General features: G+C 37.6%; 1 protein-coding gene across 3 annotated transcripts; it reads left to right on the top strand.

The window, feature by feature from the left end:
- Positions 1-1,674: 1,674 nt before the first annotated feature.
- On the top strand, positions 1,675-41,150 carry ano5a (anoctamin 5a). Of its 3 annotated transcripts, XM_072913948.1 has the most exons (21): positions 1,675-2,092; positions 4,771-4,835; positions 10,754-10,882; positions 13,238-13,342; positions 22,807-22,875; positions 22,976-23,257; positions 26,227-26,343; positions 26,489-26,604; positions 26,733-26,867; positions 26,955-27,060; positions 27,187-27,247; positions 31,010-31,161; positions 32,478-32,552; positions 32,818-33,031; positions 33,119-33,297; positions 33,365-33,462; positions 33,559-33,689; positions 35,346-35,551; positions 35,694-35,893; positions 35,998-36,103; positions 39,990-41,150. In XM_072913948.1, exons 1-21 carry the CDS (start codon positions 2,023-2,025, stop codon positions 40,182-40,184), a joined length of 2,811 nt encoding a protein of 936 aa, XP_072770049.1. In that variant the 5' UTR covers positions 1,675-2,022; the 3' UTR covers positions 40,185-41,150. The 3 variants fall into 3 exon arrangements, with proteins under 3 accessions (XP_072770049.1, XP_061825659.1, XP_061825660.1); XM_061969675.2 differs by lacking the exon at positions 10,754-10,882; XM_061969676.2 differs by lacking the exons at positions 10,754-10,882; positions 13,238-13,342.
- The last annotated feature ends 10,257 nt before the right edge of the window (positions 41,151-51,407 follow it).

The raw sequence follows: 51,407 nt of genomic DNA, 5'->3' as shown, positions 1-51,407 counted from the left end.
TGCATTGATGTGTTAGTAATTGCTATGAAATGGAAAAGGGGCATGATTTAATAAGCTTTGCTTCTTCCCACTCCTATTCAGACATCTTGTAAAGAAAAATTAAAAATATGTAAAATATGGTATATCATGTTGTAACTCGGGCAGCACGGTGACACAGGGGTTAGTGCGTGTGCCTCACAATAAGAAGTTTCTGGGTTAAATCCCGGGCTCGGGGTCTTTCTGTGTGGAGTTTGCATGTTCTCCCCGTGACTGCGTGGGTTCTCTTCGGGAACTCTGGCTTCCTCCCATCTCCAAAGACATGCACCTGGGGATAGGCTGATTGGCAACACTAAATTGGCCCTAGTGTGTGATTGTGAGTGTGAATGTTGTCTATCTGTGTTGGCCCTGTGATGAGCTGGTGACTTGTCCAGGGTGTACCCCGCCTTCCGCCCGAATGCAGTTGAGATAGGCTCCAGCGACCACGAGAGGGACAAGCGGTAGAAAATGGATGGATGGATGGATGTTGTAACTGCATACATGTTTGAAAAAAACTTCAACCAACCAAGAGTTGTTTATCCCTTTCCGTATTGGGTAATTTGCTTCTATAGCCTGTCACTACTGGATCAACCGCCGGTAACACTACTAATGTGTTGCCAGAGACGTTTCAGGCATTTTTAGTCATTCTGCACTGCAGATTGGTTAACATTTGAATCAGATTAATAATGATGTTTAATTCATTTGCATTAATTTTGACAGCCCTAATATTCATACATTGGCATACACACTGTGACTATGTCGTTAGTCACAAAACTGGCTTTGAGGGCAAGAAGCCAAATAATCTAAATGAGAACTGTGAGAATGAGATATTTTTAAGAGTTCTTTCTTTATCAATAGTCATGTTTGAATCAGATAATACTTTCCCATGTGTACACTTTGTGCTTGTATCTTATGTCCGCTAGTAAACTCTATGTTTTACCTTGAAGGCGCTGGAATGTGTATTGGGAGTATAATGTACTCCCCTTTTACCTTATTAGTTTAGAACAATAAGGCTGTATTTCTTTCTGGGCGGGAGGGGGCTGTTTTCCTACTAAATAAGCTGACTCTTTCCGTTTGATTTTCAGACCGCTTCTTGATGCTGCTATTAACGCATTGTAAGGCTGGTCTCCTAAAGCTTTAGTACAACTTGGTAATATTGCTATTCTGTCTTGATGGTCCTTCTTTCTCAACATATATGTCATCCGAAAAAACTTGGGATTGACCAATGACTTCTATTCCCTGAGAGGAAGAACCAATAGCTGTTTAGGCTTTTATTGAATTTGTTTGCACTAATGACATTATTTTGTTTAAACAATTGTATGTAATGAAAGGGAATAACAGCATAATTGTATTTTTCATAATATTGTTAGACTGTATTGTTGCATTAAACATTGTTAAAATGTTTACAAATAAGTGAATTGATACAATTGTAATTACAGACGACTACTGGCCCAGTTTGTGAAGTGTTCTGAGTCAGTAATGACATGTTTTTTGTAATCAGGGCTCCAAATTACCGATTGGCTGACAACTATGACGTAACAACTTTATTTCAAACTCCACCCCCAAAAACGAGGTGACGGAGCTTTGTAGGACGTCATAAAGAAACTATTTACTAAACAAATCCGAAAAATTGTGTAACTAATCCAAATAAAATGTTAGGTTACGGATGTCAACTGAACTAGTTGAATAGAGCGTAACGTAGACAGCTTTAGCTAACATTCGACCAACAAGCTTTGAGTACCTCTCTGCCATACCAAAATTACAAGGTTCTCATCCGGGTCCTTTTATCGGGTTGTGTCTGGGCGCCACTCCCTCCGAGAACCTCCCTCTGCACTGTGGGGGCACTTACAGGAGCAGGCGGCGGTCACTGGGTGAGTGGGACCCTGCTAGGAAGGAAGCTGAGTCACCCAAGAAACGGCACACACGTAGGGAGAAGAGGCCGTTGGGTTTGGAACAGCCAGGTTTGGATTTACGGGAGTATTTTTTTTCACCGTCAAGCGACGCAAAATGCACCGACCAAAGAGCGGCAATGGCGGGGTCAGCCTGATTGAGATGAGTCCATCAGACTCCTCTAATGGTACGTTTATAAAAAAAATCATCACCTCCCTTTTTAGCAATGTTCATGATACTATTGAAATTGCTGATATTTGCAGTCTTTCAGTGACAAACTTTTTAAACACATTGCAATGTTTGTGGGGAAAGTATAGCAAGTCGAAACCATCCTGAAAACAGCTTTCTGACAGGCTGACACTTAAATCCACCGGTATTTGAATACATTTAAATATCTAACTACTTGGTTCTTTTTTCATTTGAGCCCCAATAGGATTTTATGGCCATCAAAAGAAGTGTTAAATCTAAATATGTTGAATGAATGAAAATGAATAACAAACAATTATTAATGCATCATGTTTATAGTGTTATGCCTGCATTCTTTATGTGTGTTTCTGCATGTCGAAGAGCAGGTGTAACATCAACTGTCCACATCCTTCCTGTTGTGCTTCTTTCATAGAAATACATGCATGCACAGACCTCGAATTTCAACTTTTTAAGGTCAAGGCAAGTGTTGCCTTAAAGGAGGGCTCATATTTTAGGGCACCAAGGCAAGTTAGAAGGGCACCAGAAAAACAATATTGTCTTTTGAGGCAGGAGATGTATTGTTATCAATATTGAAATCATGATTACTGATTGTTAAGTACAGCAGTATTGGGGTGTGAACGTAATACCATCATGTAATTTGGGATGTCTAATAAAAAGACTATAGATAAACATTATCCATAAATTTATAGACAAATATTGCTTATTTTATTCTTTAATAATATCAACTTGTCATCTTTTTGTCATTCCATGATGCCTTCATCTATATTGTTACATTTTGATGTATATATATATATATATATATATATATATATTTATTTTTATTTTTTATTTTTTATTTTTTCAAGTTATGTACATTTATATGTACATGTAGATGCTGTATCGGGACAGATCCATTAAGAGTTTGAGTAGAAATATGTTGTATAGGAATTAACTATACACCATAAAACATTAACAAAATGATGTGTCAAATAGTTTTTAAAGTAATACCTTTGTGACATGAAAAAACACAATTAATGGAAAAAAACAACTGGTGTTTACTTTTTGATATCAAAATAAAACACAGAGCAGTTTGGCTAATGAAGGTGAAGTCTAATAAACAAGCAAGCTTCGTTCTTCTCCAACGCCTCCTAGTGGTTCAGTACAACAGTTTGGCCAACAACAACAAAAAACGGGAGTGACACCGCTCACATTAAATAATCTTCACAGCCTGCGTTCAATTCAATGAGATGACAAAAAAGAGCAGGTGTAACATCAACTGCCCTTTTTCTTCCTGTTGTTATGCTTTTTTCATAGAAATACATGCATGCATTTAGGGCTAGGTGATATGGCTGAAAATATTGGTCGATATCCATGATTATTCATATTTTTTATAACCTATGGAAAATATGAACCAGGAGAAAAATATATTAAATTCTAACATTTTTATTTTTAATGTAACCTTCCTCTGATTATAACCCCCTCAGCGATCAAGGCAGAACAAAAAGGAAATGTCAACACAATCATGGAAAACACTAAAAAATCTTTTTAAATTAAGGTAAACAAATAAGGACTATGTCAGTAACAAAATAGTAGTCTGTGTAACATTTAATTGGGTCTGTTATATATAAGTATGTAAATGAATTTATGAAGTAACTATTATTTAAAAATTATTGGACCAAAATATTATTTTAAAGTAGCACATTTGTTATATTTTGATATTTATTAAATTCATACAGTCCTGCAATTTAGTTCCTACCTTTTGTTTCTGTACATCCGAATAGGGAACGCAGGAGGGTTGAAAAGAAAAGATGAGTGTGGCAAAAGACTATTTAAAAAAAAAAATCCCAAAAACTGTCATAATGTCGAGGTGATTTTTCCTGTTTTATCAACAATTTCTTTGCTCTCTGCAGCACTCATTTTTAGTTTCTCTTCTCACTCCATGCAGAGAATCCAGAGCAAGATGGCGAAATAAAACTTGATAGTTGATATTGTTATGTGATTGTTTAGCGTGTGCCTCCCATTGCTGCTCTCTGAAAAACAAAAATACAATATACTTATTGAAAGTAGATGCTTGCATGCTTTTTGTTTCAGGCTGTGTTCCAAATGTACAGAAATAGGCTAAATTGTTTGAGACACTCTCTCACATGACAGCAACCAACATCAACACAAGTGTAAACACTAAAAGAACCAAGAAAATGTATATTAATGACACAAAGTCTATTTTTGGTGTTGAAGTGACCAGGCCGTATTCTCAAATTCCACTTTATTGTAAGAGTCCAGATTGAATGTAATCTCCTACAGTATATGCAGCCTAAATGCTAATTTAGACTAATTTGTCAGCAGCGAAAGGCTAGTCATAAAAATGTCTGTCAATCTGTTAAATCTCACAGGCAGCTTTGACCGCCTGTCCTTTTCACTCACTTGCTCCTGAGTCACGACATGACACTCAACTGCGAACAAGCCCTGCCCCAACTGTAGAACAAATATAGACCACAACATTGCCGGCTTTATTACGTTTTGCAGCTGTTATTATTGCTTTCAACTCAACTCCTAGTTATTATGCTCTTGTTTTATTTAATTTTTCACTCTTCAGTCTTTACACACTTCTTTACAATTGTGTCACTTTAACACATGGCTGACATTTGTATTTTGTGTGTGTCTCGTTTTACTTTCTTGCAGATGACATACATGACTACCCTCAAGGTGACTTATACAACACAGAACCCTTCCAACACAATCATGGGGTAAAGACTTCATTATACTTTATATTAAAATGAGATGTATTGAGACAGATCCTTTACTCAACCAGTTAGGAATTAGCGTTGCTTTATACAGTTTAATGCATTTTGGACATTCGTATGGTTGTTTGGGGAACAGAGATTGTGAGTCTTGGACTTCACAAATATTCACTTGGATTAATGGACAAAAATCCCACAGAGAATCTAGGGCTGATTCCATTTTACTTCCATTTTTACTTTCAGAATGTGTTTTAATACCTTTCTATTGCGCAACTTCTTTCCCGATGGCTTTCCTTTTATCTCGGCAGTTTTTATACTATTTGTAGGTTGTTTGCACACAGTTTCAAGTGAAAATTGACAATACTTGTCATTTTGCTGGTTGAGCCTGAAAACGTGTAGAGTGTGTAAAGAGTGTAATGGTACGTCACAATCACTGTTCGGTAGGTGCTTCAGTTTTAGTTTGGTGAATGTGAGGTATAAAGCGAGGAAACAAAATTGCGTCATCATACAAATTATACCTATAAAGACAAATATTTGTGTTTTAATTCAGTGTCATTTCATTACTTAATGTCTTTTTCTCTCTAAATATGATGACAGTCGCCAAGATGCAAACACTGATCCCTCCTGCTACATCTTCTTATTCTCTGGTAGGCCAGGGGACTTATGTAATAAAAGTTGCTTTGATTTTCTACTAAAAATAAACATACGTTTACATCCAGAAAACAACGTACGCAACTAAAAATTAAAATGTATAAAAGTGTGTGCACGTACAAATCCAAGCACATTTATTTTTTTATATCGTTATCAACTTGGAATTGATCCCATATGTCTGCTTGGCAAGTCCAGATCAGACCCAGGCCACAGCCCCTTATAAATAAGCAAATTATATTGAAAATAGCCATGTGCTTGAGCTCAAGCTATGCCCAATCACAAGTCAGTAGGAGATGCTTTTTTCTAGACAAAGCAATTCTCAGCCTGTCATGTGTCTTCGAGAACTGAACACAGGCTGAAAAAAAAAAAATGGTCGGGCCAGGAAGGTGGTGAAGCAGAAGATAGATGTGCGTGGCCAAAACGGACTCGAGGAAATTAGTGCTACAACCCGTTTGAAAAGACAGTCGCTGCAATATGATACGTAAAACTTTAGCAGAGGTGGGTGACTGTGAATACCCCCAATATAAATATATTTTGTGTAACTTACAACCAGAGGTGGGTAGAGTAGCCAGAAATTGTACTCAAGTCAGAGTACTGTTACTTTAGAGATTTATTACTCAAGTAAAAGTAAGGAGTAGTCACCCAAATATTTACTTTAGTAAAAGTAAAAAGTATGTTGTGAAAAAACTACTCAAGTACTGAGTAACTGATGAGTAACCTGTTCGTTTAATGATGTTGATTTGATTTGATGACGGCAACAAATAATGCACAAAAACATAAAAATAGCAATGAGCAAATTCAGAGCCAGGAATATCTCTTAAGCAACTAAAACAATAATATATATTAAATAATAATACATTAAAATAATAAAAATTAAGGCAAATTGAGCCACAATAACTTAACAGCACCATAGGCTCAGTAGGGATTGATTGATTGATTGGTTGGGACTTTTATTAGTACCGTATTTTCCGCACTATAAGCCGCCCCGGGTTATTAGCCGCACCTTCAATGAATGGCATATTTCAAAACTTTGTTCACCTATAAGCCGCCCCGGGTTATAAGCCGCGCCTACGCTGCGCTAAAGGGAATGTCAAAAAAACAGTCAGATAGGTCAGTCAAACTTTAATAATATATTACAAACCAGCGTTCTAACAAGTCTGTTCACCCCCAAAATGTAGTGTGCAATCACAAAAATAGTAACACTCAAATTACTGCAGAGCAATAGCAACATCAATAACTCAACGTTGCTCGAACATTAATGTCACACAACACACAAAATAAAAATTTAAAGCCCACTTTCTGAAATTATTCCTCATCCATAAATCCCTCGAATTCTTCTTCAGTGTCTGAATTAAAAAGTTGGGCGAATACGGCATCCAAAATGGCCGGCTCCGTCTCGTCGAAGTCATTAGAGTCAATGTTGCTGTTGTTTTTCCAGCAGTTCCATGAATCCTGCCTTCCGGAAAGCTCGGACCACAGTTGAGACCGATATATCCGCCCAGGCATTTACAATCCACTGGAAGATGTTGGCGTATGTCGTCCGGCGCTGTCTCCCTGTCTTAGTGGCGCAGGTCATCTTGTTGCTTCCTCTACCTTGCTGCTCTATTTCCGTGTTCTACTGCGTGACTTATTGCCTTGAGTTTGAATTATGCGTTGTACGCGTGTCTCTTAATAGGAGCCATTTTGTGGTCTTTACAGATGTAAACACACAAATGAAATGAAACGTAATATCCGCGCTTCTTCTTCTATGGGGGCGGGTGGTTGCTTACAGTAGAAGAAGAAGCGCTTCCTCTTCTATGGGGGCGGGTGCTTACCTTGGCGGTTGCTTACCGTAGAAGAAGAAGCGCTTCCTCTTCTACGTGGAAAAAAGATGGCGGCTGTTTACCGTAGTTGCGAGACCTAAACTTTATGAAAATGAATCTTAATATTAATCCATATATAAAGCGCACCGGGTTATAAGCCGCACTGTCAGCTTTTGAGAAAATTTGTGGTTTTTAGGTGCGGCTAATAGTGCGGAAAATACGGTAGATTGCACAGTACAGTACATATTCCGTACAATTGACCACTAAATGGTAACACCCCAATAAGTTTTTCAACGTTAATCAATTCATGGTAAACACACTGTGCACTTCTGATTGGTGTTTCTATGCATTTGTGTGTGTGTGTGTGTGTGTGTGTGTGTGTGTGTGTGTGTGTGTGTCTGTGTGTCTGTGTGTCTGTGAGTCTGGAGTGCGTTAATAAATGTCCCCACACGATGTACATTTGACAGTGATTCATAGCAGGGAAGCTAACATCAGCCTACGGTGACAGCCAAAATATCTACTAACGTTACTTACCACAATGTGCTTCCTCAAATTCGACGTTGAGTTCATGTAAGCCAGGGGTGCCCACACTTTTTCAGCAGGCGAGCTATTTTTTAAATGACCAAGTCGAGGTGATCTACCTCATATATACATATACATACACACACATATCATATATATATATTTATATATATGTATATATATATATATATATATATATATATATATATATATATATATATATATATATACATATATATATATATATATATATATATAGAGATATATATATCTATATCCATCCATCCATCCATTTTCTACCGCTTATTCCCTTTGGGATCGCGGGCGGCGCTGGAGCCTATCTCAGCTACATATATATACTGTATATGTATGTATATATATATGTATGTATATATATATGTATGTATATATATATATATATATATATATATATATATACATTTATATATACAGTATATAATTTATATTTATTTTGCCGTTTTTGTTCGCATGTTAAAGGTGTTTTAATGAATATACATGCATGTTTAACATATAGATTCCTTTCTTTCATGAAGACAAGAATATAAGTTGGTGTATTACCTGATTCTGATGACTTGCATTGATTGGAATCAGACAGTAGTGCTGATAACGTCCACATTTTCAAATGGAGGAGAAAAAAAGTTCCTCCTTTCTGTCTAATACCACATGAAAGTGGTTGGTTTTTGGCATCTTATTTGTCCAGCTTCCATATTCGTTTTTATACACTTTACAAGAAATACATTGGCGGCAAACTCCGTAGCTTGCTAGCTTGTTTGCGCTGGCTTTCGGAGACTCTTATTTTGTTATCGCAGGCGCGATGGAGCGGCACTTTTATTGTGCGGTCAGTCTTTAGGCTTTTGATGGGAAGTACGGTTGAAATAAAAAAAGTGTCTTTTTTCCTTCACACTTTTGATTGATTGATTGAAACTTTTATTAGTAGATTGCACAGTACAGTACATATTCTGTACAATTGACCACTAAATGGTAACACCCGAATACGTTTTTCAACTTGTTTAAGTCGGGGTCCACGTGTGACGGTCATGTGACTGCCTGGCTCTGTTTGATTGGTGAAACGGAGTCCAACGTTACCAGTGACTGCATCTGATTGGTGAAACGGAGTCCAACGTCACCAGTGACTGCATCTGATTGGTGAAACGGAGTCAAACGTCACCAGTGACTGCATCTGATTGGTGAAACGCAGGCATGCCATAGATCCTACTTTGAAGGTCTGTCTGACAAACCAAAACAAACAAAGCGTGCATTAACAGATCGATACAAATCAGTAGCGAGTAGCAAGCTGAATGTAGATAAATGGAGCGGAGTAAAAGTAGCGTTTCTTTACTATAAATATACTCAAGTAAAAGTAAGTTGCATTAAAACTACTCTTCGAAGTACAATTTATCCCAAAAGTTACTCAAGTAGATGTAACGGAGTAAATGTTGCGCGTTACTACCCACCTCTGCTTACAACACAATGTGTTCATATTGCCCACAGCCAGTTTAGAGTTTCATGTGAAAATGATGTACTATGGATCGGCTCCGCGATCCCGAAAGGGACACTTGCAGTAGTTGAATGGATGGATGGATTTGTTTAATATCTTTTGAATTTAAACATGCCAGCATATCACAAAGGATACAAAAGTATATAACTATTGTTTGATTTCTCAATTTATTATTAGAACACAGGAGAGCTTCTTGCGGTAGCAGCCTTAGTAGTGACAGAAAGGCGGGTCATTCCTTCCTGGTCTTCGGTGCCATTAAGCCGCAACCACCAGTGGCTGCTGTCCACCCAACTTGCTAGACTGGTCCTGGAGTCGCAGAAAGACATTGTGACAGAAATAAATGGCAAAATGATCGTCTATATATGTTAATAGCCATCATCACAAATATGAATGTAAATATGACTAAGAAATGCATCAGCAAAAAAGTGAATTGTTTCCTTGCCTTGATCGTTTTTACATTGTTGAATTCAAATGTTGGCAAAGCCCTAACAACCACCTCTGTGTGTTGCCAATTTATCCACAGCCAGTAGAAATGTACGTGCGTCACCCATTAATTTGGCGTGAGACATATTACGTTTCCACGTCAACGGCAGTCTTGATGCAGCTTATCTTTGCCGTGAAACAGGACGTACGTCAGATTGTTCTATTATTTACATTTTTGCAGTTTTTTTTTGTTACTTTATTTAATGTTCCACGGGCCCATGAAAAAAACAAGCCCTGGTCCGCAAATGTACCCAGAGGTTATTGACACAATAAACACTTCCTGTCTTTTCACTTTAATTGCGTACCGCGTTAGAATTAGTACGGTTCTGTAGTCTGTACCGAACTGAAAACCTATAGAAAAATTTACCGTTACACCCGCAGTGTCTGGAGGTCTGAACATTCATGAGCTACTTCCAAGAATACCTTCATTAAGGCACGATCTCTACAGGCAACATTATTTTAATTATTAATCATTTATGGTTTCAAACAAATTAATGTAATCTAGTGCACCACTTTCATGGTGCATTACCTATAAAGTCTTCCCTCATTACAAGAGTATTAAAGACACAATTTTGTCTACTATCAGTGTTTTCAGTTGTTTTTGGAGGCCTATGTGAACATGGAATTATTATTTGGCTTGTAAAATGTCACTTAATATTCAAGTATTTTACAAATCAAACCACTTGGTAGCTGGTGCGAAAGAAGATCACACCGACCAGATGGAAAAGCATCACTCACTGGCTAACCCACCTTATGGGAAAACCCGAAAGAAAAAAAGACCAGATGCCCATATGTAAATCTTCTGAGTCTTAGATGCCAGTTTGGTGTGCGAAAACACATACAGTTTCGGCAACATGCCAACTTTGATTTTTTTTTTTTTGTAGTCTTCATCTTGATTTGGGTTTGAGATGACCAACGCTATTGTGTCCTCTTCCTCCTTTTTAAAGTGTCATGACGTACGTGTGGAGACCTGTGAGTCTCTCAACACAAGCCTGGCCACCCTGGCCTCATCTGACTGTAGCGACGGTTCTCAGATGGATGATCACTCTTTTGAACAGATCAGTTCCTTGACTGGGGTAAGAAACCAGTCTAGTACACAGGTGTATGCTCCTGTGTCCCTGACACGTATTGCATCCATGCTCATATTTTGAACCGAGCCACATACTGACACGCCCTAATCTAAATAGTACACTTGTTAAAGTGACTTGATTTGAAGTGCTTTTTTGACTTTCAGCGTGTTTTATTGCATGTTGGGCATGGCACTGGTCTCAAGTGGTTTTATGTACAAAGTGAAAATTATAAGACTCCACTGTAAGTTTCATTCTCACTGTCTACTCCACAGTTCTCAAGAAAGCGGGCCCTGTTCCTAAAGTTACGTTCAAGGGTATGGCATGGTAAAAAGCAGGCTTGTGATGTGGTGTGTGCTGATCATAATACCGTAGTAGATTGCCCATTAATAGGGATTCACAGTTAATAATTTTGATCAGAAATGTGCATAACTGCTTGTAAAGAGCTGAGTGAGCATGTTTATTAAAACTCTGCAGTGTCATGGAAATATGCTGTGATGCATTGTGAGACTTCATTAAAACTGTTTTGTTCTCACTTCTAATTATGATATGCTTCATTGAAGTGTTGCAGCGTAACAAGTGTTTTTTATTCACCTGTGTCTGTGTGTGTGCTTTTATATTCTGGTAAACATATTGTTTTTTACTACGCCCTACTATGTCTATACTTGCTTTTATCACATACCATGTGGTATTATTTTTTAGCATATTGAGTGTGGAAAAAATAATTGCTTCCACAAAGCATGCTGCGAAGAAACTTGTTTTGGTACAAATTTTAAAAGCATATTGTTTTTGGAACAAAACTTGGCATCATTAACAAAATTAGTTTTATCTGTTAAATTTCTAATTGAATTTAAAACTGTTGCAGTTTTGTCTTAAGTGTTTTCTATTCCCTTTAAAACCAGTAGTTTTTTGTGTAACAGCATGTTTTACATGTATCCTAACATAAACTGCACCAGAAAGGAAACAAGACATCACCCAGTAGTTTGGGGTTAGTGGTGCATGGACAGAGCCCAAGCATCCCCGCTCAGCATAGGCAAGTCCAAAGACATACACTGACTTCTTTTGGCTAAACTGTAATTACAGAAAATTTGGAGTTTCAGGCCCAATATAGGTAGGCCGCCGCCCTCGCATGGCCACCATGATTTAGTCTGATTTAGTCCAGAAGCTATAATGCGGGAATTTAGGCATTAAATATAACTGTAAAAGAATATGCATATTGTAATTACAAACTGTTTCCAGTCATTTAAGTGCTTTTAGATTGACTACCCAGACTGAAGAGCTTCACTTATCAGCCTTTAAACTAAATTGTTCCTTATGTCTTTTCAGCTGAGCTTTAACTGCTTGTTAGCGGGAACAGCTTAATGCTGTCGGCGACAGCCTGTCGCTTTACCTTGCTAGCAGCTACTGATTCCTCATCAGTCTGATGACGTCATCTTTTTTAAGGCACTCCGATCTATCTCCCCTCCACCTCTTTAGGTATCGCGAGTCCTCTGGACATGTAAGGCTTGTCTCAGAAAATGCAAAGACTGCATGGATCTCCTTGAGTACACAGAGTTGAAGGCAGCGATGCTTTCAGAATTCCCTAGAGAAAAGCAGGGATGCTCGATCAGATTTGCTGATTCATCATACGGTAGTCGACTCTAAAGGGAGGGGGCCATGGAGGTAAAGTGCTTTTACTGAGGGGAAACATTTGTTTGTTTTAGATGTGGTGTGGTGGATGTTGTTGTCGTTGCACTAAAATTATATAGCTGCTGTGGTAATATATAGTACTGCCAGTTGTGCATGGTTATGTCTAGCTGCCTGATCAGCTGCTAGCAGACATGCTGTCCTGTCATCCCTTGAAGCATTCCTGTGCAGTTTGTTCCCTTGCATATTGAGTCATATTCCTCTCTGCATTACTCTGCTAAGCATCTGGACATGCTTTCCATAGCAGTTTAAACAAATAAACAGGACACATATTTAACAGCAAAAGTAGTAAGAACAATTTCCACAAAACTTCGTAGAGCATAGATTTAGGCTTAACTCATTACATTGCCATAGTATTAATGGAACTGTCCACTGTCCAGAATCCTGATGAAACAGCTTGTCAGTTTATGAACCTTTATAAACTTGCATATCAACACTGTTGGAGGCCTACACTCTGCTAAAATACATTTCTTTATTTAGACATGAAAGCATTGCTTAAGCAACATATACAGTACATGTATAACGGTGCTTAATATGTTTGTTTAGTAGCCACCTAAGTACACTGACTTGCTACTGACACAGCGCAATGTGTATGATTGTGAATGGTGTTGATTGAGTCCAATGACTTGCTCTCCATGTATGCGTTGTGCGTGTTGTGATCTTGTGCTCCTGGTTTAGATTGACAGACAGCAGCAGAGCAAAGACTCTGTGTTCTTCCGCGATGGAGTACGTAGGATTGATTTCGTCTTGTCCTACACTCATGAAGAAGATTATAAGAAAATGGTAAGAAAGCACACAACACACCTGTAATTTGTTTACTACCCATCCTATATTATTGTACTTCCTACATATTGGATATATATTGGTTGGTCTGCTACCATATGTTTTGATCTTGAAAATTCAATGTTATTACTTCCGCCTGTAGTTTATGTAAGGTTATGTATTTTACAAAACAACTAAAAAATGTTATGGCCAGATTTTTATGAAACTTAGGAAATGAGACAAAGAACAACTGAGCAGATTTTGGGCCTGACCCGAATAATTTCCACTAAATTACCTTAAGTTTAGGCTTCTGTGCATGTGTACAGTCGTAATCAAACGTTTACATACACTTGTAAAGAACATAATGTCATGGCTGTCTTGAGTTTCCAATAATTTCTACAACTCTTATTTTTTGTGATAGAGTGATTGGAGCACATACTTGTTGGTCACAAAAAACATTCATGAAGTTTGGTTCTTTTATGAATTTATTATGGGTCTACTGAAAATGTGACCAAATCTGCTGGGTCAAAAGTATACATACAGCAATGTTAATATTTGGTTACATGTCCCTTGGCAAGTTTCACTGCAATAAGGCGCTTTTGGTAGTCATCCACAAGCTTCTGGCAAGCTTCTGGTTGAATTTGTGACCACTGCTCTTCACAAAATTGGTGCAGTTCAGCTAAATGTGTTGGTGTTCTGACATGGACTTGTTTCTTCAGCAAAGTCAGGACTTTGGGAAGGCCATTCTAAAACTTAATTCTAGCCATTCCTTTACCACTTTTGACATGTGTTTGGGGTTATTGTCCTGTTGGAACACCCAACTGCACCCAAGACCCAACCTCCGGGCTGATGATTTTAGGTTGTCCTGAAGAATTTGGAGGTAATCCTCCTTTTTCATTGTCCCATTTACTCTCTGTAAAGCACCAGTTTCATTGGCAGCAAAACAGGCCCAGAGCATATTACTACCACCACCATGCTTGACGGTAGGGGTGGTGTTCCTGGGATTAAAGGCCTCACCTTTTCTCCTCCAAACATATTGCTGGGTATTGTGGCCAAACAGCTCAATTTGTGTTTCATCTGACATCACATGGCCAAAGATAAGACCTTCTGGAAGAAAGTTCTGTGGTCAGATGAAAGAAAAATGTAGCTGTTTGGCCACAATACTCAGCAATATGTTTGGAGGAGAAAAGGTGAGGCCTTTAATCCTAGGAACACAATTCCTACTGTCAAGCATGGTGGTGGTAGTAATATGCTCTGGGCCTATTTTGCTGGCAATGGAACTGGTGCTTTACAGATAGTAAATGGGACAATGAAAAAGAAGGATTACCTCCAAATTCTTCAGGACAGCCTAAAATCATCAGCCCGGAGGTTAGGTCTTGGACGCAGTTGGGTGTTCCAACAGGACAATGACCCCAAACACACGTCAAAAGTGGTAAATCCATCCATCCATTTTCTACCGCTTATTCCCTTCGGGGTCGCGGGGGGTGCTGGAGCCTATCTCAGCTACAATCGGGCGGAAGGCGGGGTACACCCTGGACAAGTCGCCACCTCATCGCAGGGCCAACACAGATAGACAGACAACATTCACACTCATATTCACACACAAGGGCCAATTTAGTGTTGCCAATCAACCTATCCTCAGTGGTAAAGGACTGGCTAAATTAGGCTAGAATTAAGGTTTTAGAATGGCCTTCCCAAAGTCCTGACTTAAATGTGTGGACAATGCTGAAGAAACAAGTCCATGTCAGAAAACCAACAAATTTAGCTGAACTGCATCAATTTTGTCAAGAGGAGTGGTCAAAAATTCAACCAGAAGCTTGTGGATGGCTACCAAAAGTGCCTTATTGCAGTGAAACTTAACTTGACAAGGGACATGTAACTAGATATTAACATTGCTGTATGTATACTTTTGACCCAGCAGATTTGGTCACATTTTCAGTAGACCCATAATAAATTCATAAAAGAACCAAACTTCATGAATGTTTTTTGTGACCAACAAGTATGTGCTCCAATCACTCTATCACAAAATAATAAGAGCTGTAGAAATTATTGGAAAATCAAGACAGCCATGACATTATGTTCTTTACAAGTGTATGTCAACTTTTGACCACGACTGTATGTGTATGATACTAACCCCGCAGAGACAGAAATAATGGAGACAAACAAGAGTGTTCACTCCGTTTCTCTCACTACGCTATGAATATCTCAAAAGGTTATGACGGATTATTTTCATATACCTTTCAGGAAATCCCAAAATGGGATAATTATTCAAGTTCAAGTGATAACATTTTGAGGCTGATCTGGAACACTGTCTAGCTTCAGGACTGTTCTATTATCATATTGGGACATCTGGCCCGGCGGAGGTCTGCGTTCTCTGAGTGCTTTTCTAGTTGTCAATTGTTGTTGTGTAGCAAACACACACATTATAAAATCAACATTTCTCTCTCAAATGACCTACAGTGTAATCTATGAAAATATAAATGATAAAACCAACCAAACAATGCAAATAAAACCCAATAATGTGACGTCTTGAATGATATGCACACATTGGCTAGCTCTTGGTGGATGACATAGACCAGGACAACATGTTGGTTATTTGTTAGTTTGTTAGTGAATAGCATTAGATTAAATTTGGAAGTTTTGTCCAGAAAATAGATTATCTTTGTCAATGATGGTGTATAATTTGATTCTGATGCAAATGCGTGGCATCAAGAATGAGGGCAGTCCATTTTTTTAACAGAGTTTTGCAAAAAAGGCACAAAAAGTCAAATAAGATGTAAAACATACACCAGGAGGTAATTGTTTAGGACTAACTAAAAGGGGCTGTTTGCAACCTTTTACACTGCTGCCTCGAAGGTGTAACTTTGTTAAGTATTGTAAGTAGAGGTGGGGGAAATAATCGATTTTTAGATGCTTTGCAATTCGGACATGGACTATTATATAATTAATTAGTAAACTTAATCATCGATAATCGATTTATTAATTGTGAATGAAGTAATAAGGCAGACAGTTCTAAAATTTGGCTGACCCCAGCTAGCCACTTCACAGAGAGATCCGACCAGCCCTTTTATTTTAGGGCATTTATGTTAAAGTTGTGCACACATTTCTATGAATTTAATAAATGTAATCTGAATTAATTTAACGATTTCTTATCACAAATGCACTGTTTTTAAAATTTGCAAGTGATAAACGCTTATTTAATGAAACAAAAAGCAATGCAAAACTGCATCAAAACACATTAATTAAAGCTGCGCCAATAATCTATTTTTAATCGAATCGTAGCTCTTGAATCGCAATCGAATCTTGAAGTGCCCAAGGATTCCCACCTGTAATTGTAAGAATTATATCCCGCTCTTTTCAGGCTTTTAGTACACCATACGTAAAACATACACTAGGGATGTAACGGTAAACAGTATAATGATAAACCGCGGTAAAATTCCAGACGTTTACATTTTTAATTACCGAAAAAACGTAATTTATCAATGCATTTTAGGCAACACTGCTTACTTCCTGAAAACTGAAGCGCCGTTGCGCATGCGCACTACAGCCGTTCGGCTCCACAAAACATGGCGACGCCTACTCGGACTTTGCTTTGAAAATGTTCCCTCCAGGTAAACGGAGCCGATCGCTTCGTTTCACGTCATTTCAATCGCTTCTACTTCCGCGGAGACTCGGTGCTGTTGGAGGAGAAAAATATTTGATGTTGCGGTTTCATTTTGAACGTGCAACTAGCGCCCTTCCATTAGCTGCTAGGACTGAGAGTTCCCGCGCAGCATGCGATGTGTAGGGAACGTTGCCACAACTTGTTTATAAAGTCTTTAGTTTGTTTACTGGAATGCTCACTCGTCCTTTAATTTAACTGCTAACTTTTTTAGTGTTCAAATAGCATCAATACTAGCTAAAATGTTTTGTCATTTCATTGAATTGAACGCAGGCTGAGTTGTCGGTGGGGCACAAAGATTGTCTATTAGATGTGAGAGGTATCACTCCTGTTTATTTTTGTTAGCCAAACTTGTACTGAAGTACATGGCTGTTGAAGAAGAACAAAGCTTGTTTATTTGACTTAAGCTCCATTAGCCAAACTGCTTTGTGTGTTATATTGATATCAAAAAGTAAACACCATGTTTTTTATATCACTTGTGTTTTTTTCATTCCACAAAGTAATTACTTTAATAACCATTCATGTGCCATAGCATTTTGTTAATGTTTTTTTTGGTGTATAATTAATACCTATATGACAGATTTCTGCTCAAACTCTCAATGGATCTGTCCCGATACAGCATGTACATGTACACACATTAGTACATGTAAATGTGTGTACATAACTTAAAAAATGCCTCTCTCTTTGAAAATGTAAAAATAGAGGTAAATGCATTATATAATAAAAAAGCTCACACACTGATACTATTAATGAACAAAAACACAAATATTTGTCTTTAAATATATAGTTAACGTTTATCTAGAGCATTTTTATTAGATATTACACACTCCAACATTGTTTTACCAAACATTTACACAATTAATTATTCTGATTAATTATCGTGATTTCAATATTAATAAAAATAATCTTAATTATTATTTTTCCCATAATCGTGCAGTCCTATGTGTAAGATTAGACCTCATATATGAACACAATTTTTTTATTAATGGACAAAAAGTGCAGTTATGTCTTATGTCCATAGGGTGCCATCTTGCGAAATTTTCCCATTTATTTTTATCAAAGACATGCACCTGGGGATAGGTTGATTTGCAACACTAAATTGGCCCTAGTGTGTGAATGTGAGTGTGAATGTTGTCTTGTCTATCTGGGTTGGCCCTGTGATGAGGTGGCGACTTGTCCAGGGTGTACCCTGCCTTCCGCCCGATCGTAGCTGAGATAGGCTCCAGCACCCCCCGCGACCCCAAAAGGGACAAGAGGTAGAAAATGGATGGATGGATGAATAGTATTATTTTGTTTCTGCCATATTACTTTGTTTATAATGCTTGTGTTGCTTTCAAATGTACATTCAACTTTCTACTTGAGGTACATATTTACATTTTGAATGTGTTTGTGTTTAGAATTTCAGTATGTCGTTTTTTTGAAAATTTTGAGCACATTTAAAATGACCGCGATAATAATGATAACCGTGATAACGTTGGTCAAAATAAACGTGATAACAAATGTTCATACCTCCACATCCGTATCACACGCACACACACTAGCTTTGTTTGTTGCCAGCTAGTGATAGTGATTTAGCAAAGCTTAGCTACTAGGTAGCTATCATTGAATGTGTAGTCTATTGTAACAACAACATGACTACACATTTTTAGTTGCTTCTTTTGGACTCCTTTGCTCAATCATGCGTGTAAGGGTGGACGATACAGCAGTGAATAACGGTCAAACGCCAAACTAATTTGTCATACCACCGGGCAATTATTTTTTCCAATATAATTGTGAAAAATATACACATTTTTAAAATGTATGTTGTGTTAAAATCCGTAATTGTATTGTTGATAATAGAGGTAATCATTGTTATTATTCATTGTCAATAGTACTATTTCTATTGGTATTTGTATTGCTTCATTTGTAGTGTAATAATGTTCATTGTCATTTCTGTATTATTATTTATTTCACAAACTGCTTTTTTCCTATCACTTTTACCATCATATTTGTACATATCCTATTTGCTGATGTTGTTCTATTGTTGTTGTTATTGTTATTGTTGTGTTTGCTGTTGTTGTTGTCTCTCTGTCTTATCCCCCTCTTATCCCCACAATTTCCCTCTCTGTCTTTCTTTTTTCCTCTTTCTATCCCCTCCTGCTCCGGACCAGCTGCACCAAATAATAATATAAATCCATTTAATAAAGTCAAATACAAATAAGGCAACAAGAGAAGTATCCCACACTTCTCTTTTGTAAGGTACATTTGTTTATATATAGATATGGGCATCTACATCAACAATATGATTTGCCTGAGTAGCTGGACAGGACAAACAAAAAAAACAAAAAAACGTAATGATGTTTGTGATAAATTTTTTTGTTTGAAAAGTGCAACTTTTAGCAAGTTGCAAACAGCCCCTTTAACTGATGTTATGCTCAATTTGAGCGACTTTAGAATTCCAAATTCACTAAAATAACATTCACACTGCAGTCCTTGAATGCATTGAAGATTCTAGTGTATTTTTGTTTAAACTGCTGCAATGAAACTAAACATTATTGTGTTTGCAAATAACTACAAAATATCAAATGATAATCATCCTTTTTTCCACTTATCGGAAGCTTTTTTTAAATTTTGTTAATGGTGAGAACTGGCTCTTACAGGATGTCACTAGAGCTGAATGGGAGTCAGCAGCAACATACTCTAGATAACAGGACACTGATAAAAAAAGACACAACTGAAGGTCTGTTTTCACTTTTCCATTGGTAGCCACTTGGAGGGCCCATTTTGAAATTAACTTTGAAAGGGTTCCACTCACACAGTATAATTTGTGGCAAATGTTAGGCAGCTGAGAGATTTCTGAAGGTTGATAGTAGGTTATCAGACTTCCCAAATGCATGTTATTTCTACTTGATTGTGGTTTGATAAAGTAAATTAGGACCTAGTTCTTCAATCTAGAGTCAAAGGTAAGATCACGTGTCTGCTGGGACTAGTAGAATTGTTTCCACTGAAGAGCAAACTTGAGGCCAATTCATGTGTATTAGCTAAGGATGGTCCGATTTGATATCAGAAAAAAAAAACCACCTTCTCCCATCCGAACCACCCAAAAGACACAACTATCACATAAATGCTCAATTTAACATTGCGCAACATGCTGGTGTAAACAGACGCAGTGGCTGCAACGCAAAATACACACTTGTTTAAAATTTTCTAAACAAGAGTGGATTAATCCATCTTTTGTAAAACAATATATTTTTTTAAAGACAGGTGTTTAAGTGTGATGGTGCCAGAAGTCGTCAGGGGAGGCGCAGCATCTTTAGAATATTATTTTCAAACCTGTTAAGCTAATTTCAGTTATGTTTTAAAGCAGGGGTGTCAAACTCAAATACAGAGTGGGCCAAAATTTAAAACTGAACAAAGCCGCGGGCCAAGGTTGAACAAATTAACCTTTTAATAGGGACCCAAACAAGTTTTGCATTGAATATTGAACAAGCAAGGCTTATATAACTTTATAGTGACATGCAAAATCGAGTCTCAAATAATAATAATAACAATTAAAAAATATCAATGGCATATCAAATACAATTTAAATAAAAATGTAATGCCTCTTTTCTATTTGCAGCCTTCTGAGGTAAATATCAACATTAACTTTTTCCACAGGCTTATAAATTTGAAAATAAAATAACAATGAATAAACCAACCATTCAGGACTTTAAACTGCTCAGTTTGCAACACACTGATCTAATCTGACGTGCCCAAGCCGGATACCTGGCATCTTTTCTTGGATGTTAGTTCATTAATGTCGGGGCTCAGGCTTTGAGCTGAGGCAACTTTCATTATCGAACGAAAGTGTTCATCAGTCATTATATCTCGTAGTCCACCCGGACCACAGTCTTGGGGGCGTGCCTTAAAGGCACTGCCTTTAACGTCCTCTACAAGCTCACGTCACGTCCGCTTTTCATCCATTCTAACAACGTGCCGGCCCAGCCACAAGATGTGTACGCACACACACGTGAATGCAAGGCATACTTGATCAACAGCGATACAGGTTACACTGAGGGTGGCCGTATAAACAACTTTAACACTGTTAGAAATATACGCCAGACTGGGAATCCACACCAAACAAGAATGACAAACACATTTCGGGAGAACATCCGCACCTAGCACAACATAAACACAACAGAACAAATACCCAGAACCCTTTGCAGTACTAACTCTCCCGGGACGCTACAAAATACCCCCCATCCCCCCCACCCCTCACACACACACACCTTGTAGCGTCCCGGAAGAGTTAGTGCTGCAAAGGATTCTGGGTATTTGTTCTGTTGTGTTTATGTTGTGTTACGGTGCGGATGTTCTCCCGAAATGTGTTTGTCATTCTTGTTTGGTGTGGGTTCACAGTGTGGCGTATATTTCCCAACACTCTTAGGAAAACATTTTTGTGTGCAGACAAATAGATTTTAGATGTGGTGGGGAAGCACCTACCGCTCTGAGAGAGCCGATACTTTCTCCTTCTCTCCAAAAACTATTTGTCTGCACACAATAATCTTTTTCTAATATTTAAAGAAGACATGATCAATTTATCCTCTCAACCAGTGGCGGGCCGTGCGTTTCCCACCTAGGCCTTCAGTGATGTGCGATTTCAATGATTACCTCTCAAAATACCATCATTTATGTCCCCACATGACCATTGCTGGAGAAATACTATACAGGAACACATTTAAGCACTACTGGGCATTGTACAAAACAGGTTATTTTCTGGCACATTTAAAAATCAATAAACCCGCATCAACCATTAAAACATATCTTATGTGGTACTGTCAAAATTAAAATTGCAAAAAACATTTTAAACGTGAAAAAATAAAGAAATAAAATATCTGAACTCACATTTCATCGACAGCTGAGCTAGCTTCCGGGGTTGGCTGACATCGTCTTCCAAGATGTAGTTTCTCTTTAAATATCCTTCTTGAAAATGGCCTTGCAAATATATGTGTTGTCTTGTCTAATCATAAAAGATGCAGATGAGGCGTGTTGGCTGAGTTCTTAAAGTTTACTCCACAGCGTGCTCGTCAATAACATCCAGCTGCCCGGCAACAACCTAAACGGGGCTACTGCGCATGATCTACACTACTGTGGCATGCTGGGTAATGGAGTTATTATGTTACCTGGATCATAACATCACTATATATCTGCCTTAGGCCATCTAGAAGGCCTTACTGACAACAACTTGTGATCTGATTGGCTATCGCAACTGTCTATCACCTGTATGTGCCCGTTCACCTACTGTGCACAGACGCCCGCATTGCTGAATCTGAAGGCTCAGGCAGATTTGGTACAGCATGGCAACATTAGCTAGCTGAATTCTGATTGGATAAAAACTCTATAAACGCAAAACAACAGCGCTGGAAGGAATATAATATGACATGAAGAGAATATGAATACTTTTAGATATTTAGGGAAATTAAATCAAAAATTGCTTTTATCTTTAATTATGATCATGATTTCTGGTCATGTTAGGCCAGCAAAAAGGCTTTGCTGGGCGTGACGGCACACCACTGCTCTCAACGCACTTGTATGCGCGGGGCCCCAGCATGTACGACTCTCCACAGAAGGAAGTGGAGTTTAATACCAGATGATTCCATCGGGAGGTTGATAGTCAAATCAAACTCCTCCGAATGGAATCTTTGACTATAAGACTGAACAGATATTAAACACTGAACAGATTTTTATTTCCTATGATGGGAGATTAAACAGTGTGTCACATTTCAACACCCCTGCTCTGAAGAGCTGTGGTACATAACATGTACTTGTATGCACTGTAAACTATATTTCATTTTTTCTACTTTAGGAAAAGAGGGCTGTGTACGAAGCCAACCTCATGAAAGTTGGTTTGGAGCTGGAGAGGGAAGATAAATCTGTAAGAGCTTGTGGTCATTGATGTAATCATGTGTCTCACAATGGAAGCCGCCAACTTAAAGGTGTATGTGTGTATCATATTTCATTGCTCATATCACTAGGAATCAGAGGATGGAAATACCTACTTTGTGAAGATCCACGCCCCGTGGGAAGCGTTGACCACCTACGCAGATGTGCTAAAGATCAAGGTCCCCTTTAAAGCCAATGACATCCAGAGCAAAGAAAAGAGGATAAACTGTTGGGCCAACCCTTTCCAACTTCCGGAGCACATCATTCATCCTGACCAAGACTACTTCACCGCTCCCTTTGACAAGACCAAGTCTGACTTCTTCCTCATTGATGATACAGACACATTCTTTTCCGATGCCGTGCGCAACAGAATAGTAAGGATGATTTTTGTTTTCATTTTTTTAAATAATTATCTTACCCTTCAAGTTGAAGCACACATTTCTATATTTAAAGCTTCATATTAAAAATGTTTGTTGGGCCATGATCACCGAGGTAACTAGTTATGCAGCTATACCATACTGAGCTGATGAGCTGCTGCATCGCCTCAGAGCTGGTAAAAGTTAATTCTAGATTATAAATCATGCCTCTCACTTGTGTAGTAGAAGTTTGTGGCCATAAACTGAAACATTGGTCAACTTTGACATCCTACTTATACCCGGAGATCGCGAGAAAGACATTAAAAGACGCCTCTTTTTCAGCCATCTTTTTTTTTTTTTTAACCTGCATGATAATTATGATGTTGGCCCTGTGATGAGGTGGCGACTTGTCCAGGGTGTACCCCGCCTTCCGCCCGAATGCAGCTGAGATAGGCTCCAGCACCCCCCGCGACCCCAAAAGGGACAAGTGGTAGAAAATGGATGGATGGATGGATAATTATGATCTAAACTGGAAGATATAAACACCCCATCAGTTGGCATCCCACTGAGAGCAGACATTGTACAGTAAGTTATTGTTTGTAGTATTATTGTTATTATTGTTTGTATTTCTTAGTTAGCACTTAGCAAAGGTGTTACTTGCTGGGTCTGCTTATCACTTCTAAATTGCCTATCTCTTCTAAAACTTGTAGCTCATCCTCTGTATATTCAGGCTAAAATATAAGGTTCTGATCATCATTTGACACAAAGTCGTCGTTGGCTCACATGAAGTCTGCTATGATGAGTGGCAGTAGTTGTTGTTGTTGAAGGGAATAGCGAACACAAAAAAATATTACATGTTAGTATTAATGTGCCTAGTAACTACATTACAAACATACTTACAGGCTCAGCATGTATATAAAACGTTGATGGAGGTTTTCGGATGTTTCTTAGAGTGCTTTATAGGTTTTTAGTTGGCTTTTGCTAGCGTTTATTTACAAGTTAGAATGCATAAAGAAAGAAAAATGTTTGCTTGTCTCACATAAGGATTGCGAAAGATAGACACAATTCCAAAAAAAAGTGCAGTTCCTCTTTAACAATCCTTTCCAAAGGTTCAGATGAAAATTGAATTTGACAAAAATCTAAACATTTTTCCTACAGGTAACAATTTAAATCCAATTAATTTGTTTCACACATTCAAAAATGTTAACACAAAACGCTTTCTGTGGAGAATATTATTGTTTTACACCCAGAAAAACATTGCAAGTTCATTGTAAGTTCTACAGACTTACAACATTTTACAGACTAACAAAATAACCAATGCCCTGTGTCAATTATGACAATGTCAGAGAGACATGAATTTAACAATATGTATTGTACATTGCATTGGTATAAAACGATACTGCTTCATACAATAATGTTTTATTTAGAACATTTACAACAATATAAGACAGGGGCACAACTGAGTGTTATGTCACATGTTTTTAATATACGGTAATTTAAATCCCATTAATTTGTGGCAGGTGTACCTAAAGGATGTAATTTTCATTTGAATGCATCATCAGGTAACCTGACTCTCGACAGATCCTTGTAGTGTGGAGCTCAGCGAACTACAAGGATCTGGGGCTATCATCAGGGGCCATAGCTCAGATGGTAGAGCGGCCGTCCAGCAATTTAGTGGGTTCCTGGTATGAATCCAGCTTCCACTATCCTAGTCACGGCCGTTGTGTCCTGGGCAAGACCCTTGTGAAGTGAAGTGAATTATATTTATATAGCGCTTTTCTCTAGTGACTCAAAGCGCTTTTACATAGTGAAACCCAATATCTAAGTTACATTTAAACCAGTGTGGGTGGCACTGGGAGCAGGTGGGTAAAGTGTCTTGCCCAAGGACACAACGGCAGTGACTAGGATGGCGGAAGCGGGGATCGAACCTGGAACCCTCAAGTTGCTGGCACAGCCACTCTACCAATCAAGTTATACCGCCCACTTCACCCACCTTGCCTCCAGTGCGCTTCCACTGGTGTATGAATGTGAATAAATGTTTGATCGTGGTCAGAGAAGCCGTAGACGTAAATTGGCAGCCACGTTTCCGTCAGTCTACCCCAGGGCAGCTGTGGCTACTAGAGATGTTCGTTAATATCGGCCTGCCGATATTATCGGCCGATAAATGCGTCAAAATGTAATATCAGAAATTATCGGTATCGTTTTTTTTATTATCGGTATCGTTTTTATTTATTTATTTATTTTTTATTTTTTATTTTTTATTTTATTAAATCAACATAAAAAACACAATATACACTTACAATTAGTGCACCAACCCAAACAACCTCCCTCCCCCATTTACACTCATTCACACTCATTCACACACAAAAGGTTGTTTCTTTCTGTTATTAATATTCTGGTTCCTACATTATACATCAATATATATCAATACAGTCTGCAAGGGATACAGTCCGTAAGCACACATGATTGTGCGTGCTGCTGGTCCACTAATAGTACTAACCTTTAACAGTTAATTTTACTAATTTCCATTACTAGTTTCTATGTAACTGTTTTTATATTGTTTTACTTTCTTTTTTATTCAAGAAAATGTTTTTAATTTATTTATCTTATTTTATTAATTAAAAAAAAAAAGTACCTTATCTTCACCATACCTGGTTGTCCAAATTAGGCATAATAATGTGTTAATTCCACGACTGCATATATCGGTTGATATTGGTATCGGTTGATATCGGTATCGGTAATTAAAGAGTTGGACAATATCGGAATATCGGATATCGGCAAAAAGCCATTCTCGGACATCCCTAGTGGCTACCAATGTAGCTTGCCGCCACCACAATGTGAATGTGGCGTAAATTAATAATGGGCTCTCAATTCTCAACGGTGAATTCTCAATTCTCACTGTAAAGCACTTTGAGTGTCTGGAAAAACGCTCTATAAATCTAATTAATTATTAGTATTGCTTTGAGTAAATCTGTTTCTCTGCCAAGGTGTACTACATCCTCTCCCGATGTTCGTATGTGAATGACGAATGTGAGAAAGACAAGAAAGGGATCAAGCGGCTGCTGAACAACGGCACATACAATGGTGCCTTCCCGTTGCACGATGTAAGACCCTTTTAGTTAACTTTTCACAAGTTTTGTTAGAACATAAGTGGAATATGCATGTACTACATTCTTACAGAAAGTCAAATCACAATATTGTTAAAAGTTAAAAACCAGGATGAATCTGAGGTATTATTTTTGTGTTCAGTGTAGGTATTGGACAAGATCAAAGGATCCTAATTGCCAAAGCGAAAGATTCACTCTCTACAAACACTGGGCCACATTCTCATGTTTCTTCAAAGAGCAGCCCCTCGACCTCATAAGGTGATACTACATCAATATTTGCTACATGTATATTCTTGCTTAATGGCTCACAGCACAAAACGTCACTAGAAAAAAGCACTATATAAATTTAATCCATTATTATTATTATTATTATTTTATTTGTACAGGGATTACTATGGGGAGAAGATTGGCATTTATTTTGCCTGGCTGGGCTTCTACACTGAGATGTTGTTCTTTGCTGCAATTGTCGGAACGCTTTGTTTCTTATATGGATTTGCCACATTTGAGGACAACGAGTGGAGGTGCGTTTTTCAAAGGAATTCCTTAAACCAACAGCACGTTATTCTGTGACACATCACTCATTGAATTGTTTATCAAATGTTTCTTAGTAAGGAAATCTGTAGTGAACAAATCGGAGGCAAATTTGTGATGTGTCCGCTGTGTGACAAGAAATGTAACTACTGGAAACTCAACATGATATGCAACTCTACATGGGTAAGGCATTATTATTCAAATATCATTCATGATCAAATTGGCAATATATTTCATTGTGCTCAACCTGCATGTCAACAAGAAGTTGGCATATTATATTAATAATAATTCTAATGTATTTTCTTTCAGCAATCTCACCTGTTTGACAATAACGCAACTGTGTTTTTTGCCATATTCATGGGGATTTGGGGTGAGTTAACCTAAAAATACCAGTTGGCTCTGTGGTGCACTTTCAGACCTGAGGCTCCACCTAGTGGTACCTTTCACAGAGATACATTATTGTACAGCTGTGGTTCTCAAACTGTTTTCACTAAGTGCCACCGCAGAAAAAACTTGGCTCTCCAAGTACCACCATAAAGACCCACATTAAATTACAATAACGTAGTAGGCCTAAGTATTCATTAAAAACAATGCAGAGGTTTTATTTAACAAGTATATTCAATATTTTGGCCACTATAACTTTACACAGTTTGAACATAGGAAAATAAAACACTGTACTTTCATCAAGTGATTCTTTGACATACCACTAGATGGAGTCCGAGTATTACTTGTGGTACACATACGACAGTTTGAGAATCACTGTTGTACATTATTGTACACAATAAAGTATGATGCAAGCCTCCACCGAGAGGCTAAAGAACTTAAGAAAAATAAAAGAAAAGCATCTTTTTTTAAACCTGCTAAGGTAACTTCAGTTATGTCAAAAGCAAAATAGATCATTTTATAGTTCGTAAGTGAGAAAGTCTTGGGTAAGCAGAAAAATCCCAAATTTTTGGAGGGGGGTGTATGAGATACCTAGACTGTTGTATATCATTGTGAGAGACAAGAAGACAAACGTTTTTTGTTTTTTTTTCGCTTTCTAATATAAAAATGGGAGCAATCTATTCTGCCTCTAAATCACTTTAAAAATGCATTCAAAAACCATCAACAATACTTCATTTACGTTCCGTAACCTGTATAATAACCAAGCTGTAGCGACATTGTTATTGTAAAAGAGAACACTGAGAAACTCTTTCTCTAGCGTACTAACACATCTGTGTACTACGGTATTAGCTGTACAAGCTAACTATGGCAAGAGATAAGCGAGCTTCTACGTCAGCACGAAACGCGCTTGAGTTTGTAAGCACAACACAATGCGACAAGACACCAATTTGTACTGATTAAAAAACATGAACAATCATATTACAGCATCTGTAAAGTATTATTTCATGTTTTGTTTGTACACAGCTAGCCAGACAGCATGAAGTGCTGTGTGTATCATGATCAATATAAAGTGTGACTTACTCGATGGACAGTTGACTGTATGGTCCAGCTGGCCGGGGACTTTTTTCTCGGTTAATTATGGGTAAGCACTCCATTTCTGTCGAAATAGTATGGCTTAAAGTTCCACATTTTGCAGTTTCGATTCACTTTCACCTCATTCTCTATCGCAGACCTGGGCATTCTGCGGCCCGCGGGCCACATCCGGCCCTTTGGGCGTCCCTGTCCGGCCCGCGTGAGGCCAATCATAAATTACAAAATGAATTTTAAAAAGTGTCTATGTCGAGTGTGCAATACAACGATGCTGCTTTTGTTTTGAAAAGCGTTATTTGTATTACTTCCGTGTGGACGTATGCGCGTGTGTGATTGTGAGTGAATGTGAACAGCGGCAATCACAAATGACAAAATAAAGTTTAAAAAACATCTATGTCGTTCGTGCAATATAACTGTGCTGCTTTTATTTTGAAAAGTGTTATTTATGGGCGTAACCTGTAAGTGAAGGTGCACAGCGACAAGTGATGCACAGTTTACACCCGAGACGCTAAAAAGAGAAAAGTTGATGACAAATGCCGTGTTTTCAACAAGACATGGACTGCCAAGTTTTCATTACAGAAATTAAAGGTAAAGCCGTGTGCTTAATTTGTGGTACACAGGTTGCTGTGTTTAAAGAATATAATTTGAATCGCCACTACACGACGAAGCACGAGGAAAAATACCGTAATCTGTCTGATGAAGCGCGCCCAAGGGATGCTGATGTGTTGATGGTAAAACTGCAAACCCAACAAGGACTTTTTGCCAAATTTCACACCCCCAGAGATGCAGCTGTCAGGACAAGTTTCGTCATTTCTCACAAAATCGCCAGAAAAAGTAAGGCGTTTTCTGACGCGGAGTTTATTAAGGAGTGCTTATTGGACTCTGTTGCGCTGATATGCCGGAGACTTTGACTGTTTTTTGCTGGCTTTGGATGAGAGCTGTGATGTATGTGACACCGCCCAGCTGCTCATCTTCTTACGTGGGATAACTGCAGACTTTCAAATTACGAAGGAGCTGGCAGCCATGCAGTCAATTAAAGAGACAACCACAGGTAAGGACTTGTTCACATATGTAAATGCGTGTTTGGACATGTTAGGACTGAAATGGGACAAGCTGGCAGGTGTGACAATCCAATCCAATCCACTTTATTTATATAGCACATTTAAACAACAAAATGTTTCCAAAGTGCTGCACAACAATATTAAAAACAATATTCAAATATTATCCTTAGCTCCATCAATTACTGAATAAAAACAAAAAATAATTACATATAAAACCAATATAAAAAAACAATATAAAATAAATATGATTAAAAACGATTTTTAACAACAGATGGTTGTCCAAATCTGACAGGGAAAATGTTGGATAATGCAGGATAAAGTGACAGAAATTAACCCTGTGCAGAAATGGACATTTTTGCATTGTATTATACATCAGAAAGTGTTGTGTAAGACAGTGTTAAAAATAAAACCATCAAAAGCAATCTGCTTTTGTATTATGTTAAGTTAGGTTAAATTCAATGATTATTATTATTTATTATTATTATTATTATTATTATTTATTATTATTATTATTTTTATTATTATTATTTATCTTACAGTATATCAAAAATAATATTGAGCAAAATTTAATTGAAATATTGTCGGTGTGGCCCTCCAGCAGTGCTCGGGTTGCTTATGCGGCCCCCGGTAAAAATTAATTGCCCACCCCTGCATTAAACACATCTTCCAAGCATTTTTCATCATCTTTAAAAGTCGTCCCCCAACCCCCCAAAAAAGACGTGTGTTTTTGTCTCTCATAATGATTGTGAACAACAGGCAAAATTCCCCAAAAAACTGGCGTTCCCATTTAACAATCTCTAAGCGATCCATAAGGTTCATGCACTTTGGTGATAGCTTGCACATACTTTTGGATGCTTTTGTTCGTGGGTTTTTAAATTCTGGCTATGTTGTGACTTCACTGTGATGTGGATGTACCTAAAGGTAGCTTTGGACGTTTGGAAGAGAATGATGACACTTGTTAAAAGTCGCATCAAACTATGTACACTTTTCGACATTAGGTCAAGCTCTCAGGCATCAGGCTGTGAGGAAACAAAAAAAGGCAGAATAAAGTATTATTTTTATCTTAACGTAGAATGTGCATAATAACACCGACAGAAATTTGCAGTGACATAAATGCTGATTAAAGCAGCATTTTCTATGCAGAGATTTGAATTGATGGGTGAGTGTGCAGGTATTCCTAATGCTGTGATGGGTTGAATCCATATGTTATAGCGGTAACGACTTCAAAAGATACAGTATATTTAAACAATGTACATTTTCAAAAGATGCGTTATGATACATTTGGAGAACGTGGGGCATAGTGTCATTTGTAATCTGGAAACGCCTCAAACATCTTGCACAGACTAAAAAAGTGAGTTATGAACTATGGAGATGAGTTTGGATATGCGGAGACGCATATCCAATACATATTATCTGGACCACAAATACATTTTTAAAATGTAGATTAAAATCATCTTAGGTTCCCTTCAATAAATTAGTGTTTTCTTCCTGGTTATTTTTTCTTCAGTCTTTTGAATCTTTTGGATTAGGATAACAAATGCAACATTCTCAACTGTAAAACAGATTAATTTGCACTGATTCATTGTTTTCTAATGCAGTGACATTGTTCTTGGAGTTGTGGAAGAGGCGTCAGTCCCGTCTAGAGTACGAGTGGGATCTGGTGGACTTTGAGGAGGAGCAACAGGGATTGCAGCTCCGTCCGGAGTTTGAGAACAAGTGCACCTCACGCAAGATGAATCACATCACTCAGGTGTTAATGTGCACATGGAATATCGTTGTGATATTTATATATATTTTTATATATGTATGTATTTATATATATTGTGTATATTGATGTATATATATATATATATATATATATATCGGTATATATATACTGTGTATATATATATATATATATATATTAGGGCTGCAACAACTAATCGATTAAATTGATTAAAATCGATTATAAAAATAGTTGGCGATTAATTTAGTCATCTATGCTATGCGCAGAAACAATTTTTTAAATTTTTTAAATTTAAATTTTTTTATTTTAAATTAGGTTTTTTAATAAACGTTTATTTATAAACTGCAACATGTACAAACAGCTGAGAAACAATAATCAAAAATAAGTATAGTGCCAATATGCTGTTTTTTTCCCAATAAAATACTGGAAAGGATAGAAATGTAGTTTGTCTCTTTTATCCGATTATTAATCGAAGTAATAATCGACAGATTAATCGATTATCAAATTAATCGTTAGTTGCAGCCCTAATACATATATATATATGTATATATATATATATATAGATATATATAGATATGTGTATATCTATGTATATATATATATATGTATGTATATATATATATATATATATATACATACATATCTATGTATATATATATATATGTATATATATATATATATATATACATACATATCTATGTATATAAATATGTATATATATATATATAATGTATATATGTATATCTATGTATGTATATGTATATATATGTATGTATTTAAATGTGTGTGTATATATATATATATATATACTGTATGTATATAATGTATGTATATATGTATAATGTATGTATGTGTACATACACAGCACATTCTAGTAGTGCAATTAAGTATTAGTAAAAGTTACTGATGAGACACAGTGCTTAAATTTCCTTTCCTACCCACCTATAGGAGACAGAGTGGGTTCTTGACAGGACTACTACTGATGTAATGGGGAAATTAATTCTGTGCTGGGTCACTGTGTTATTCTGGGTAAAGGTAGTACTGAGTTTAATGTGGAAGAGGTGTTCTTGTGGTGCAGTGTGTAAGTATAGTGGATATTTTTGGAAAGAATCACAAGTTCCCTTTGCCCCATTACGTATGTTTTGACAATTGGGAACAGATCAAAACACCCAACAACAGGTCCTAATTGGTCCACATCCTCTAAGCCTGCCGTACTGCAGGTCTGCCTCCAATTTAAAGTGAATGGTAATTAAAGGAAACTTGTTAAGATGTTTCTTTTCAGGCTATAACAATAGATTACTGACTTTTTTTGTACACGCTTCTGCTTGCTTGTGCTATAGGAAATGGAGCCTTACTTACCAGTAACAAGCAAGTTTGCACGCGCAATTTTGTCTGGAGCCACTGTCCTGTTTTGGGTGAGCATTGTGTCATTGGTTAATACATTTTTTCATATCTTCTGTTCATTTTGTTTTTTCTTTCGTGCTGATGATCATCATCAACAGCAATCATGCGACCTGCTGTAATATTGGCTCTGCTATTTCCATGCTTCAGTCCACTTACCCTGCTTTGTCTTGTCTGTTGAGTGGTGCATTCACAATAAAACTCTGTGGTTTCTGGTGCTGTTATCTTGCAATCGCAATCAGTTGTCTTTCCATGTTGTCTCTTGTCTCTGTCCCAAAGCTGGGTCTAATCATTTCCTGCATCATTGGAGTGGTGGCGTACCGTCTGGCAGTATACACCACCTTTGCCAGCATCATAAAAGAAAACCAGGTGGACAGTGCCTTCATCACCCCGCAGTTGGCTACGTCTGTCACTGCCTCCTGCATCAACTTCATATTAATCATGATCCTCAACTTGATGTATGATAAAGTAGCTGTTTGGCTGACTGACCTTGGTAAGGGCCACAGCGAGATAGTGTTTCAGTCTTTTGGTGTTAGCTCATTTGGATAATGTCTGTTTTTTCACCTTTTTATTGTGACAGAAATCCCAAAGACACATGTGGAGTATGAGAACAAGCTGACATTCAAGATGTTCCTCTTCCAGTTTGTCAACTACTACTCCTCCTGCTTCTACGTGGCGTTCTTTAAGGGCAAATTTGTAGGCTACCCTGGAGGTTACATTTACATGTTTGGTGAAAGCAGCAAACTCAGGAATGAAGAGGTACCACATAAAACAGCACAATGAGGAGGTTCTTATTTCTGTCATTTATTTACTTTGTTTGGATCAGTGTGATGCTGGAGGCTGTTTGATTGAGTTGACCACCCAGCTGGTTATAGTAATGACTGGTAAACAAGTGTGGGGCAACATCCAGGAAACTCTGGTCCCGTAAGTACCGGTACTGTCAGCCACATAACGTGTGTTCAAAGGTTTAAACATGTGCTGCATACCACGTCTACTCTGTCTCCTCACTGTGTATATCAGGTGGTTAAAGAATTGGTGGACCAGTAGAGGAGCAAAAAGGCACCCGGAAAGTGTGTACACTCGCTGGGAGCAGGACTATGACCTGCAGATCTTTGGATCACTGGGACTCTTCGACGAATACCTGGAAATGGGTAAAATTATTTTTCGCAGCCAGTTTGGTACAGACACTAGAGTATAGTTCTTAGCAGTTGTGTAATGTTCCCCACCACAAACTTTGCTATGCTTTTGCAAAATAATAATTTGACATGTTGATTGACATTGTCAAAGAGTGTTTATTATTGTGGTTGTAGTATTTAGTGGCATAGAACTGCACCATTATAAACCATTACAATTTCTAATCAGATTAATTAAAGGGTTGCTGTGGAATAATTTTGATTAATCACAATTAAATATATATATTTTTTATTTTTATTTAGAATCATGTTTTTCTCAAGAAGGAAATATATATGCAGTTTAGGGCTGCAACTAACGATTCATTTGATAATCGATTAATCTGTCGATTATTACTTCGATTAATCGATTAATAATCGGATACTACATTTCTATGCTTTCCAGTATTTTATTGGGGGGAAAAACAGCATACTGGCACCATACTTATTTTGATTATTGTTTCTCAGCTGTTTGTAAATGTTGCAGTTTATAAATAAAGGTTTATTTAAAAAAAAAAAAAAAAGCCTCTGCGCATGCGCATAGCATAGATCCGACGAATCGATGACTAAATTAATCGGCTTTTATTTTTATAATCGATTTTAATCGATTTAATCAATTAGTTGTTGCAGTCCTCATGCAGTTAAAGAAAAAGTAAATTTTTTTCCCCAGACACGGTCGAAAATATGTAGTAGACAGCAAATTCCTTCAAACTGAGGCATCCACAACTACATGCATGGTTTAACACAATTACCCAAAATTGTAACAACATGTATTAATCAGAAAATACTAAATACATCAAAGATCCCCCTTAATATAATAATAATAATAATAATAATAATGGATTAGATTTTATATTGCGCTTTTCTATTATTAGATACTCAAAGCGCTCACAGAGAAATGGGAACCCACCATTCATTCACTCCTAATATGGTTTTTAAACACCTTTAACATTCTGTTCATGTCCACAAAAACCTGTTTTCATTCCAAACAAACATGTATCCACATTAATGTGGATCTATTAACTCCTCCATCTATTAACTCATTCATCCATCTTCTTCCGCTTCGGAAGAAGATGGATGGATGGATGGATAGATTAACTCCTTGTTGTTACTTTGCTATTCTAAAATGGAAAAAAGAGAACTCCTTCCTGCAGAGTGAATAATACTTCTGTTCCGTCATGTTTTTTAAAACGTGCTGTTTAGTGTCTTCCATACTGATTTGTTTGGTTCCGCAGCATGTCCATACCAGATCATCTTCCCATTTTGCATGTGCGAGGGTAACACTACTTGGACAGACTTCCTGGAATGTGTTGCTAGAGACATTTCAGAGATTTTGAGTCATTTTGCATTGCAAATGTTATAATGCATTACATTTTTAAATCAGATTAATAATGATGGAATAATCCACACTAACCTGTTCATTAATTAATGCATGATATTGTGGTTGCCATGTTAGTAGCTACATGATGATATGAGAAATAACACACTATGACACTACAACTACAATAGTAAAAATATATATATTGGGAAGAAAGGCTGCATTGTCTGTTCCTTGTCAGTGCAATTAAAGTCCGACAAAGAGCAATGTATCCTGTAGATGGTGCTGTTTCTTTCCTAATGACCCTTTATCCTCTCCAGTGGTCCAGTTTGGTTTTATCACACTGTTTGTGGCCTCCTTTCCTTTGGCACCCCTGCTGGCACTTATGAACAACATCATTGAGATTAGAGTGGATGCCTGGAAGCTCACCACTCAGTTCAGACGCCCTGTGGCATCCAAGGTTCACAGTATCGGAGCATGGGAGGAAATTCTCAATGGGATCGCCATCCTTTCTGTTGTAACCAATGTAAGCGGTAGACTCGATGTTTTTTTTGCTGTGCATCTCCTGAGTTTGACACGAGTAGCATACAACAAACGAGCTGTCACACTTAAGAAGTATTCTTGTCAAAAGAGCTGTCTCTTATGTAGCTTGCTGTCCTGTTTTTCAGGCATTCATTGTGGCCTTCACCTCTGATATGATGAACCGACTGGTGTACATGTATAGTTACCAACCTGATGGTCTAATGAGTATGAAAGGCTACGTCGCCCACAGCTTGTCTAGCTTCAAGATCTCAGAGATTCCACTGGCCCACAGCCCCGACGATGGGGATAATCCCAGCTGGTTCAACGAAAACATCACAAACTGCTGGTATGTGGACTTAATATTAAATTAAGCCATTGTTTATATTCTTAATATCCATTTTTGGTCGGATTTCAGAGTTGACTAAATTCTAATGCTAATCAATTTTGCAGGTACCATGACTACCGCTACCCACCAGGCCATGAGAATCAGTATACTCACACAATACTATTCTGGCATGTTTTGGCTGCCAAACTGGCTTTCATTATCATCATGGAGGTAACCTCTTTTTACACACATACACTATACATACACGGAAACAGAAAAGGCATTTGAATACATTTTCTATGAGTCAAAGGGGAACTGCACCTTTTTTGGAATTTTGTCTATCGTTCACAATCATAATGAGAGACATGACGATGGATGTTTTTTAATGCATTCTAAATAGTAAATAAATGTGATCAAAAGTCCGCTTACAATGGAGCCTATGGGAGCCGCTCAATTCTGCCTATAAAGCCCTTAAAACATCTAAACACCTCCATTAGAGTTTTATATACATGATGTAAGTATATATGTAATTTAGTAATGGCCACATTTATAATACATTTTAATATTTACAAATGTTGATAATTTTAAGCATACGAGGACATTAATCTAAAAAACACATCACGTTTCCTTTTTTTTTCTTCATCACTGATTAGTACTCACTGCAATCTTTATGAGAACCAACAATCATAAAAACATCACTTACTGTGCAATGTCTGCTGTCATTAGGATGCCGATTGCTAGGATATTCATTTATTCCCATTTAGATGAAGAATGTTTCATAATCCTTGCGAAGAAATGGGGTGGGGGGCGGCGCGGACCAGGCGTCCCTTTGTGTCGTTTTCCTAAATGGCATTGAATGTGTCCCAACTTGTTGGATTACATCCTCAGCCATCTACTTTTCAGGTGAGCGGCATGATTTATGATCTACAATAAACTTCCAAGGAGCAGGGAAGTGAGGAAACAGCAAACCACTCGATGATAGCGATATAACGATAGCGACACATGGAAGTGATCACGGCGCCGCTATAAATAGTTTGTCTGTATTAGCGCTTATAATAACAATGTCACTAATGCGTGGTTAATATTCAAGTCTGTAAATGTAAATGGAGTATTGTTGGTGCTTTTTGGGTGTTTATTTATTGTATTTTATTTTATTTGACCAGCAATCTGTTTAAGCAAATAACTAATGAACAAAAGATATTCCTTTGGCTGGTTTCTGCCATGTAGCAAAATGTAATATGTCCTATCTAAAGGCACACATGCATATTTAAAGTGACTCAATTCAGTCACTTTTCAGGGTGTAAGCCTGCAGCCTGGTTTTATTGGCCCTTGGCGTATTCAGGAAATTAATGTATTATTATTAAGCTATAGCAGGGATATTCAACTAAATTGTTTTGGATGTCACATTTCCAGAAAGCTACGGACCCGTTTTCTCCCTACAATATTAGTCTTATTTTGTATATTTCGGACAATGTCCTCTACAGTAGACATTTGATCATGGTCTATTTATTTTAGAGTTAGAGGAGTGCTCTTCGGTTTCTAAGAACCTTATGCAAAAAAGCTAGTCAAAGAGCATCTCTATGACAGCACTCAAGTGTTTTTAAGAATCTGCTTCAAAAATGTGTGTCTCGCACACGTTTTTTTAAACTGAACTTGCGGACCTCCAGTTGAATAATCCAAATGACGAAAAAGAGAGGACCTAAAATGGAACCTTGAGGAACACTACTAGTATAACTAAAGTTCAATAAATGACTACTGACTGCATTAGAATTAAATAAGCTACAGCATCACTAGTTACATAAATCACATTACGAAAAAAAAACTACCAAAAAGTAGAGAACTTAAAAGTTTTGCCTTGAGGAACACTTCAGTTATGTAAATCACAAGTTTGGACCCCCGGTGTTCTTTGTTTGTTATATATATATGTACAGTATATATATGTATGTGTATATATAAAGTATATATATATATATATATATATATATATATATATATATACAGTATATCTATGTGTATATATATATATATATATATATATATATATATATATATATATATATATATGTATATATATATATATATATGTATATATATATGTATATGTATATGTACATATATACGTATATGTATATATATACATATATGTATATGTATATATCAGTGACGTGCGGTGAGGTTCATGGCTGGTGAGGCACTGACCATCACAGTCAGATTTACAAACATATGAACCCTAAAGAGTATCTTATTCACCATTTGATTGGCAGCAGTTAACGGGTTATGTTTAAAAGCTCATACCAGCATTCTTCCCTGCTTGGCACTCAGCATCAAGGGTTGGAATTGGGGGTTAAATCACCAAAAAGGATTCCCGGGCGCGGCGCCGCTGCCGCCCACTGCTCCCCTCACCTCCCAGGGGGTGATCAAGGGGATGGGTCAAATGCAGAGGACAAATTTCACCACACCTAGTGTGTGTGTGACAATCATTGGTACTTTAACTTAACTTTAACTTTACACATACAAGCTGAAGCACACAAAAAAAGCACATTTAATAAAAAAAAAACTTTATTATGGTCTTACCTTTACTTATAAATGAAGTCATGCGCAGCTCCTTTTGAACAAAAGCATTGATAACTTGTTTATAGAAGTCTTCCTTATCTTTCTTCAGTTTTAAAAGTCTCTCTGTCTCGATGGAGATCTTCCTTTAAGTATTACCTCCTGCTTCGATTGAAAGTCCAGTTTAGAAAACTGTTTTATTTTAGATATGTAATCCTCCATGTTAATAGTCCAGGCAAGAGGAAAAAAATAAACGATCGCTGCTAACTGTTGCTGCTTGTTGTCACTTCTTCTGCAGCCGAGTAGTCGCAAGAATGATCTCTGGGATCACTAGCGCCTTCTACCACCAGTAGGCGGCATTACTGCGAGCCTCACACAGTGCGTCTTCGCAGCAGTTTTATGATTGCTCAGCACAAGAAATACGTTACACACATACAGTTGTTGACAAAATACACTGTACATTATATACCTCAGCTAACTAAACTATGGAAATGTATAATATAATTCATATAGCAATACGGTCTCACTGCACAGCAGGCCAGCAGTTAGCCGAGTCATTGCGCAATCCATGGTGAGGCTCAACTCAGTGACGTGCCTCAACTGGCTGGTGACTCACCGCAAGTCTCTTCTCAGTATTTGAATGGCAAATGTGAAAATTCAGCGATTTTGAATAAAAATCATCTAAAACTGGTGAAGTTAAATGGAAAATAACTTTATATTATAATCACTGGATACATATAACAATTTAATTATTTTTTTTTCTTTTTACATTTTTTTTCTTTCCATGATAGCACGTGAGGCCCCGCCTCACCTGCCTCCCCTGACTGCACGTCACTGGTATATATATATATGTATATGTGTATGTATATGTATATGTGTATGTGTGTATATATATATATATATATATATATATATATATATATATATATATATATATCAAAGTTAAAGTACCAATGATTGTCACACACACACTAGGTGTGGTGAAATTATTCTCTGCATTTGACCCATCACCCTTGATCACCCCCTGGGAGGTGAGGGGAGCAGTGAGCAGCAGCGGTGGCCAAGCCCTGGAATAATTTTTGGTGATTTAACCCCCAATTCCAACCCTTGATGCTGAATGTCAAGCAGGGAGGCAATGGGTCCCCTTTTTATAGTCTTTGGTATGACTCGGCCGGGCTTTGAACTCACAACCTCCCGATCTCAGGGCGGACACTCTAACCACTATGCATATATATATATCTCTCGACCTACAGTACAATGGATTAGTTTTAGCATCTTTAATGTACAAAATGATCAAAAGTGGTCCCCTCGCGTCCTTTAATTTCTTTGTAAGCGACCCTCGATGGAAGCTTTGGACAAACACATAAGCAGTTATGTGTCAGTCGCTCTGTTGTGTCAGAGCACAAGTCATCCCCAACCGATTGACTTGTATAGTTTAAGTAAGTGTTTAAACCACACGAAGTCCAGCTTTAACTCCAACAATCAAGACAAACCTTACTACACAACTTGAACATTAGATATGACACATCATTTAATAATAGCTTCATATATTCTTCTTTCTCCACAGCATGTCGTCTTTACGATCAAGTTTGTAGTCGCCTGGATGATTACTGACGTTCCCGCCGATGTGAAGTTTCGGGTGAAGAGGGAGCGCTACCTGGTCCAGGAGTATCTTCACCGCTACGAAGTGGACAAGCTGAAGAATCAACTCAACCAAATGAACGGATTGCCCACAAATGAGGTTTTGCCAAAGAGTCTCTAGCCCAACAAGCTGTAGCTCACTCAGCTAGATGTTCAACAGGAGACCACAGTGTGGCATGCCTGCTTCAGGTCCATTTGACCATCCCCTTTTTTGCTGTTTTTCATGAGTCACACACACAGAGCCTTTACAAAGGAGCCTAGAGGTCTACTCAGTCATCAGCTACCTGCTCTTAGCATGCTGAAACCTAGAACACTTGAATATACCTTTATATGTATGGCCTGTGCTGTAATTGACAATTATCACATTTTTGCTGTATGGAAGAAAAGCCATGTACTTCAGAACTATTTATTTTAAAAAGACCAGATGCCTTATTGTATGTCACTCATTAGTGTATGTGCGGCTGGATAAATGATTCCCAAAATATTTAGCCAGTTTTTACATTAATGGCCCAATCTACTAAAGATTTGCGTGTACTTAAACACGTGCAAACTTGATATCACACGCAAAGCTGATCTACTAAATGTCTGCATATAGGATTACGTCTCTTAAATTAGTAGAATAAGGAGCACAATCCATTTAGTGTGTCTGGCTTCATGAATATGCAGAATATACGCTGATCACCACAACGCCCACAATACAGTGAGGAGAAGGTGCAAATATAATTATTCAAGACGTGCAATGTGACTATCAAGGCTGATCACTGTTCTGCGGGTGCTGTTTTGCGTCGTTATATAACACGTCTGAAAAGTATGTGCAAACGTTACGCACACGTCTGTGAGAAAAGAGGTGCTCATGCTGCAAAGACAATGGACAGTGAATGCTCCACCCTACATACTGTATGTATGTCAAAAATATTTGGACTGTCAGAAATAAAAATATTAGAAATATTGTATATTCAGCAATATCATATTATAAATTTATAGCATGACTTAAGGGGCTGATTAAAACGGATTGAATTGATGCGTTTGGGTGTCTACTGGCGTTTTTTTAATGCCATTAGTTTTTTCATTTAGTAAATATATTATACTCTCCTAAATGGAAAACACGTCTTTCAATAAGCATTTACTTGCATTTTGGATCATTCAAGACTAGTGAATGTGCTTTTGTTGTGATGGTTCACTGCCTCCTTGCACAAGAGCACAATAACATGAGTGTGGAGGGTACATAATGCCAGTAGTACACGTGAAAACCTCATTTAAATAAGGCGGTTTGTGCCACTTTTTAAGAGTGTGCACAGTCTTTGTAGATCACACGCAACACGCCCACTAGTAGTACACGCAATTTTATAGTTTGCACACATTGTTTAGTAGGTGGTATTTAGATCATAGTAGATCAGGCCCTTACTCCGTTAATGCGCACAAATATACAACCTATGCCAGCTTTTATATCTATGTGTTGGTTCATTTTACAGTGCATCCGGAAAGTATTCACAGCCCTTCACTTTTTCCACATTTTGTTATGTTACAGCTTTTTTTCAAAATGGAATAATTATATTTTGTCCTCAAAATTCCACAGACATACCCCATAATAACAATGTGATTTTTTTAATTTTTTTTTAATTTAGCAAATGTATTAAAAAGTAAAAAACAACAAAAAAACAACAACATGTACATAAGTATTAACAGCATTTACTCAATAGTCTATTGATGCACCTTTGGCAGCAATTACGGCCTAGAGTCTTTTTGGATACCTATCTTTGTGTAGTTTCACCCATTCCTCTTTGCAGCACCTCTCAAGCTCCACAGGTTGAATGGGTAGCGTTGGTTTTCATTCAGGATGTCTCTGTACTCCACTGTATTCATCTTTCCCTCTATGTTGACCAGTCTACCAGTTCCTGCCGCTGAGAAACATCCCCACAGCATGATGCTGCCACCACCGTGCTTCACTGTAGGGATGGTATTGGCCTGGTGATGAGCGGTGTCTGGTTTCCTCCAAACATGATGCCTGGCATTCATGCCAAAAAGTTAAATCTTTGTCTTATCAGACCAAATAATTTTGATTCTCATTGTCTGAGAGTCTTTCAGGTGCATTGTAGCAAATGTTTACTTATAAATGGCTTCTGTCTGGCCACTATACCATACAGGCCTGATTGGTGGATTACTGCAGAGATGGTTGTCCTTCTGTCAGGTTGTCCTCTCTCCACAGAAGAATGCTGTAGCTCTGACAAAGTGATCATTGGGTTCCTGGCTAGACTAAGATGAATGCAACAATGTACAGAGACATCCTGAATGACAACCAAAACTTCCCATCCAACCTGATGGAGCTTGAGAGGTGCTGCAAAAAAGGAATGGGTTAAACTGCCCAAAGATAGGTGAGCCAAACTTGTGGCATAGTATTCAAAAAGACTTGAGGATGTAATTGCTGCCAAAGGTGCATCAACAAAGTATTGAGCAAACGCTGTGAATACTTATGTACATGTGGTTTCTTTTCTTTTTTTCTTTTTTTTTAAAATTTGCAAACATTTCATTAAAATCTGTTCCACATTGTCATTATGGGGTATATTGTCTGTAGAATTTTTTGGACAAACATGAATTTATTCCATTTTGGAATAAGACTAACATAAAATGTCAAAATGAGTGAAGCCCTGCGAATACTTTCCGGACGCACTGTATCCAATTGAATATTCTGTATGTCAAGTTTTAGGTGGAGGGCAAAAATATTGTTTAACTATAAGAAACTGAAAATAGTGCCTTTAAATAGCTTAATGCCTTTTTTTAGTCTGCCGCTATTATCACTGTGTTTTTTTCCCCCCAGCACCGACGGGTCATCTAAAGCGCCGACAGTTGACAAGTGAAAGCTCTGAGAGCAAAGAGATCCTTATTTAATGCTCTTCTATTTACCAACATGTCGGAGCTAATGAAAGCTGCTCACCCTTTTACGCAGCGGCTACACAACTTAAACATTACACATCAGCCATTTGCATGTGCAGGGAAGGAAACATACATGCTTTTTAATTTTTTTTTTTTTTTAATTCGCACAACGCACTTGATGAAAACCAAGTCTAAACATGCCAGTCTAGCTGTTGTCATGACGACACAGCATCTACTAGAGTGTTTTGTAGCAGCAATGTGACAATCTGTTCTTTGTGGGATGAGGAGTTTCACGGTTTTTGTACTTATGAGGGATATTTAATTTTATAAGGCTAAACAGAACAAAGTATTTAAAATGTATGATTTATTTAGTCAGTAAATCATATAATGTTTATTATCTCTTGAATTATTTACATGGTATATACCTGATTTTTTTTTTTACAGTGTTAGCAAACAAAGTGAACCAATTTGCTCTTATTTGCAATACAGTCATTTGGTTTTGTATTTTGTCATCATTTCCTGTAAATATGACAATAAAGTACAGTCCAACTTGTGTCAAGTGTTGCTCGTGTTGATTCTCAAATGTACTAGCTGAGGACATTGGTACACGCCAACATTCACACAACAGATGGCTGAGAGGATGCTGATTACTAGTCAGTGTTTTCTCACACTGAGGGTGTGGTTTACACCCAAATATGTTGGCATCGCTTTCTTACCTGGCACACAAACACATGGTAGGTTGGAAAGAGATTACTGTTTTTTTACCTACATTCTGAACACTTCACTGGTCCATCCATATTTGTTTCTCCACAGACTCCGCCCACTATCCACTACTTCAGGCCATGATGTTGCAGCCAGGTGTTCTGCTGCTGCCTTTTGTGAGTACATCCTCACCCTGAGCATTAGCAGTACAGCTACCTGTCCTATCCCTCAATACAGGAGCTGTAACAAAAAGTGGTCCTTTACCAAGAGAGTGAGACATGCTTGGCCACAGACAACCACAATTTAGGCTCTGGGCATCTTTATGAGACCCACAATTGTCCTAAATGTGCCCAAAGTGACAATCAACACCACTCAAGTACAAACCCCGTTTCCATATGAGTTGGGAAATGGTGTTAGATGTAAATATAAACGGAATACAATGATTTGCAAATCATTTTCAACCCATATTCAGTTGAATATGCTACAAAGACAACATTTGATGTTCAAACTGATAAACATTTTATTTTTGGCAAATAATCATTAACTTTAGAATTTGATGCCAGCAACACATGACAAAGAAGTTGGGAAAGGTGGCAATAAATACTGATAAAGTTGAGGAATGCTCATCAAACACTTATTTGGAACATCCCACAGGTGAACAGGCAAATTGGGAACAGGTGGGTGCCATGATTGGGTATAAAAGTAGATTCCATGAAATGCTCAGTCACTCACAAACAAGGATGGGGCGAGGGTCACCACTTTGTCAACAAATGCGTGAGCAAATTGTTGAACAGTTTAAGAAAAACCTTTCTCAACCAGCTATTGCAAGGAATTTAGGGATTTCACCATCTACGGTCTGTAATATCATCAAAGGGTTCAGAGAATCTGGAGAAATCACTGCACGTAAGCAGCTAAGCCCGTGACCTTCGATCCCTCAGGCTGTACTGCATCAACAAGCGACATCAGTGTGTAAAGGATATCACCACATGGGCTCAGGAACACTTCAGAAACCCACTGTCAGTAACTACAGTTGGTCGCTACATCTGTAAGTGCAAGTTAAAGCTCTCCTATGCAAGGCGAAAACCGTTTATCAACAACACCCAGAAACGACGTCGGCTTCGCTGGGCCTGAGCTCATCTAAGATGGACTGATACAAAGTGGAAAAGTGTTCTGTGGCCTGACGAGTCCACATTTCAAATTGTTTTTGAAAACTGTGGACGTCGTGTCCTCCGGACCAAAGAGGAAAAGAACCATCCGGATTGTTATAGGCGCAAAGTTGAAAAGCCAGCATCTGTGATGGTATGGGGGTGTATTAGTGCCCAAGACATGGGTAACTTACACATCTGTGAAGGCGCCATTAATGTTGAAAGGTACATACAGGTTTTGGAGCAACATATGTTGCCATCCAAGCAACGTTACCATGGACGCCCCTGCTTATTTCAGCAAGACAATGCCAAGCCACGTGTTACATCAACGTGGCTTCATAGTAAAAGAGTGCGGGTACTAGACTGGCCTGCCTGTAGTCCAGACCTGTCTCCCATTGAAAAATTGTGTCGCATTAAGAAGCCTAAAATACCACAACGGAGACCCCCGGACTGTTGAACAACTTAAGCTGTACATCAAGCAAGAATGGGAAAGAATTCCACCTGAGAAGCTTAAAAAATGTGTCTCCTCAGTTCCCAAACGTTTACTGAGTGTTGTTAAATCAAATATCTTGTCTTTGTAGTGCATTCAATTGAATATGGGTTGAAAAGGATTTGCAAATCATTGTATTCCGTTTATATTTACATCTAACACAATTTCCCAACTCATGTGGAAACAGGGTTTGTACTGTGTGAGCAGGAAATCAGTCATTTTTGTGAATGTTTCTGAATGCCTAGACAAAATATTTCCCGTTTAAAAAAGCAGCCTGGGGTCAAACTTAAGGACCGGGGTCTACAGGGTTTTCCAAGCCAAGGACACCCTCCTGCCCCCACCCTTCCTCGACCCAAACTGATGGAGAGGGGGACACCTTACTTCAGGGGTGTCCAAAGTGTGGCCCACAGCAACAGCATATTGTTGAAATAAAATACAATCAAAAAACGGTAAAAATGTAAGCAAAAAGACATAAAGTAATGAGAAAAAGTGGAAAAGTTGATACTAATAATTAATAACACGCTTTGTAATCTACAACACAATGTTTTGTGTTTAAATGTAAATATTTGTTTTTAGCTCTTTTAAAAAAAAAATTTTTTTTTTAAAAACATGAGGTGGCGACTTGTCCAGGGTGTACCCCGCCTTCCGCCCGATTGTAGCTGAGATAGGCTCCAGCGCCCCCCGCGACCCCAAAGGGAATAAGCGGTAGAAAATGGATGGATGGATCAAATTGGCCTCTTTTCAGTATGCGGCCCTCGGTGGAAAAATGATGTATCCTGAATGAATTGTGTTTTTAATTAAACTATTTCTAAGGTACGTTGCTATTGTGCAATACTAAGATATTCAAATAATACAGTATAGTGATGCTAATCGCTAGCTGGAAACAAGTGCAATAATGGTCCGATATTTCGATTTTTTTTAATTCAAAAGTATTTTACCTGGAAATGTCAATTGAGAACAACTTTTCATGGTGCATTGATGACCTGGCGGAGGCCCCATGATAATTGCTAGCTGGGAGCTAGCACTGCTAATCGCTAGCTGGCAACTATAGCACTAATATCTAGCTATTTTAAATGCTGACATGAATATAACATCATTTATTTGTGTTTTTATTTTAACAACGCCACTATGTGGTGTAAATAAAAATAGGAAAATAATAAGCACAGGCAACACAGTGGAGGTGCATGTGTTTAGGTTAGAAGACTTACATTTTTTTCTTTATTTGTTTATTCATTTATTTGACAGGGACGGTGTACATCAGAGCTGGGCAAATATTTTGACTCGGGGGCCACATTGAGAGAAAAAAATGTGTCTTGGGGGCCAAAGTGTATGTGTGTATAAATTATATGTACACATTTAGATGTAAAAATCTGTTGTACAGTATGTGTGTTTGGGTCCCTTTTTTTCCAGGACCACTAATACCAAAAGTCACAATGTCCGATATAGTTCTAAAAACGTTATGACAACTTAAAAAAACGGAACGGAATTTTACAGGTTTTTAGTAAATGGGACACCCTAAATGTACATTAAGATAAAGAAAGTGGGATTTACAATATTAACTATGAACAATAAAACACTGAATATTAACATATGAACGTCACTCCTCTTTTACTTCTCAGACCAGCTCCTCGATAGTTGTGTATTTTTTACAATCAAGCAAAACACAACAAAAATGTAAAAATCAGCAAAATATGAACGCAAAGTGTAATAAACACCTACAATATGATATACTATCACGTAAAAATCTGCTTCCGCATCTGTTTCTGACACACGCGTTAAGGGCTGGCTGCTCTGAAAACAAACCCCGCCCACTCTGCTTTGTTCCTTGTCTGAGCTGCTGTGACGTAGATTACCGTAATAACTCGTATAACACCCAAAAGCGCAGATTTCGACCATTTAAATATTTTCTATAGTTCAAGACTTACGGTCATTTCAAAACAGCACTGCACATCATACAGTTTTGATGTTAAAGGTCTAAAAAAATTATTTTGAACGTCCAGCGAGCCGGATTGAAAATCATAACGGGCTGCGTGTGGCCCTGGACCGATGTTAAAAATGGTCAAACTAAAAGCAATGTTTACAAAACAAAAGATCATAAAAAAGTGCAATGAGCTACAGTAGCAAATAAAATAATTATTAATAATATCATATCATTAAATTTCAATGTACAAACCCCGTTTCCATATGAGTTGGGAAATTGTGTTAGATGTAAATATAAACGGAATACAATGATTTGCAAATCATTTTCAACCCATATTCAGTTGAATATGCTACAAAGACAACATATTTGATGTTCAAACTGATAAACATTTTTTTTTTTGCAAATAATCATTAACTTTAGAATTTGATGCCAGCAACACGTGACAAAGAAGTTGGGAAAGGTGGCAATAAATACTGATAAAGTTGAGGAATGCTCATCAAACACTTATTTGGAACATCCCACAGGTAAACAGGCAAATTGGGAACAGGTGGGTGCCATGATTGGGTATAAAAGTAGATTCCATGAAATGCTCAGTCACTCACAAACAAGGATGGGATGAGGGTCACCACTTTGTCAACAAATGCATGAGCAAATTGTTGAACAGTTTAAGAAAAACCTTTCTCAACCAGCTATTGCAAGGAATTTAGGGATTTCACCATCTACGGTCCGTAATATCATCAAAGGGTTCAGAGAATCTGGAGAAATCACTGCACGTAATCAGCTAAGCCCGTGACCTTCGATCCCTCAGGCTGTACTGCATCAACAAGCGACATCAGTGTGTAAAGGATATCACCACATGGGCTCAGGAACACTTCAGAAACCCACTGTCAGTAACTACAGTTGGTCGCTACATCTGTAAGTGCAAGTTAAAACTATCCTAAAAATGAAAGTTTATGAGTTTGAACATCAAATATCTTGTCTTTGTAGTGCATTCAATGGAATATAGGTTGAAAAGGATTTGCAAATCATTGTATTCCGTTTATATTTACATCTAACACAATTTCCCAACTCATATGGAAACGGGGTTTGTACATCAGAAATCTAAATACAAAAAAAGAAGTAGGATTATTCAGTTAATCCCACTCTACATGATACAAATACAATTCAGACATACAATTAGTCTTGACATGTCTGACTTAATACCAACCATGATTTTAGAGGTATTATTAAAATATTCTAAGAGGCTGACTCTCTAATGTGCCCCGTGGACTGTTCCACTCCTGGGATGATCTCACAAAGAAGGCGCTCTGGCTGAAGGAACTATTTCTTAGTGGAACCACACAGTCTTCGCAGCCAGCCCTCTGGTTACACGATGTGTGGTGTTACAAACTCCTATGTGGAGATAAGATAAACCATGAAATGACCTTGTAGATTAGAGAGAGATGTGAGTATTTAATGACATTTTCCCAATTTAGAAGGTGGTGATTTTGTAATATGGTGAAATATTTGTGGTTTTGTGTCTAGTATTTTTTATTGTTTGTTTGTATAATGATTCTAATGGTTTTAGTAAGGTTTTGTGTGCCGTGTGGTTAAGCAGTATGTAAAATGTGACAGGACCATCGAATGCATAAATAGTTTTGCTGACTGAAAAGATAAGTTGGATGTAATGATCCGGTAATTTGCCCAAGTTGTATTTTACTGTATTTACTTTTGACACTATGCAGTGATATTACATATTTTACACTGTAGAAAAATCTCACTACACACCATGACTTGTTCTGATGTATACGGTTGCACAGCATACGCAGATATGTACCTTCCGCCATCTCGTGGGGGCAGTTAACTGCTACGTCCCTTGCTATCCATCATTAGCCTAAATCGATGAAAGAGTAAATACAAATCTTTGGATCAGTGGTTGGGAATAACCACAGTACTTTAGATTGTGCTGGGGTACCTAATGTTGTGTCTTACAAGGAGTCTTTTACACAGCATGCAATGGTCTTATGCAAATATTCTCGAACTGTGGTACGTGTACCAATAGTGGTACGCGGGCTTCATCTAGTGGTACGCCAAAGATTTGATTCATTATTTAAGTACAGTGTTTTATTTTCCTATATTCAAATGCTGTGTTACTCTTCAAACGGTGTGTAATGTTACAGTGGCCAAAGATATTAAATATACTTTTTAAATAATACTTATGTCTTGTTTTAAATGAATACTTCGGCCTACTATGCTACTGTATTTTATGGTGGTACTTGGAGATCCAAGTGTTTTCTGAGCTGCTCCTTGGTGAAAAAAGTTTGGTCTAACATTTATTTATACCACACCAACTAATATAACATATGACTTAGTGCAAGCTAATAAGAGCAGACATAACACGATAACCACTTTTAGAATCTCATCAAGGAACAGTTATTGTCATGGCCAAATATCTGATACATTCTAGAATCACACTCATGCAATATCCTTGCGCTGTTGGCTTTTTTATTTAATAATTTTTTTTTACCAAGGCCCCTAAATCAAATTATGCAGGAGGCCACTTCGATATTTTTACACTGTAAATGTTTTTATTGTACATTCACAGCAAATTACCGGCTCGTAATTGCATTACTTCCACAGTAATGTTTACAGTATTTTACTGGAAGGCAGGGCCATTCAACTACATAATGAAGAGGGCCGCAGTTTCAAGAGTCCAAAGGCTCAGGGGCCGGACATCAAAATGTGGATTTTGTTGAGGCTTGGTGTTCCTTTTGAAATATTATCCTCCCTTAATTTTATTTATTTACACTTCTTCCTTCATTTAGGTTTGTAAGATTGAAAATATAAACATAAAATAAACCGAACAAAAGTGTAACATCCATTTTGCATTTCACATAAATAAAACAGAAGGTTTAGTGTTAATATATTCATACAATAAACTACAAATGTTTACATATTTAGAGATTACACAACATTCACACACCAAACATTGCACACACTGTATAGGACTTCCATCCATTCATTTTCTACTGCTTGTCCTATTATCAAAGTTAAATCTAAGGTGTGGCGTTGTCGCCCTCTACTGGTCAACATTAGCACGACATTTATTAAACGAGGTTTGATCGGCAGAGTTACTCTCAGACAAAAAAAAACAACACGACCATGAATATAAAAGACATCATAAAGTCAGCAATTTCAATACAAAACAAACTGAATATATTTATGCACAAATGATATATATTTACAAATGTTTGACCAAGTTTTGTGATGAAGCTCACATGATGGGATTTCTACCATTGTTGCTGCTTGTCTGGATCAATGTGTCCGCCGCTTAAAAGGTCCTCTGGGAAACAAAGATTCGAGCACTTGCTCAGGGTAGAACATTCATACTTTGTTGTCCAGTCTGATTTTTGCAATGTATTTAGAAGATTTTTTTTTCCAGTGTTGAATGAGTAGTCTTCTTCTACTCACCCACTACTGCTTCACTGTTGCCCCCTGTGGGTTGGCAGGAGTACTGCATACATGATCAACCCTAGTTCTAAAGGTTTCATCAAGCCTATTTGGGTGATGTTCGGCGGGCCAAATTAAAAGCAATGACGGGCTGGATGTGGCCCGCGGTCCGCCAGTTGAATAGGTTTGATGTAAGGTCTAAAACATTTTCACAGCAATATATGGTTAATTACAATAAAGTACAACTAAATGTTGTAACTTCCCAAATGTATTTTTTAGTTCATTACAATAAAATTACAAATACTTGCTGTCACTTCACACATATATTTTATAGTTAACAGTGGAACCTCGATTTACAAACCTCTCTATTTGTGAACTTTTTGGTTTATGAACTAGATCAAGCTAAATATGCTTCTGTGTGTGAGCCATGTCTCTGTGTACAAACGTTCCATTCAGTCATTTTGTTTAAGTAAAAAAAAAAAATTGCGAGGAGTAAACAGTCTTCGTACCACAGCACGTTTTAATTGTGATGAAACCAGACTTTACTGGGAAAAAAATGCCAAAGCAAACTTATTTCACAGCAGTAAGAAGAGCGTTCAGCAGCACCTTTTTCAAGACACACGCGTCCCCCCGCCACCTGTGTCCCTCGTTAGCTACTCTTTGGCCAATGTTAATGTACATTAAGTGGATTTAACTTCTTTTTTTATGTTTATAATTGTAGCAATATGGTTGTTAAAGTTAAGGATTTGGGGATTTCTGATTGTTAGTTAGGGCACCCTAGTGACT

The sequence above is a fragment of the Nerophis lumbriciformis genome, linkage group LG10 (genome assembly GCF_033978685.3).
Source record: "Nerophis lumbriciformis linkage group LG10, RoL_Nlum_v2.1, whole genome shotgun sequence".
In the NCBI taxonomy this organism is placed as follows: Eukaryota; Metazoa; Chordata; class Actinopteri; order Syngnathiformes; family Syngnathidae; genus Nerophis; species Nerophis lumbriciformis.
The sequence above is the reverse complement of the archived record's forward strand: the minus strand, read 5'-3'. Positions and strand labels throughout refer to the sequence as shown.

Bases quoted from the DNA above. Each gene is read 5' to 3' on its own strand.
- ano5a (XM_072913948.1), top strand. From the start codon at position 2,023: ATGCACCGACCAAAGAGCGGCAATGGCGGGGTCAGCCTGATTGAGATG. The intron at 22,876-22,975 runs GTAAGAGCTTGT...TCATATCACTAG, and splicing joins TGGAGAGGGAAGATAAATCT to GAATCAGAGGATGGAAATAC. The intron at 27,248-31,009 runs GTGAGTTAACCT...TTTCTAATGCAG, and splicing joins CATATTCATGGGGATTTGGG to TGACATTGTTCTTGGAGTTG.